Source organism: Ctenopharyngodon idella, chromosome 15 (genome assembly GCF_019924925.1).
Source record: "Ctenopharyngodon idella isolate HZGC_01 chromosome 15, HZGC01, whole genome shotgun sequence".
NCBI lineage: Eukaryota > Metazoa > Chordata > Actinopteri > Cypriniformes > Xenocyprididae > Ctenopharyngodon > Ctenopharyngodon idella.
The window spans coordinates 25,232,345-25,293,656 of NC_067234.1; the positions used below are offsets into that span (position 1 = coordinate 25,232,345).

At 36.5% G+C, this 61,312-nt stretch overlaps 6 protein-coding genes across 13 annotated transcripts; 2 read left to right on the plus strand and 4 right to left on the minus strand.

Annotated features, from left to right (window-relative positions):
• The first annotated feature begins 1,112 nt into the window (after positions 1-1,112).
• xaf1 (XIAP associated factor 1) lies at positions 1,113-7,599 on the plus strand. 2 transcript variants are annotated; one of them, XM_051861300.1, is made up of 8 exons: positions 1,113-1,372; positions 2,991-3,126; positions 3,329-3,385; positions 3,496-3,727; positions 3,837-3,904; positions 4,006-4,227; positions 4,827-4,891; positions 5,431-7,599. In XM_051861300.1, exons 1-7 carry the CDS (start codon positions 1,338-1,340, stop codon positions 4,863-4,865), a joined length of 789 nt encoding a protein of 262 aa, XP_051717260.1. In that variant the 5' UTR covers positions 1,113-1,337; the 3' UTR covers positions 4,866-4,891; positions 5,431-7,599. The 2 variants fall into 2 exon arrangements, with proteins under 2 accessions (XP_051717260.1, XP_051717259.1); XM_051861299.1 differs by lacking the exon at positions 5,431-7,599 and adding an exon at positions 4,985-5,389.
• Positions 7,399-12,370, minus strand: zgc:113149 (uncharacterized protein LOC541363 homolog). 5 transcript variants are annotated; one of them, XR_007925027.1, is made up of 7 exons: positions 12,014-12,367; positions 10,846-11,069; positions 10,271-10,726; positions 10,114-10,164; positions 8,155-8,701; positions 7,887-7,938; positions 7,399-7,564 (listed from the first exon to the last, which is right to left on the minus strand). XR_007925027.1 is itself a non-coding variant. In XM_051861298.1 (5 exons), exons 2-5 carry the CDS (start codon positions 10,982-10,984, stop codon positions 8,211-8,213), a joined length of 1,137 nt encoding a protein of 378 aa, XP_051717258.1. In that variant the 5' UTR covers positions 10,985-11,069; positions 12,018-12,370; the 3' UTR covers positions 7,399-8,210. The 5 variants fall into 5 exon arrangements, 2 of the variants coding, with proteins under 2 accessions (XP_051717258.1, XP_051717257.1); XR_007925026.1 differs by having other exon boundaries at positions 7,399-7,938; positions 12,014-12,368; XR_007925025.1 differs by having other exon boundaries at positions 7,887-8,701; positions 12,014-12,365.
• A 1,276-nt stretch (positions 12,371-13,646) lies between these two features.
• zgc:101731 (SNARE_SNAP25N and SNARE_SNAP23C domain-containing protein) lies at positions 13,647-24,546 on the minus strand. Of its 2 annotated transcripts, none has more exons than XM_051861407.1 (8): positions 24,398-24,546; positions 21,428-21,511; positions 20,658-20,699; positions 18,597-18,645; positions 17,568-17,679; positions 16,923-17,057; positions 14,232-14,376; positions 13,647-14,131 (listed from the first exon to the last, which is right to left on the minus strand). In XM_051861407.1, the coding sequence occupies exons 1-8, from the start codon at positions 24,398-24,400 to the stop codon at positions 14,066-14,068; spliced, it is 636 nt and encodes a 211-aa protein (XP_051717367.1). In that variant the 5' UTR covers positions 24,401-24,546; the 3' UTR covers positions 13,647-14,065. The 2 variants fall into 2 exon arrangements, with proteins under 2 accessions (XP_051717367.1, XP_051717368.1); XM_051861408.1 differs by having other exon boundaries at positions 21,428-21,607.
• A 195-nt stretch (positions 24,547-24,741) lies between these two features.
• On the minus strand, positions 24,742-32,152 carry capns1b (calpain, small subunit 1 b). The gene is made up of 11 exons (XM_051861406.1): positions 31,892-32,152; positions 31,064-31,118; positions 30,936-30,966; positions 30,658-30,750; positions 27,457-27,514; positions 27,304-27,368; positions 27,127-27,195; positions 25,812-25,890; positions 25,496-25,612; positions 25,335-25,393; positions 24,742-25,231 (listed from the first exon to the last, which is right to left on the minus strand). Exons 2-11 carry the CDS (start codon positions 31,108-31,110, stop codon positions 25,205-25,207), a joined length of 645 nt encoding a protein of 214 aa, XP_051717366.1. The 5' UTR covers positions 31,111-31,118; positions 31,892-32,152; the 3' UTR covers positions 24,742-25,204.
• Positions 32,153-33,069: 917 nt separating this feature from the next.
• zgc:162698 (Transmembrane protein 87A-like) lies at positions 33,070-46,685 on the plus strand. Of its 2 annotated transcripts, none has more exons than XM_051861404.1 (21): positions 33,070-33,274; positions 33,632-33,707; positions 33,787-33,878; positions 33,964-34,083; positions 34,241-34,291; positions 35,414-35,479; positions 35,976-36,047; positions 36,128-36,245; positions 36,475-36,536; positions 36,697-36,880; positions 38,696-38,795; positions 39,360-39,453; positions 39,609-39,680; positions 41,850-41,958; positions 44,219-44,277; positions 44,381-44,484; positions 44,583-44,656; positions 45,294-45,355; positions 45,575-45,627; positions 45,831-45,861; positions 46,284-46,685. In XM_051861404.1, exons 1-21 carry the CDS (start codon positions 33,146-33,148, stop codon positions 46,323-46,325), a joined length of 1,770 nt encoding a protein of 589 aa, XP_051717364.1. In that variant the 5' UTR covers positions 33,070-33,145; the 3' UTR covers positions 46,326-46,685. The 2 variants fall into 2 exon arrangements, with proteins under 2 accessions (XP_051717364.1, XP_051717365.1); XM_051861405.1 differs by lacking the exon at positions 39,609-39,680 and adding an exon at positions 41,457-41,525.
• A 1,214-nt stretch (positions 46,686-47,899) lies between these two features.
• si:ch211-137a8.4 (uncharacterized) lies at positions 47,900-53,418 on the minus strand. The gene is made up of 3 exons (XM_051861403.1): positions 53,152-53,418; positions 49,283-51,312; positions 47,900-48,423 (listed from the first exon to the last, which is right to left on the minus strand). Exons 2-3 carry the CDS (start codon positions 51,126-51,128, stop codon positions 48,401-48,403), a joined length of 1,869 nt encoding a protein of 622 aa, XP_051717363.1. The 5' UTR covers positions 51,129-51,312; positions 53,152-53,418; the 3' UTR covers positions 47,900-48,400.
• Between the last annotated feature and the right edge of the window lie 7,894 nt (positions 53,419-61,312).

A 61,312-nucleotide genomic window follows, 5' to 3' on the forward strand; every position in this document is an offset into this window, starting at 1 on the left:
ATCAGAAACTGATAATATAATCACCAAGGAGAAGGAGAAGAGAGATTAACAATGTAAGACGAGAACTCCTCACTCTTTGAATGTTGAACTGATGCTAAAACAACCCTGTTATTTGCTTTGAACTGTGCTGGCTGGTCTGACTGGTGCAGCAAGGACTTGTGAACTTTAATATTATGTAACGAGAGGACACACATACGAGAAAACATGCCTGCAGCGTACAATCCTACCCAAAAATAATTTGCTTGTTTATGTAAAGTGACATCAGGCCAGATTACCCTGGTGGCACCACTAATGCTGATCACAATTCTGATCAGACATTGCAGGCGACAGCTGACCCACTCAGGCAGAATTAGGGAATGAACCGGACCGTGTTAAGTCCTCTGTCCACACCCATCTGCGGCAATAGTGAAAATGCGAAACTCAATACCGTAATTACTGTGATTCCCCTGGCGTGACACAGCTGTCCGCTCCTGTGCTGTTTCTGCTGACAAACATCCATTAGCTGCTGATGTCTGATGTCTCCGAGGCCTTGATACAAAAGCCTTGTTCAATTATTTTGAGCACATTTTTTTGAAACTAACAGCTCAATAAAATCTTGAACTACAGAGTCAACATAAGTGATCTGCTAATGGGGCCAACAAGGGACATACATCCAGCAGTCTGTCAGACTCCTAATGTTTCACTAAAGTGACGTGAGTTGAGCAATAATCATCCAGAGAAGATACAAAGCTAAGCACCATGAACTGATCCATATTAATGCATGCACATTGTAAATGAGTAAACTAAACTTCACTCAAGTCGGGAGGGTGAAATCTATAGCTTGGATGCAGGCGAACATAACATAATTTTCTTTCCTCATAGAAACATGCTGAATAATAACAACAAAGATTAAATTGTAAATGTTTTTGAAAGTCTCTCTTGCTCACCAAGGCTGCATTCATTTGATCAAAAATAAAATTAAAAGTAATATTGTGAAATATTATAACAAAGCTGAATTTATATAACTAATTTACAGAAGTTTTACCTGGTTACTGTGGTCTTATTTTAAATACCTGTGATTGGCTACTAAGCAAAAATCAATAGGACTGTATGCAGGAGTTAGGGCTACTACATAGACTACTAGATGAGACATACAATCCAGCCTAAAGATGTCAAGTGAAGTGTTTTTTTTTTTTCACCACAACACAAGGAAATATGTTGTATTGGAAAACAAGAGGCTTTAGCGATACGATGTTTACGACACCTATTAAGTTTCGGTTCCACTTTCTTTTCAGAATAAGTGAAATCAACAACCCTAACACAGTAACCAAGTCATCTCTCTCTAGTATAGCCTTACTATGGACACAGAAGAGCTGATTTTATGTACTCACTGGTGAGTGTTTTACAATGTAGTTACTGTAAATATATCGCATTAAGATTTAAGACGTCTATTTATGTTCATTGCCAGTGTAAACAAATAGCATCCTGTTCGTCGAGTTGTAGACGATAACTTAAATTATCACGACCATTTTCTGTTTTTCAACAGTAACAGCATAAAAACGAACACAAAAACCATATTCTACTTATTTACTCAACTATAATGACTATTTCTTTAAGGTGTCGATAACTGTGGCCTAATTTAAACAAGTGAAACTATTTCCATGGGAGCAGCTATGGCTGACGCGACAGTTTGTGACTTTTAAGTAAAACGCATTTCATTTGCTTCATTTCATTTGATTTGGTGAATCACCGATACTGAACAGGATAGATTAGTGAATAATTTTAACACTATTACTTGTGACGTAAACACATAATTTTGCCTGTTGGCTATTAACTTGATATAGTTCACCCAAATATTCTGTCATGATCATACTCACCCTCATGTCCTTCTAGCCGTTGGACTTTGTTTCTTCAGTGGAACACAACATGTGGATTTTGGAAAGATATCCTGGTCACTATTTTTCAATAAAATGAATGTGAATTGGAAAATAAACGCATAATATACGTATAATAGAAGTATGACTCGTGCTCCATTCAAATCTCATGAAGCTATATGATAGCTTTATGCGAGAAACGGGTCGATTTAGTTTATTTACAATTCTTCACCTGTGACTGGTTCATTGAGTCAGTGTTGAACTGGAGAATCGGATTCTAATTCGTGAACAAATTCAAACCTGTGTGTGTGTGTGTGTGTGTGTGTGTGTGTGTGTGTGTGTGTGTGAACTAGATAAACCGATTCATTTAAAATATCTGACTCAAAGGAATCGTTAATTCACGAATTAGACAATCAATTATTTTCTCATGAACCCAGGAAGGTCCCATGCATAGTTAACTGTGTGATTTTTTTTCTTTTCTTTTTTGACATACCCAGTGCCTATTCACATTCAGGAATGAAAAAAATGTGAATAGGATATTCTTAAAAAAATATTTTGTGTTCCACAGAAGAAAGTACATGTTGGTGTCTAAATAATGGCACAATTTTTGGTTTAACTGTTCCTTTAACCCTAGAATGCATAAAGGGGGACAAATTGACCCAGCATGCTACAATTTATTAAATATTTTATCAATGAAAACATTTGTTTATTTGATATTCCATGAATTCTTCTAAAAAGACGCATATCTCCTTACTATATAGTAGATGAAAAGCAGTATATGAAATGAGTAGTATGTCTAAATTCAGAGTACTCAAAACAGTAGAACACTAGTTGTTATGCTTAGAAAGGTGCAAATCTTATGTGAAATGTTCTGCCTCTGTCTGCAAATTTCAATTTCACGTGCCCTGTGAGAAATCTGGCAAATGAAGATTTAGATTAGAATTCAGATTAGAAAAAAGAACAACTGCAAGGAAACCATTCATTCCAATAGGACTCGTTTTGACCCCCTTAATGCATTCATGTAGTTTTTTTTTGGCTCATGCATTCTAGGGTTCAGAAAACAGTGCATGTGCAATCTCATACCAGCGTTTTCATCCTCAGTTTCTGTAAAGAGTCTCTTTTGATGTTTTTTTGCAGCAATAAAGAGGTGGCAAAGGCAAACTATGACCTGCATGAACCACACTGTAAAAGGTTTCTGTGCAAATGCCCTGACTGCAATGACACTGTCCCTCGAGATCAGCTGGAGGAGCATAAAACCGAACAGCACGCACAGGTCACAACCACACCACTCAACACTGGTTAACACTCTGATCTTTGCTGTTTTTTACAAGCTCTTAGCCCTGTGTGTCACAAAAAAATGATTTGTGATGCATTTTCCTGCTGAACGTTTTCCACTTGACTTGCTTTTTACTCATTATTGCAATCTCCCGCCTCTAAAATACTGTTGGTGGTCTCATTTTCATCATGTCTCACAGGTGAAATGTAAGATGTGCAAAAAAAAGATGGAGCGAAGGCATCTGTTAGACCATGAGGTGAATATTTAATCTCACACCTATCTAAACCGATGAGCTCTAGGTGTTTTTTTTTTCACTTATTCCTTTGTTGTTTCTGCCTCTCCATGTCTACTATTTGTGTCTTTCAGAAAGATGAGTGCTCCGAAAGGCCTCAGATCTGTGAGTTTTGTCAGCTCGAGCTTCCTCTGAGCAATCTAATAGATCACAGAGTGTCCTGTGGGAGTCGCACGGAGCGCTGCTCCGACTGTGGCCTCTATGTCAAGCTGATGGACCAGCTAAATCACGCACAGATCTGCTCAACTACCACTCCTACAACATCAAAGGATCTTGTCCCTGAAGATAATGCATCTGACACTGATGGTTAGTTCATCATGACACAATCAGTTTTAAACATTATGGATATGTAATAGGTATTAGTATTGGGTATTTTCATTGTAAAACAGTGAATTAGCATATCTGTTATCTCCAGAGCCGACCATGCTGCAATGTCAGAATTGTCTGAGATACATTCCCTCAGAAAAACTGAAGGTGCACCAGGTAAAATAAGTAAATAAATAAAAAATGTTTTTAATATATTTATGCAAATATGAAAATCTCTTTTTAACACTGCAATTTTTTTTATTATTCCTTTTAACTAGCTGAGTTGCAAACAGCGTTTACAGAATGCAGACAGCGAGTATGATGACTCAGATGAAAACTTCAAAGCTGGAAATGCCAGTGCTCCAGACGCTGCAGATTTCTCCTTCTCAACATTGCAAAAAACAAAGAGAGACAGAAACATTGACACAGAGCTGGATAAGATAAGCACCTGTCCGCTCTGTCATTTGGCTCTTCCTGTAAAGACACTCGAATGGCATGAGGTACTAGAGTCACTGTTCTGTACATAAAACTTGTGTGGCCTCAAAAGTCAAAAATCTGAACAGTAATTTTGTTGTTGATTTAATAAATACAATTAACTTTGAATTAGTACATTTATTATACCAAATTGAATACAGTACCGTTCAAAAGTTTGGGGTCAGTAAGATGTTTTAAATCTCTTTTTAAAACTACTTTAATATATTTCAACATGTTTATTCCTGTGATGGCAAAGCTGAATTTTCAGCAGTCTTCAGTGTCACATGACCCTTCAGAAATCATTCTAATATGCTGATTTGGTGTTCAAGAAACATTATTATTATCAGTGTTCTGATTAATATTATTGTTGACACTGTGATAGATTTTTTCCAGGATTCTTTGATAAACAAAAAGTTCAAAAGAACAGCATTTATTTAAAATATAACTTTTTGGTCAATTATGACCAATTTATTGTATCATTGCTAAGTAAAAGTAAAGTGACCCCAAACGTTTCAACAACACTGTAAATGATGTACATTAGAGCCTCTACTGTTAATATATTTACCTATAATTAATTATATAATTATATATGTATTTATATTTTATTTTAATTTTTTTTTTAAAGAAAAAATGTGAATTATTCAAACATCTAAACCTGGCATGATGGCTGGTGAAAGCAAAGCAAGATATGTAAGTATACAAATAATACATTATGTATCACCAGTATAACTTTGCAATTGATGGCATCCACGAATTGTAATAAATGTATGAATTATCTTACAGGGTTGCTGGAAACTGCAAACTTGCCAATCATTACAAATAATAATATAGAAAATTTAGTTGTGGAAATATACTGAGATAAATTGAAAATACAGTAACTAAAAAAGTTTTAGTTACAATGCTTCTGTTAATTACTATTTTCATTTTTAATTTTAAAAATAAAATAAATTTTCATTTAAAAGTGACTTATTAGGCCCAGTAAAGGCAAAATAATGCAAAAAAGTTTTTGTTTTGAGTGTGGGCACTTTATGTGTATACTTTATTTTCTGACTACTGACTATTAACCCTTTTTATGATGCAATTATTTGGCTCTATAAAAAATCTGTTGTGTTTAAACCTTTCTGCATGTTAAATCTGGACAAACCTCGTGTTGGAGGTTAAAAATAAAGATAACATAAGACAACCAAACTATTTGTGCATGAAAAGATTTTGTGCATAATATTTTCTAGACTTTAGGTTATTTCACTCTCTCTGCCACCATCCTCATACCTTTGTATGAAATGCCTTGAGGATCCAGCAGACCATCTACCAGATGAAGAAGGTTATGAAAATCGGGAGGAAAATGGGGAAGACCACAAGATGGCAGTTTCAGTCAGGATGGCCTTTCCTTAATATTCCTATAATATCTTACTATATCATTTAATAATTATTACTTAATTGATATATTTAACTGAAGTTGAATATATTCATAAAAAGATGTCTTTTAATGGTCTATTTGTCCATTTGTAAAGTGATTTCTCCCCCCACTAGTTCTCTTGAACTTGGCAACAAAAGTGCAACAGTGACATCTAGTGGATATTTTTTGTATTCCTTTATGAGTGACAGTGTCGAGAGTGCAGATTCAAAAGTAATCATTGATCATTGTTTAGTCAATCTCATAAGCAACTTCATCTGATGACATCTGACAAAACAGATTATACAAAGTAAATTATATAAATAACCTTCCTCTCACTATTTAAAACTTTTACTGTTGAGTTTAACTTGAATTTAACATGTTAAATTAAAAAAATAAAATAATTTATCCATCATGCTATGGATCCTTTTCACAGACTGTGATGGCACATTTCCACAGTTATCAACATTGCAAATATAGTAAAATGTTTCATATTCAGGCGCTGGTTACTAACTGATTACATGTAATTTTGTAATTAGATATTATATTTTAGAATACTCGTAATCAGAATAGTTACTTTTTTATTGATTACATGATTACTGTTTTGTGAAATTACACACAAAGGTCAGATATTAGTCAGATGGCTATAAACACATGGAAAAATGAGAGGTCACAAAGCATTTGACCACTGGATTTAGTGTTTTCTCAACATTACATATCGAATCAACTCCTGACAAATACAATTATTATTTGAATTATCACTCAGTATGTCATTTAATCATGTATTGTTATAGAATGCATTTGTCTTTCAAGCACATTTATTATAATTTTTATTATTTTAAAATGATTTATTTTCATTTGACATTTTTATGATTTTAGTTATTAGCTTTTCATTAAACTCACAAACCCGTTTGGAAAACCCTGATGTAATGTTTAATGCACTTCATGTTGATAAAATATATATATTCCATCTATTTGTATTTTATATCAATATGGTACAATCCTATCCTATTCAGATCAATGTGATAAATGAGTTAGGTCAAAAGCAATCTAAAAGTAATCAAAAAGTAGTCAGATTATATTACCTAAAATGTGTAATGTTATGGATTACATTACTAACTACGAATTTTGTCATGTAATTTGGAATCAATAGCAGACTATAATTTGTAGCCTAATCTGCCCAGCACTGATCCCAACCTCTCCCAGAAGGGACGGGATCCCTAACGGAACCACAAATTTTATGTAATTTCCCAGAAATATTAACATTCTACATCACTTTCACAGGAATAATATGCATAAGAATACTATTTGTGCGTATAGTATTATAATATTCAGACAGCTGTGATGTTTGTGCTTAATTTTATTAAAATTTAAATTAGCTGACTATCTGTTAAGGAGTTACTGGTTAAACTCACATATTATATAGTAATATTGTTTTGTAGTAATATATGTATATAATATGTAATCCTTCTGTAATTAAACAAATTTGACATCCTTCTCTCTTCTGACCAATGTAATCAACCTCTCTATATTTCCCCTCTTTTGTAAAGTCGTGGAAACGCTAACATGGATTTTTTATTTTTTTTTTTTTCTTCTTCTGAGAAGCCCAGACATGTGAAAATGGTCCACTGTGTGCTAATGTGGCATTAACTATGTTGTATAGTTAGACCTGATTATGATTGCTGTGCTATAGCAAAACATAAAATTACATGTGGCAGCCAAAACCCATTATCACCCTATTCTTGATTACTTGTCACACTTAATCTGTAGGGGGGAAACACTAAGCAAAAATCAGTATTTGATGTAATATTTCAAATTATACGTTTTATTTTCATCTTTGACATTGGGTTTTAAAGTAGGAGGCATCTTTTATAACAGTGTGCTGACTTTTCATTTCTGGGAGATCAAACACAGGTCCATAGGAGCTACATCTAAGATAATGTGCCTTCAATCACAATTCAAAATCGCATCTGGAGGAAAAAAAAAAAAAAAAAAAACACAATAAGGAGTCTTTGGAAATTCAAGTTAAAAGAAACTACTAATAACAGATAATGCACATTGGCTAAAAGATTAAAACATTTACAGCAGGTCTGTTAAGCAATGCTTGAGCCAGAAACTGTTTTAAAAGAATATCAGAAGAACAAACCTAAATAAAGAAGATCAAAAAATTAGATTACATAAATTAAAACAAGCCAACTTCATGGCTACTTTGCAATATGTTAAAAAGCACCACAAATATAATTATCTTAAATTACCAGTCAATTTTTTAAATACATTTGCCCATTATATTACCTGTATAACAGCACACGATTGGTCCAAACAGTCTATGAGACCCAGTCATCTACTGAAAATATATCAGTCATTACATATGAGGAACTCTACAAAGAACCTATTTCAGCTCCTAATGCTTCTTATTTTGGTTATTACGTTATAAACAGGGAAAACTTTTTAGTCCTGTCAGCTCTGTAACTCTCAATATTTAAGATATTTAAAGATTGCCATATACTGTAGTGTCACAATATCCTCAGCTTATTGTATTTTCTGTGCCATCAGCACTCACTGCTTTTGTAACTTGCTCCCAGTTGTAGCTGTCGATAGCATTGCCGTGTTCAGAAGCTATGGATGTCCGTTGAACTTGTCCTGCAGGAGAGTCAAGGCGTTGGAGGAGAAGTCACGCAGAACGTGGAGTGTTTCACGCTGCATTTGTAAGGTTTCACGTGAAAACTGCTGCTGGGTGTGGACCAATCTCTGCACCGACTCCGCAAGCGACTCCAGCGAGCGAGACAGCGACCCTATCAGCAGTGTGGTGGCCTGCTGTTCCTGCAGGCTGAGTGAGGCACTCTGGGATAAACGTTCCCGCAGACTGCGAGGTTCTACGGAAGCAGGTTGGGGAGGGATTCGAGCAGGAGCTGAACGTGATGATGAGGCAGCCACAGAAGGTGCAATAAATGTTGCGGTCCTGGCAGCTGAAGGCCCATTAAATGTGTTGTGATTAGGTTTTTCTCGAACTTGGTTCTTCTCAGCAATGGGACGGCTGAGGAAAACAGGGATACCAACAGGATTCTGATTTGGTTGGTTTCCCTTGTCAATAAACTGCATTTTACCACCTGGAAGGAACAGAAACATGTTCATTCTAATATAAGCATTAAAATAAAACTAGAAACAGTTTTTTACTTGGATATGCAAAACATTATTACTAATAAGAGTGTCCACGATAATGGTATATGCACAATGCACCGTTTTAAAGAAAAGTTGAAATATACTAAAACTAAAAATGTTACGTGGTGTGACCAATTTTTTAAAAATAGTAATAATTTTTATTTTTCCCTTATAAAAGAAAAACTCATACAATGACCGAGACCAGAAATTATTTCTACAATAAACTAGAACATTATTTTTTTATATTAACATTATTTAATAAAATTAATATATTTTATATTTTTAATAAATATATTTGTATATTTCGTTTAAAATATATTTTCATTTTTATAATTTTATACATACATACATATATATATATATATATAAATAAAATTTCATCAAGTTTTTAGGGAATTGCACCACATGGCGAATGAAAGTTTTTCAATTAAAAACATGCTCATCATAAGAGAGATGTATTTAAAGAGTTAGTTCACCCAAAAATGAAAATCCTGTCATTAATTATTCACCCTCATGTCATTCCACACCTGTAAGACCTTAATTTATCTTCGAAACACCAATTACGATATTTTTGATGAAATCCGAGAGGTATATGACTCGTCCATAGACAGCAATATAATCAACACTTTCAAGGTCCAGAAAGGTACTAAAGACATTGTTAAAACAGTCGACGTGACTGCAGTGGTTCAACCTTAATTTTATGAAGCGAAGAGAATACTTTTTGTGCACGAAAACAAAACAAAAATAACTTTATTCAACAATCTCTTCTCTTCCCTGTCATTATCCCTATGCAGGTGACGCAGTAAGCACAGTGAAGGCTTCTGTGTTTACGTACAAATGCCGGCTCAGTATTGGCCAAAGTTGATCACGTGAGCAGCACGTGTAATGTGTAATGCTAACGCAGGAGCCGGCCAATAATGAGTCAGCGTTCTGACGTAGGCGCTGGACGCAAACAACATATGAGAATGACACAGAAGAGAAGATATTGTTGAATAAAGTCGTTATTTTTGTTTTGATTTGTGCACAAAAAGTATTCTCGTCACTTCATAAAATTTTGATGAAGCGACCTTGAAAGTGTTGATTATATTGCTGTCTATGGATGAGTCATATACCTTTCGGATTTCAACAAAAATATCTTAATTTGTGTTCCGAAGATGAAGGTCTTACAGGTGTGGAACGACATGAGGGTGAGTAATAAATGACAGAAATTTCATTTTTGGGTGAACTAACCCTTTAATTCACTTTATGTACTAACTGCATTTTTTACACATTTAAAAAAAAAAAAAAAAAAAGAATGTCATGTCATTGACCCATTAAAAGAATCAAACTATATGGCAAGTTGCTCTGCATTTTCCCTTACCTTCCTTTTCTGAAGTGTCAGTCGGGAGGTCTATAAGAGGCACTGCTGAATCTATCAATGCAAAAAATAACCAACTTACTATTGTTTAAACATTCATTTAAAAATAAAACATCTAGTAATGAATCACCTTAAAATTACTTACTAAAAAGGAACTCACCGCTAAACATCATGTGTGTAGGAAGCTCCATATCTCCTTTGCCTGGGATACTAGTGTGGAAAGGAGGTGGCATTGGTAAAGCAAATGAATGAGGCCTGCCATTTGCCATGTGTGAGGAGCTATGTGGCAGCTCAGAGAGACCTGGAATGTCATCGTCTTCGTCATCCATTTGGTCATCATTTACCAAATTGCTCACATTTTTGTTAGGGTTAGACATCTGAAGGATCTGGTGCACCATGGTTTCTATGGGGGACAGCTCTTGTGCGATTTGGGTAGCCGTGGCTCCCGACGCCCTCATGGCAGCCACCCTCCGTTTGGTGTCGCATTTGAGGTCTGCCCATTTCTTGATGACTTCAATAATTTCTCTGTGACACTCACTGACCTCATTGATACGCGCTGTCAGATCCGCCCAAGTGCGGTTTTTCAGATCCTTCGAAATGCCCCGGTTGAACTTCCCTGTTGAAGACACATTTAACTATTACCCTTCATGTATGCAAAGCATAATTTACATACTTTCAAATCGCTGTCAGGTCCTATTGCTTTATGTGATATAAAAATAAAAAGGTATGTCTTACCAACTAGAATATGCCGTTTTTTCTGCACCTCACTGAGCAGCAGTTCAACCTCCTGGAATGTGAACCGTGATTTTCTTTTCTTAAAGCGCATCAAAGCACCTCCTGGCCCTCTGTAAGGGTATGGCAAAAATTCCGACATTCTTCCTTTCGTTGTTACTAATCACAACCGAATCAATCAGGGCTTCTAGACAGCATCCATCAGAAGGTTTCCTTGAATTATTTGTCTGAAATAATAAACAAAACAATAAAATTATTATTTGTCCAAAAGCAGCATCATTTAACTAATTCATCCTTTATAACCCGCCTTGCAAAGAAGATGCCTGTGACAACACAAATTAAATACAACTAACCTCTTCTTTATTTAATTGCACAGTCTGTATGTATGTGTGTGTGTGAATATACATATAAATACAAACATACAAGTCTATATAATACTAATGCAATATATAATTTAATATGTGCCCTTTAAAGTGCAGAACACACAAGCAACATCCATCACTTACTAAATCAAAGCGATTTTATATATATATATATATATATATATATATATATATATACACTATTTATTTATTTATTTATGTGTGTGTGTGTGTGACGATTTACTATCCCTCTGATTTATTATGTGATGACTGTTGCTTGTGTTCTGCTCTTTAAAAGGACAGAACAGCCACAGACAGAGATTATTTGGGAAAAGCACAGATCCACATTTTTCTAGGATCCTTTTACTTTAAATTAACTGTTACAACTAATTGCGGCGTGATCTCACACCGCCTCGCCGGTGTGCCCATATGCTTCCTGCTTCTTTGTTGTTGTCCTGCCTAATCGTCAGAGAGCAATAGGAACAGAGAGAATCGAGCGAACGCCATCACGGACACACGGCGTATATCTCGAGCGTTCAAATCTGCCATTTCTGAAACATCTCGCGTACAGTATTCGCTCATACACGCAAAGATAGATTCAATTTTCGTAATAAGCATACATTCAGCCAGGAAACGCAAACGGATTTGTATTTTGTTTGTTGCTAGCCTACCGAGTAGGAAAATGGACTACGCACGCATTTCGTAGACGTATTTACGAACGATTTTTGCGTCAAATCTACACTGCGTACATCAGGGCGGCGATAAACTTTCTTGCTGGTGATATTAATGATAGATTGAGTGGTAATTACCTACGGTGCGGTCGAATGTGTCCTAGGATTTGTCGGTGTAGTCTTGCCCGATAAACTTCGTAGGCAGTGATCCCCTGCGTCGCGCAGACTCAGCTCTACGTGTTTTTCCCCCTCCACAACGATAGTTCGCCAACATTCTATAGTAATCCTGCCCTATGCCTGTGTGGAAGCACTCCTAACTACACATGAAAACCCTGTGGCCCAGTCTAAGCATGTAAATGTTCAACTGACAATTAAATAAAAGTAAATTTAAGTCGCCTTTTATACACATACAAGTTGAAAAGATCGCGTAAAATATTTCTGGATTTTCTACATTTTTTTCTCCTACTCTGATATAGGCTATTTAGTGGTATTTGGTAACTTTCAAGGGTATATACTGCGTTCCAACAGTTATTTAAAAAAACAAACCAAAAAAAAACATGGAAATATATATAAATTGTGATTTCCTTGTCTGACTTTAATCAAATATTTAAAGACATATGTTTCTAAAACAATGCTTATTTTTTTCTGGTTATGACCAGCTCTAAAAAATTCAGCTAGATATATAATCAGATAAATATTGCTCTTTGTGAGTGGGATTTTTTTTTTTTTTTTTTTTAATCCTTAAGGAATTACGAATTCCTGTGAACGTCATGGAAATATTTCGATCAAAATGCGTGGAGTCGAAATAAACGGTATTAAGAAAAGATATAGTAGGCTATGAATTCAAATATGTGTGCTGTACAGTAACAGTATACTGTATATTTATGTTTACAGAAGAGAATGTAAACAATTAGGATTATAAAATGGGCAAAATAAAATGGATAACAGCGCAGTTTGATGAATGCAAATCATAAGGGGCCATTCTCCCTATAGTAACAAATCCTGGAATTAATTTAGGCCTTAATTCAACTGAAGCGATTAAAGTAGAAACATTGGATTGTGTTGCATCTCTTTCTTCTGTGGTCCTCAGGTCGTAATCGATGTCTTTGAGTATCGTATGAATATCTAAAGCAGAAGTTTGGAAGGGAACAAGATAAATGAAATATTTGAGTATTTGTTAAAATAAAATAAAAACAAACATCATTTAAACAGCTCACTGATGGTGTGGCCATGCAATAACAACGCCACCATTTTGAGGATCTTTCTCAGACATGGGGAGTGGCATTGTAATTGCCTGCAGCAACCGGTAGGTGGGTGTAGTGAGAGTTCCTCAAATATGCCTTCATGAGTCTGGGAAAAAAAAAGCTACGTTGAGATATGCCTCACGGCTTAAAGGGGTAGTTCAACCCAAAATGAAAATTTGTCATTCACCTCGTTTTCCGAACCAAAATTATTTTCTTTCTTCCGTGGATCATAGAAGGAGATTAGTTAGGATAATGTTAGTAACTAAGTAACTAGTTTCATTGTGTATATAAAAGGATAAAATCAAAGTGAATGGTGACTGAGGCCAGTCCCTATTGTGTTCCACAGAAGAAGAAGAAAAAAATCGTAAAGGTTTGAAACACAACTATAAAATAATAATAATAATAATAAAGAAATAAATAAAAATAGCACTGGAATGAATGTCAATTTCGTTTAAAGAACCTAAGCAAGTGGACCATATAGCAGAAAAATGTTTGTAGGCCCTACATCAGGAAAAGCACCCTACAAATTTGGATTTATGGATTTATTTTTTAAAAAAGGTTACTCAAAGTGAACAAAGACATACATTTACCAAAACAACTTTAAGACACTGAATAGTGAGCTGTTATCACCCATGACAAGTGTTCTGGAGGCTTAAAAACCAAGATAGCAGTCTAAAACATTTTATGTACAATACATGCTTAAATTACAAATATAGCACAGACTAGTGACAGTATATTTACATTCATTCCATTTTTCCTTAACATATATTGTAGAGCTATTTTGTTGGAACAAAATAATATGAACTTACTGTCATATCAGTAGGCAATAATCCAAGTTCCATAAATAGTCATTTAAAAGATGGATAACCTAATAATTTGTCATTATGCGTCCACATTTTCTTACAGAAGACTGTAAACATGTTTAACAAAGGAAAATCCCATGTTTTTATCTTGCTATTAGCTTAGTGGCCCTCTGATTGGCCTCATTGATGCGGGATTCATTGACCATGGCCTGCAAAAAAACAGAATCAAAGAACAAGGAATGATTAATATAAATAGGTTCAGCGGCTCTTTGTAGAACAGACGTCTCTGAACCCTTTCCAAACACTGACCTTGCTCTGTATGCGTTCAATCTGGACATTCTGAGTGTCTATTTCATTGCCCATGTCAAGTGCCATGCTTCTGAGGTTGCCAAGGATACTGCCGACCTGAGCCAAGTTTTCCTCCATTTCATCCTCCCTTGCATCGTTTGTCACTCTGTGAAACAGAATTGCACACAAATAGTCAAAGACACGCTGCCAACTGGCTGCATATACACACACACACACACACACACACACACATATTTATATATATATATATATATATATATATATATATATATATATATATATATATACACACATACACAGTGTTGGGGAAAGTTACTTTTAAAAGTAATGCATTATAATATTGCATTATACCCTAAAAATGTAACTAATTAAGTTGCTTAATTAAGTAAGTTACTTTGTTACATTATATGGAAAGTAATGTTGCATTACTTTTGTGTTCCTTTTTTTCACCTGGGCTGGGCTTGCTTGTTTGTTTTTTTAATAACAAAAGTTTTATTTTTGGCGAATGTAAATGTAAAAATTGTGAAAGAATGGTTCAGAGAGCATGAAGAATCATTTTCACACATGAATTGGCACCTCTGAGTCCAGACCTTAATTTCATTGAAAGTCTTTGGGATGTGCTGGAGGAGACTTTACAGAGTGCTCACCTCTTGCATTGTCAATACAAGATCTTGACCAAAAATTGATGCACCTCTTGATGAAATAACATCACAACACAGTTCACAGTTGAATCTTGACATTGTCATCCTGGAATATGGCCATGACACATCTTAATACATGGTTGTTTAAGAAATGAAAAGCTACACACTCCATCTTTTAAGGTTAAAAGAACCATTGCCAAACATATGCTAGAAAAATAATAATCACTGTAATAATGATCCATCCATAGACTCTTAAGTATTTGCCTATTAAAATCCAAACAGCGACGTTTCTTTTTTGGCCGGGCAGTGTGTGTGTGTGTGTGTATATATACACAGGTGCTGGTCATATAATTAGAATATCATCAAAAAGTTGATTTATTTCACTAATTCCATTCAAAAAGTGAAACTTGTATATTATATTCATTCATTACACACAGACTGATATATTTCAAATGTTTATTTCTTTTAATTTTGATGATTATAACTGACAACTAAGGAAAATCCCAAATTCAGTATCTCAGAAAATTAGAATATTGTGAAAAGGTTCAATATTGAAGACACCTGGTGAAACACTCTAATCAGCTAATTAACTCAAAACACCTGCAAAGGCCTTTAAATGGTCTCTCAGTCTAGTTCTGTAGGCTACACAATCATGGGGAAGACTGCTGACTTGACAGTTGTCCAAAAGACGACCATTGACACCTTGCACAAGGAGGGCAAGACACGAAAGGTCATTGCAAAAGAGGCTGGCTGTTCACAGAGCTCTGTGTCTAAGCACATTAATAGAGAGGCAAAGGGAAGGAAAAGATGTTGTAGAAAAAAAAGTGTACAAGCAATAGGAATAACCGCACCCTGGAGAGGATTGTGAAACAAAACCCATTCAAAAATGTGGGGGAGATTCACAAAAAATGGACTGCAGCAGGAGTCAGTGCTTCAAGAACCACTACGCACAGATGTATGCAAGCCATGGGTTTCAGCTGTCGCATTCCTTGTGTCAAGCCACTCTTGAACAACAGACAGCGTCAGAAGCATCTCGCCTGGGATAAAGACAAAAAGGACTGGACTGCTGCTGAGTGGTCCAAAGTTATGTTCTCTGATGAAAGTAAATTTTGCATTTCCTTTGGAAATCAGGGTCCCAGAGTCTGGAGGAAGAGAGGAGAGGCACACAATCCACGTTGCTTGAGATCCAGTGTAAAGTTTCCACAGTCAGTGATGGTTTGGGGTGCCATGTCATCTGCTGGTGTTGGTCCACTGTGTTTTCTGAGGTCCAAGGTCAACACAGCCGTATACCAGGAAGTTTTAGAGCACTTCATGCTTCCTGCTGCTGACCAACTTTATGGAGATGCAGATTTCATTTTCCAACAGGACTTGGCACCTGCACACAGTGCCAAAGCTACCAGAACCTGGTTTAAGGACCATGGTATCCCTGTTCTTAATTGGCCAGCAAACTCGCCTGACCTGAACCCCATAGAAAATCTATGGGGTATTGTGAAGAGAAAGATGCGATATGCCAGACCCAACAATGCAGAAGAGCTGAAGGCCACTATCAGAGAAACCTGGGCTCTTATAACACCTGAGCAGTGCCACAGACTGATCAACTCCATGCCACGCCGCATTGCTGCAGTAATTCAGGCAAAAGGAGCCTCAACTAAGTATTGAGTGCTGTACATGCTCATACTTTTCATGTTCATACTTTTCAGTTGGCCAAGATTTCTAAAAATCCATTCTTTGTATTGGTCTTAAGTAATATTCTAATTTTCTGAGATACTGAATTTGGGATTTTCCTTAGTTGTCAGTTATAATCATCAAAATTAAAAGAAATAAACATTTGAAATATATCAGTCTGTGTGTAATGAATGAATATAATATACAAGTTTCACTTTTTGAATGGAATTAGTGAAATAAATCAACTTTTTGATGATATCCTATTTTATGACCAGCACCTGGATATATATATATATATATATATATCCATCAATTATAAATATATCCACCAAACCGCTTATTTATATATTTGAGAAAGAAATGGTAAAGTCAAAAGTCCTGACACCTTCTAATATATCCACCGCTCATGGTCATCTTCTCTCTCTCATCCACCACTCGCGAGGGCTGGCTTGACACCACCCCATCTTGATTATTACCCCACACCTTCTTATATGCCCCACTTGCTTCGAAGTCCTTTAATCTGAGAGAAACAATATGAGAAAGACACAACGTTAACAAAATTAGTCATTTCTGTTGTCAAGAACCTAAACCTTAAGAAATGATCTGTGAAATTTAGGAAAATTATTTGAACTGACTCTGAAGACACAGTTGGTGTTGCATCTGTTTTGAATGAACCACACAAAAATCACAGTACTTATTATATGGTTGGAGCTGGTTCGAGTGTACTTATGTTAAGTCATGAGTTTCATGAGTTCAGTGGTGAAGACCAGTGAGGGTACATATTTTTAACATTTACATTTTTTTAAGTTATTATTCCTTTCACAACATTCCTTATTTGGGTGATATACTGTATATATATATATATATATATATATATATATATATATATATATATATATATATATCCAACTGGTTTACTGTGATTTCTTGAGTTCATACATGCAATCACTGGCTTAAAATGACACAAATGAAGTATGCAAAGTTTTCATGCAAGCACACTAGAAGCCGAGCCCCTCCAAACATCACATACTTATCACAGGAGCACAGACCGCAGCATTTGCCCAGATCTGTAAGGTTTTTCTCAGCTTCCTTCATGTCCTGGTTGATCTGGTCCAGCCCTTCCTCAATCCTCTCCAGTTGCTCTGGATGACGGAACGTAGGAGTATGGAGGTTTCAGGGGTTAACGTATGGGGACGAGATAAAAAACACAACAACAGTTGTCTCAGCAAGAAGCAACACACACCCACAAGCGACTAAACAACTACGACAGCTCTAGCCCAAAATGACAAGCAAAATGGACATAAGAACTTAAACATGACTGAGAGACATTAGGATTATGACTAAAACACTGTGTTTGTTGTGTGAGCATGGGTTGCACAACTTTTAAGTTCATTTCAAATGTTTACATTGGGTACTGCATGAACATCTGCTCACAAAACAGCCAAAAAAAGGACAAATACGAAGCAACATCAAAGCAGGATAGGTTATCCAATGGAACAGAGGCATGGGCAGAGAGGTGACATCATTGACTGCCAAAATCCAGCCATGGCTCAGGTGTCTGGGAGGAGACCTACTTTGTACATGGCCAGATGCACAGACCACAACACCTGGCCATGTCAGTGAGATTTTTCTCAGCCTCCTTCATGTCCTTGTTGATCTGATCCAAGCCCTCTTCTATGTGGTCCAGTTGTTCTGCCCATGCGGGGGAGATGGGGGAGGGCATGGGTGGCAGCAGGAAGGGGAATTGAAAGGGGTAGAAATATGCGAGCATGCACACACAAACACATACTGGGTACATATTTCCATATGCACGTATATGGCTGTATTAATATATGTCGTAAAGGACGAGTAAATAACAAAAGATTAAGAACACATTGTCTATACTCCCACATCTTGTGCATATTCATTATCATTAGCATACAGATAATAGCTACCTGTCATACAGGCGCAACAGGATTCATCAACAACTAATGATTAATTTGCAAGTAATTAGTTCATTGTTTAGCTGCTGTATATTTGATCTCTATTTAACAGAGTGTATGAAGATAACTCATTATACCTCCCTGCTCATCCAGCATAACAAGCGTCCTGATCCCTGCATCTTTACTCTGTTGAAGAATTACAAAATAATTCAGTACAAAAGGAGATTGATACAGAAAATTCATCAGTTTTCTTTGAAACTCAATTATTTTTTTATACACTTTAGATTTTTTCATATATATATATTAATTTGCAAGTAATCATATATATATATATTATATATATATATATATATATATATATATATATATATATATATATATACACTGTAAACCCGAATAAGTTGGCATAACTAAAAAACTGAGGCAATTTTTAAGTTAAGAAATTCAATGTTTAAGCATAACTAACAGATTTTTATTTTGTACTCATACATTTTAATTGTTCTTAAGTGTGAGTACACTAATTCCTGGATTTACCTTAAAATTTTCATGAAATCTCAATGTGAACATTTTTATTAGTGTAAACTTAGCTAGTTATTATAACAAGCTAATTCAGAAAATGCTAACATGTTAACAATAGTATAGTACAGCATTTGCTGAATGAGTGCAGCAATATAAAACATTTAACATACTTGCTCTCAAACCAAGCTGCATGCACTCCTTGTCACCATGATGGTAACTCTCCAAAAACCCATATTAACAGAAACGCTTCTAAATTAGCATAACAAAACATTAATCAGTACTAAATCTCCCAATTAATATTAATCTTTCACCAAAAAAACATTTAATTTTAGCATTTACTCTCCCTTTTGAGTGCTATAGGCAAAGCATGCTGGGAAATAGAAATCCCAGCCCAGTTTCAGTTAAACTTAAAGGATTAGTTTACCCAAAAATGAAAATGTCATTAATTACTCACCCTCATGTCGTTCTACACCCGTAAGACCTTCGTTCATCTTCGGAACACAAATTAAGATATTTTGATTAAATCCGATGGCTCAGTGAGGCCTGCGTAGCCAGCAATGACATTTCCTTTCTCAAGATACACAAAGGTACTAAAAATATATTTAAAACAGTTCATGTGAGTTCAGTGGTTCTACCTGAATATTATAAAGCGATGAGAATATTTTTTTGTGCGCCAAAGTCACGTGATTTCAGCAGTTTAGCCGTTTGATAGGAGATCCGAATCACTGATTCGATTCGTAAAGCTCCGAAGCAGTGTTTTGAAATCACCCATCACTATATTGTTGAAAAGTCGTTATTTTGTTTTTCTGGCACACAAAAAGTATTCTCGTCGCTTTATAATATTAAGGTAGAACTACTGAACTCACGTGAACTGATTTAAATATGTTTTTAGTACCTTTATGGATTGATAGAGGAAGTGTCATTGCTGGCTATGCAGGCCTCACTGAGCCATCGGATTTAATCAAAATATCTTAATTTGTGTTCCGAAGATGAATGAAGGCCTTACGGGTGTAGAACGACATGAGGATGAGTAATTAATGACATTATTTTCATTTTTGGGTGAATTAACCCTTTAAGTTCGTCTAAATTAAAAGTAATAAGTTAATAAAACTTAAAACAAATAAAACAGTTCAGTTTACTTAAAATATACAAGTTCTGGGAACTTGAAAGAAAAAGAAAGTGCTAAATACTCATAAAAGCTAATCTGACTGAACTAATTTGTTTAATATAAAATTGTCCTACTCAGACCAATTAATTATTTTGAGCGTTAGGGTTTACAGTATGTTGACACTGACATGTTTTTGATGGTGCCTTTGTTGTATGATTTTCAGTTTGTTCACTTGTTGTGAATTTAGCATTTAGCTTTATAAAAACATAACTGTTATATATAAAATCAGCAATATTGCAGAATCGTAAATATTTCTTATTCATTACACATTACATTTCTGTTTTAAAACAATGTTATTGTAGTATAATCAATAGTTATTTTGAATTTTTTATAATTTCTGTTTTTATTTCAGTTTTAGTTTTTTATCTTAGTACATCAAGCTAAATAAAAATAAGAAATGTTCACTATTACCTTGACATCGTCATCACCAACAACTGTTGATGATCACAAGATGAGGTAACTGCAATTATAAGACATCTTAAGCATGCTGTTATGAATAATAATCACTCACCTCCTCCAACAAAAGCTTCATGTTTCTGGTGATCTCAAGGGACTGTCAGAGATAAAAATTCAAAATACAATATCAACTAAAAAGAACATATTTAAAACACAGTTCAGCAAGTTTATTAAATCTGACTCTATGGAGTACTCAACTCTGATTAGTCAGTCAAATTGTAGTGAAAATGACTTGAAAGGGACTTTATGGTAATTTAATATCACTGTAATAATGTTGCAGTGTTCGACTTGTTGCTTGGTAGATTGTTTTTTATATTGCATTGGACTTTTTTATTAGCAAGAGAACAATAATATAGGCCTACAGGTAGAATTACAAAACAATTTGAAATAAATGCTTGTAATGAATGCTCTGCATCAGGGTCCAGAACCCTGTTGGGTTTATTTTGCCATAAAGACTGGCGGACTGTAGTCTACATTATCCATTACATAACACCCAGTGGAAAATCTGGTGATGAATAATGGCTTCATTTATGTTTTACCTCACTACGTCATAATGGGAATCATAATAATTCTGCACTCTGCAGGTGCATATATAATGTGTTTAGCGTCAGCATCCTGGTTGCTATGTACCATGGGAATAATTGAGACCTGTAGTAACCTTAACATAGGAACACGGAAAATGTTTGATGTCATCACTGTAGGCCTGTTGATAAGCAGTTGTGCAGCTTCATCAAAACAAGACACACACCATCAGCTGAAGATCCACACAAATCAATGCAAATCAATGTAGAAGTTTGCTACTTTAATCATTGTTGTTGGCATTACCTCATCTGTCACCTGATTGGCCCTCCTCTGCAGCTCCTCCACTTCAGATGTCATGGTGGAGTCAGCAGCCATCCTAGCTGAGTACTGCAGCAGGGGGGAGGACAGGTCGAGGGATGCGGTTATTCTTAGAGCAAAGGCTTTATAAGCTCAGCATGCCTCAGATTGACAGCAATAATTGGTCTGGTACAACGGAGAAGAAACGGCACAGCATTAAATCAGACCCCCTCGTGCAAAACCATCATTTATTAATTGCTAGGTGCAACTCAGAACGCATCCCGAGTATTAGGGTGGAAAATTATATATCTCGACAAACCTTAAACAACTAGAGCTTATGCTGTTTAGAGGGTGTGTTTAAGTTGTCACAAAGTCTTGCGCACCTTTATTTTGTGACTAAAGAAAAACAGCGGTAGGCATTTGAAACAAAGCAGCGAGGCTTATTTGCTGCATAAGTTGCTTTGAGACATCTTCATGAAACATTTTCATGTACAATGGTAAATAATTTGAAATATGAATATGAACCAAAGACGTGTCATGGAAGTATATGAAGACAAGGTCAAGATGTTCCACATCAAATGTTCCAAAAATCAAACTGATCTTGAAAAGTTTAATGATGTTTATGTTTTAAGGGCATCAAAACCCATCACTAATTATTCCAACTTTTTAACAGCACACCATACCATAACACAAATTCCCTCAGAGGAAACTGATATTACCTCTCTGGGAAGTTATAATTAGTACATCATAAACTTATTTATAATCTTATTATATTAAAGGGTTAGTTCACCCAAAAATGAAAATTCTGTCATTAATTACTCACCTTCATGTTATTCCACACCTGTAAGACCTTCGTTCAACTTCGGAACACAAATTAAGATATTTGTGATGAAATCCGATGGCTCAGTGAGGCCTACATTGCTAGCAATAACACTCCCTTTTTCAATGCCCAGAAAGCTACTAAAGACATATTTAAAACAGTTCATGTGACTACAGTGGTTCAACCTTAATATTATTAAGTGACGAGAATACTTTTTGTGCGCCAAAAAAAATAAAATAGCGATTTTATTTATCAATATCTAGTGATGGGCGATTTCAAAACACTGCTTCATGAAGCTTCGAAGCTTTACGAATCATTTGTTTCGAATCAGTGGTTCGGAGCGCGTATCAAACTGCCAAAGTCACGTGAACTATTTAAGTTTCAAAACATTTATGATGTAACAAAGCCTCGTTTACTGAAATCATGAGATTTTGGCACTCTGAACCACTGATTTGAAACAAATGATTCATAAAGCTTCGAAGCTTCATAAAGCAGTGTTTTGAAATCGCCCATCACTAGATTTTGTGGAATAAAGTCGCTATTTTGTTATTTTTGGCACACAAAAAGTATTCTTGTCACATGAACTGTTTTAAATATGTTTTTAGTAGCTTTATGGGCATTGAAAAAGGGAGTGTTATTGCTGGCGATGCAGGCCTCACTGAGCCATCGGATTTTATCAAAAATATCTTAATTTGTATTCCGAAGATGAATGAAGGTCTTACGAGTGTGGAACAACATGAGGGTGAGTAATTAATGATTGAATTTTCATTTTTGGATGAACTAACTCTTTAATGGGAAAAAAAAAAAAACCATTTATAAAATCTCCCTGCACACCACTCAACACAAATAATTCTGATTTATACTATATCTACATATTGTCTGGTTCACCAAAGGAACATGCATGGCTTGCAAGAAACATTTGATCATATGTGGACTAAAAAATCATAACATATGGGTATCTGATATGGAATAAGAAAAGAAGACTTGTTGTAACAGTAAGAAACTAATTTTATGGTACAAGAAAACCACTGAAACTGTAAATGAAGATTGTTAGATTAGATTCAAGTTATATGCATTAGCCTAAACTGAGTGGAATTTATTGCATATAAAGGGATGTAGAATAAGTAGTAATTAACAGCCAATATCCTACTAATATGCAAGCTAATAAGCAACTAGTTAATAGTGAGAATTGGACCCTAAACTAAAGTGTTACCTTTATTTAGGTCAAAATGATATTTATGATGGGCTTAATTGACGTTTTTTTTTCTTTAATATTTTTCATTATTGATCATAATTTGCCTACAAACAATTTACTGTTATTTGATACGATTTGCATTATACCAAGAAGGCAGAACAAACTAATATTGTTTTAAAAGGACAAGATTTATTAATTTTAGTGCATTTCCTGGGGCACATCAACTCACTCACTATAATTTACTGGACTGGTTTGCCCATGGGTTTTAAACCACAGGTGGACATGGACTTAATGAGGGGATTTCATCTGTTCATTGACGAGAGACTGCTGTCCAAATGCAAACGACAGTACGCTAAATCAAAGCAGGTTTTTTTCTTCAAAATTTGCTTGAAATTGTTTACACATGAACTCCGGCAAAAAGAGCAAAGTAGTAAAAGCAACATTTGGCCTTATGAACAGTAATAACATTGAATAATAATTAATAATGATCTGATAAAACTAAAGATTAGATTTAGACTTTGAATAATATATATTTATATAACGTAATTTACATTATGTATAATATTTCATCTATGTAGCCTACTGTTGTCGTCTCTGTGTACTGGAAGCTTCTTCTGTCACCAAAACAAATTATATATATATATATATATATATATATATATATATATATATATATATATATATATATATATATATATATATAATCTTGAACCAAATCAATTCTGTGATGATTATGTAATTATTTGCCTTCACATCTATTACATGGAAAAAACTTTCTAAAAACATTTATTCAAACTAAGTAATCATATCAGAATAAACTGTAGGCAAGACAAATAGCATCCCAATGCAACATTAAAGCCTAATATTAAAAGATGTCATATTCTCTGACATATTAAATTACCAAAATTATCTAAAAGTTTACTTTTTTAAGCAGACGTTTAAAACAAATAATGCAACTCACCATATGACAGTAGATACACGCTTAAGCTTTATTTCCCCTGAGGATGGCGCAAAGACAAAGCCCGTTTTGTTCAACTATACTCGCGCTCAACACCTGTGTTTGCTCATTGATCTGATTTCAGCATCATCTACTCAGCGCGAGCAGACAATTGTCTTCATCCCAGGTAACTCTGAGGCCACGCCCATTTGTGAAGACGATTGGCTGTTGTTATATTCATTATCTTGTGCTGGGCATTTTAATTGGCTGTTGTAACTGTCAGTCATTTTCTACTTCAGCCCCTGATGCGGGTAGATTGCGTTGCTCAGAGCAACCGGTGTTTGTACATGCAATGAGTGGAGATCTGCTTTTGTATGTTGAGAACAAATAACCTTTATTTGTACATCAGCTTAATAACTCCTTAAAAATGACAGCTGATTCATATCCTCAGTGATTAAATAATATGGCTCTGGAATGTTGTTAAAAGCTATTATCTAAAACATATGAACGGTTTTAATCTTTGGTTGAATGCACTTTATAAAACTATAAAGCTACAGTCATGGAATAAATGTAAAGGGCACAATTGGCATGGAATTAAATATGGAAATGTGGCATAAACTTAACCTTTAGAGACCACAATGCAAACACCCCATCTAGCTTTGCAACAAAGCTGCCATCTAGTGTAGAGGCACCATATGATCATGCTGTCTAGCTAACAATAAAACTAATAATTATGTCATTTAATAAAACACAAAGACATTTTGGCAATGACAGGGCGCAAAGAAAAACTGACTAACGGATATAATCATGGTGTAGAATATTTTTCTTCATTCAGGAGTACATAGTCAGCTGCAACCACTGTGAACAAGAAACAAAAGAGAGTTATATAGAAGTTAATTTAGCAGACTCATGGCGCAAGTCATAAAGTGTTGGTTTCTTGTGGTCTTCAATTATACAGTACCTCTTGAATGTTGACTTTAATGGTGCCATTGTTGTCGTTATCAAGTGTCTTGAAGGCACCTGTAAATAGCAAAACATTAGCAAGGCAAGTCATGCTGAAACTAAAAATATACTGAGCCTGTGATGGAACAATAAAGACTGCAAGATATTCGGTCAACGTACGACACATGGCATCCAGGCGCACAAGACACCCAATGAAATTATCAAAATCCATGTTGCCCTTTTCGTCACTATATCGCCGAATGATCAACTGGAAAAGCTGGTCATTGAGCGGGAATCCTAAAGGAGGGAACAAATTACAAATGAAACCCAACAAAACATTCTATTCCACTCTGACTTGTTGAATGTGAATTATATGACTGGTAGATATACTAGTATTTTTCCACATTATTGAAAAAAAGCACATAGAGGACTTTAGCATGCCTATGAAAACTCCAACCCAAACTGTAATAATGTCAGTACTGACAACACTGCTCACCTGCTGCTTTGAAAGCTCCAGGCAGCTCATCAGACCCAATCACACCAGAGCGATCGGCATCAAAAGCCTTGTAAATGCCCTGAATTTAACAAAAACAGGTTGCTCTGAAACATTTATGAAATGTAAATCTGTTGGATGCACAAGAAAGCTAATAAATACACTAATGCTGCCTTCACGTGTTATCGGAAATGTGATAATTCCCACTTTTGAAGTCTTGAATACGAGCTAATCGCATTCAAGTTTCAAAATGGGAGGGCGTTCGTGTGCAATTTTTACCTAGAAAGCTAACATTTTTAAAATTCTGTCATCATTTACTCACGGTTATGTTTATTCAAAATATCTTTTGTAGTGCAACAGAAGAAAGAAATTCATACAGGTTTGGAACAACATAACGGTGAGTAAATGACAGAATTTTCATTTTTGGGTGAACTATCCCTTTAACAACTAGCCTAGGACAACATGTTAAAACATGCTAGCCAATGTGCTAAATCATGCTAGAAACATGCTAGCAATACGTCAAAACATGTTAACAATGTGTTAATTCATGCTAACAGTGTGCTAAATCATGCTAGCAACATGCTAAACATGTTAACAATGTGTTAATTCATGCAGGCAACATGTTAAAATGTACTATGTACTAATTAATGCTGGAAACATGGGAGTAATGTGCTAAATCATGCTAGCAATGTGCTAATTCATGCTAGAAGCGTGGCAGCAATATGTTAAAACATATTAGCAATGTGTTAATTTATGCTAACAGTGTGCCAAATCATTCTAGCAACGTGTTAAAACATGCTAGCGTTGTGCTATTTCATGCTAGGAACATGTAAGCAACATGTTCAAATTTGTTAGCAAAGTGTTAAATCATGTTAGAAACATGCTTAAACACTTTAGCAACCTATCTATCTATCTGTTTTCTGATAAACTGTTTTGCCTTCAAAACCTTCAAACTTTAAGCTTTAAAACTATTTTAAACTACTTCAAAAGGGAAAACCTTTAGTTTCAAGCTTTTAAAACTTCTTTAAACTTTCCCATCAGGCTTTCTCAAGCCAAAATCAAAGTAGTCTTAACTTTTCTATCTAGTTAATTTCTGTAATTACATCTATAATTAGACTGTTGACACTTCCCTTACACCTTAACCCAACCTTAACTTCCCATGTCAATAGCAGCAAAAGTGTTTTGCAATACAACACGTACACAGTAAGTACATTGTACCTATCGATTTCTTATTTAAGTACATAGTTAAAGACACATGATATAAAGTGTGACCCAATAAGGTCAAGTACAAAAAGTGTAAAATTAACAGTGTTTGTACCTGCCACCTCTTGATGTTATTCCAAAGATACTTGAATTCCTCAAATCCCAGTTTTCCAGTACTGTCACTCTGATAGCAGATAGTTAAGGTAAAATTGATGTACCACATGTGCACTTATTCACAAAATGCAATACTTCTGTTAACATTCTGTTAATAATTGATTGTATTGAAGGATACATCCATTACTGCAACCATGCTTCTGCAGGACTCAATAGTGAAACCATCTGTCTTCAGATCGCCATCTAGAATTGAAAATAAGGGATCATCGTATTAGCATCTTTTACATAATGCCTCATTTGTTTCATATGTACATATGTTACAGAAACTTACGTTTGGAAATAATCTTGTTAAGGATGTTCATCAGTTCATTAGGGCTTACCTCCATGTCCTGTGATGAGAGGAAATAAATAAAACATGTCAGAACAGCTGCTCTCTTCTTTCAATACAGGCTTAAAACAATCTCACTTTTTAGAGACTAGCAATATCCAAAACAGAACAGAGACAGAACAAGAACTTGTATATAAAATATGAATCCGAATCTTGCTGATTCACAAAATGAATCATTATTTATTTACAGTTTCTGTTAATAAAAATTTGAAAAAAAAGCTGTCTTGTCATAATTAATTTGATTATGCTGTTCGCATTGCTTCATGGGATTGTAATTCTTTCCCTCAGTAAAGCCGTTAAGTACACAGTCTTGTACCTTTGTCCTTTTGTCTGATTTTCAAAAACTATTAAATCAAAGTTTATAGTGTTGCGATTCACCCTTGTAGCTGATTGGCTTGGTTCATGGCTTATAACTCTTTATCGAAGACATTTTTAATATCCCTATTGGAAAAATGAATGGAAAAATACTTCCGGAACCAGTGCTGCTGAAAAAAAGGGGTCAGCCACTGATGCACTATTGTTATAGTGGGGGGGGGGACTTGTGATTTTCTCTAACATGATGTTCTGATTGTAATTTTCCACTAGTGTAAAACTTTGGAAGAGCTCCTGCATCTAATGAATCCAGTACTCCAGTAAAGCAGGCTTTGACGCCCCTCTATGACTCAACACAAACCAAACCCATCGGGTTGTCTTCTTCACAATGGCAGGAATGTGAAAAAGAGGAAGAGCCAGTCATACTTCTTGCCCCCGGACTAGTTAAGCACGGTATAACCACACCCGTTTTGTTAGTAAACCTCTCCGAACAGCATGTGAAAGCCATGCTGGGTGGAGCGAAGTGATGGAATGTGGACAATGCCTTGATGTGGAAGTTTCTGGATTGAAACCAGAACGTCTGATGAATGTGTTCAAATGTTTCTGATTTGTGAAATTGTAGTCAGACCTTTATGGTTCTTTGTATGCAGGTGCATGGATCATTTGAGAAGTATGGGAGGATACAATAAGTGAATGAACCTGACTGAATTCAGACGGTGTTCACATGATCTTATTAGAAACTGCACCACATTATAAACATTCGAACTAGGGCTGCACAACGTTTAATCACGATTAATCATTCGCAAAATAAAAGTCTGTGTTTACGTAATATATGTGTGTGTTCTGTGTATAATAATTATGTATATATATATAAATACACACATACATGTATATATTTAAGAAAAATGTTATATTTATATATAAAATATTTATATGTAATATAAAATATATATAAATATATATATATATATATATATATATATATATATATATATATATATATTTATTTATTTATATATGCACATGTTTCTTAAATTTATACATGTATGTGCGTGTATTTATATATACATAATTATTATACACAGAACACACACATACAGGTGCTGGTCATATAATTAGAATATCATCAAAAAGTTGATTTATTTCACTAATTCCATTCAAAAAGTGAAACTTGTATATTATATTCATTCATTACACACAGACTGATATATTTCAAATGTTTATTTATTTTAATTTTGATGATTATAACTGACAACTAAGGAAAATCCCAAATTCAGTATCTCAGAAAATTAGAATATTACTTAAGACCAATACACAGAAAGGATTTTTAGAAATCTTGGCCAACTGAAAAGTATGAACATGAAAAGTATGAGCATGTACAGCACTCAATACTTAGTTGGGGCTCCTTTTGCCTGAATTACTGCAGCAATGCGGCGTGGCATGGAGTCGATCAGTCTGTGGCACTGCTCAGGTGTTATAAGAGCCCAGGTTGCTCTGATAGTGGCCTTCAGCTCTTCTGCATTGTTGGGTCTGGCATATCGCATCTTCCTCGTCACAATACCCCATAGAGTTTCTATGGGGTTAAGGTCAGGCGAGTTTGCTGGCCATTTAAGAACAGGTTAAACCAGGTACTGGTAGCTTTGGCACTGTGTGCAGGTGCCAAGTCCTGTTGGAAAATGAAATCTGCATCTCCATAAAGTTGGTCAGCAGCAGGAAGCATGAAGTGCTCTAAAACTTCCTGGTATACGGCTGCGTTGACCTTGGACCTCAGAAAACACAGTGGACCAACACCAGCAGATGACATGGCACCCCAAACCATCACTGACTGTGGAAACTTTACACTGGACCTCAAGCAACATGGATTGTGTGCCTCTCCTCTCTTCCTCCAGACTCTGGGACCCTGAATTCCAAAGTAAATTTTGCATTTCCTTTCATCAGGGAACATAACTTTGGACCACTCAGCAGCAGTCCTTTTTGTCTTTAGCCCAGGCGAGACGCTTCTGACGCTGTCTGTTGTTCAAGAGTGGCTTGACACAAGGAATGCGACAGCTGAAACCCATGTTTTGCATACGTCTGTGCGTAGTGGTTCTTGAAGCACTGACTCCAGCTGCAGTCCACTCTTTGTGAATCTCCCCCACATTTTTGAATGGGTTTTGTTTCACAATCCTCTCCAGGGTGCGGTTATCCCTATTGCTTGTACACTTTTTTCTACCACATTTTTTCCTTCCCTTCGCCTCTCTATTAATGTGCTTGGACACAGAGCTCTGTGAACAGCCAGGCTCTTTTGCAATGACCTTTTGTGTCTTGCCCTCCTTGTGCAAGGTGTCAATGGTCGTCTTTTGGACAACTGTCAAGTCAGCAGTCTTCCCCATGATTCTGTAGCCTACAGAACTAGACTGAGAGACCATTTAAAGGCCTTTGCAGGTGTTTTGAGTTTATTAGCTGATTAGAGTGTGGCACCAGGTGTCTTCAATATTGAACCTTTTCACAATATTCTAATTTTCTGAGATACTGAATTTGGGATTTTCCTTAGTTGTCAGTTATAATCATCAAAATTAAAAGAAATAAACATTTGAAATATCAGTCTGTGTGTAATGAATGAATATAACATACAAGTTTAACTTTTTGAATGGAATTAGTGAAATAAATCAACTTTTTGATGATATTCTAATTATATGACCAGCACCTGTATATTACGTAAACACAGACTTTTATTTTGCATACGATTAACCGCGATTAATCGTTGTGCAGCCCTAATTCGAACACTCCAATAAAAAGGAAATTAAAAACAACATTGGAAAGAATAGGACAGGTCAGGACAGGTCTACTCACATCCCCTGCAAGTTGTTGAAATACTTTGCGAAACTGCCTCTCCTCATCGGTTTCATTCTGGTTTGCATATGCGAGTGGTCTTTTGGGAGGAGGCTGGAAGAGCAGACAATTTAAGTATTGTGAGAAGTCCATTAAACTTTTTCGTGAGCCAAGTTAAGAAATCAATGGACCACTATACTTGACTTCCAGGATTCGCCAAAGTGCTTAATGACATGGCACAAACTCAACCATCAACACTATGAAAAACTATAAACAAATACATAAATATGCAAACTTACAGGGTCAGAAGGAACAAACTGGTCGATGTTGCTGTAATGCATGGAAAAGGCAAAACGATATCATTGATGAATTGTTGAAAATGTAGATGTTTTGCTTTTAACAAGCAGTAGCAAGAGTAAAGGCTTACCTGACAACATCTACGAGTCCTTTAAGTAATTTTTGGGCCAAAAACATCTTGAGCACTTTGAACAAGGCACGGAAAAGAAAATATAAAGATATGATTAGACAAAGATGATTATGCAAGTTTAAAGGGATAGTTCACCCAAAAATGAAAATTCTGTCATCATTTACTAACCCTCAGTTTGTTCCAAACCTGTATAAATTTCTTTGTTCTGTTGAGCACAAAGGAATATATTTTGAAGAATGTGGGAAACTGAACAATTCTGGGACACCATTGACTTCCATAGTATTTTTTTTTTTCCTACTATGGAAGTCAATGGTGCCCCAAAGCAGCCTGGTTACAGACTTCCTTCAAAATATCTTCCTTTGTGTTCAGCAGAACAAAGAAATGTATACAGGTTTGGAACAACTTGGGAGTGAGTAAATGATGGCATCATTTTCATTTTTTGGTGAACTACCCCTTTAACTAAATATACTTCGATAGATAGACACATACCAATAGCTGTGACTCTCAGCTCACTACAAAACCCATTTATCATTATCTTATAGTAAAAATAACTGTATAGCCTATTTACCTTTGGTATCTATCTCTTTCTGAAGGTAAATCACTGAATAAACAAACCATTTCCTGCATTATGAATGTCAGTAACGTTACTCTACACGCCCAAGGAAATTTATATGAACACATGAATTGGTAACGCATTAGCTGTCTTAGTTTAACTACTGTAAAATGGACTTTAAAGTTACAGTTTAGTAGGCCGTTGTGTTTTAATCCTGACGCACATCCGCAATTAGTAATGTTATCCATTTAAACTACTATTAAATGAGAACTTACCAGAACAGAGACGCTGAACAGGTCCAGCGGAAAAGTACAGAGAAGAAAGACGAGCTGCACAGGTAAACAGATAAGAGTAGCAGTTTGCGAAAGGCGATCTGTTCCTGATGGATAGAGCAGCTCTCCACACCCAGTCCACTGATTTGTCAAACTCAAGGTCCTAAAACCAGACAAGTTTCACGAACAAACACTGCAGAGGGGATGCTTCATGACGTCAAATTGTAGGCCAAGAGTCTGTATTTTCCTATTTTCAATTAGATAGCCTATGTATTAAGCGCTCCCTAGTGTACAACTTTTGTATTACATTCTTGATGTTCTCAGAACGTGACTTTTCTTCAAACTATTTAAATGAAAGAGAAAAAAAATCCAACAATATTCTGCTATTGCTATGCTATAGCTATTTTAATTTCTTACAAATGTTACCAACTAGCCAATGCATAAATGTATCAGACTGTAATTTTTTTATTAGAACTAAAAAAAAAAAAAAAGAATTGCAGTTTGAAATAACAAAAATCAAACAATACCAATAACAAATAGATATTAATTATAAATAAATCACAAAAATCTATTTTTTTTTTTTCAAGGGAGCGTTTTCAGGTACTGCTTAATTTAGTTAAATGTGGTTTGTAATTAAAAACGTATTTTTAAACTGACAATAATCATTAAACATTGAAGTTTACAGAGGCCTCACCAAATATGTACAAAGATTTATAAAGCAAATCAGAAAATGTGCTCTCACTTTTATGCGAAAATGTACGTTTTTACTTTAATGAATATTCTAAAGACGTTGAAAGCGCTTTTATTAAATTAATTTAGTTATATTCTTGACCAAATTTAATAAAAGTTAATAGCCAACTTTATTGCAACTTGACTTACGGTAAGTTAGGCAGTATATAGACAGCATTAGAGACAACTATGCCTTTAAAACTTTGTGAGCTCTACAATGCATTTATTTGATATTTTTATACCCGATTGTAGCTTTATTTAGATTTTTATATTATTACATTTATATTATTTTTGTAGTTGTTTTTCTTTTTTTTCTTAATCTTTTATGTTTTATTTTTGTATGCATAATTGTACAATGTTTGATATTTTATTTTTAAACGAAAGTGCATGTATAAATTCAATGTTTATTCAATAACAAAAATGACCAGATACGTCCCCGCCCACCAAGTGACGTCGAACAGGATGTAGATTTGCACAGGGAAGTGTAGCTCGCGCAGAAGTTGTAACGTCAACTGCTTCCTTATAACAATGGCGACCGAGTCTTTGATATCGATAAGACTTAGAGGAGTACTGATTGCTGTCATTCTTCATTTCGTGTTAATACCACCGCTGACAGCTATATCAGAGCCGGGCAAATGGATCCTGAATGTGAATAATGTAAGTGTATCACCACCTGCGGTATTCAGGCTACGTGAAATCTTGTCTTCTAGACTAGAATGATGACAGTCCATTGTCTTTGCACGCACAACACCAGTTAATACTTACCATATGTTAATATATTAAAGCATATATTGGGGATCGATAATATGATGTTATGTGCCTATATTGAACATGTATCTTTAGACTAAGCTATTTTACAGGATTTCTTAATCTGGTCTATCTGAATAGATACTAATCTTTAAATTACAGTTTCAAATACATATCATGTATAATATATGTACATGAAGGATTCATTTTTGGGTAACTAGTAAGATCTTCAGATGGTGAGAATTCTCCTTTTTGTGTCTTTCTCAGAAAGATGTGGGGAAGCATGGAAAGTTCATATATCTTCCGAAGACAATGTTCAATGATACTTACATTGCAATAAACGGTGGGTGTGTTCTTTACTTGGCAATTTTTTTTGTTCTTTACTTGCCATTATTTGTATTAATCTGCTGAATGTATTTCAGGGCGCAGTGTAAATTGCCCTAGTCCTGTAAACTTAACTATATCATGGTATTTGCGGAGTTCTCCTTGCCACGATGAAGTGTTTGGACTTAATGTGAGTGGTTTTTTATTAAAAAAAAGTTTTGTTTTGACTAAATTTACATCATTTTAATATGGAAAATTCTCTTTTCTTCAAAAAGCCCGAATCAACGGAACAATATTTTAACAACATAAATGTACAGCGGCCAGGAGGCAGTGGATTCTACGTAGAACACACGTATGAGCATATAGAGTGCAAATCTATTACGGAAGTAAACACGGTACATGACAACTTCTCTTTGTAATACATACCTTGTTGAATAAATGTATGTTTTGTCACTATGTTTTTAGTTTAGTCATGTCAGACTTAAATTAACATGAATTTCAAAGGCTTTGTCAATAAGCATCTCTGTTTTTTTTCTCGATTGAACACCCCAGTTTGCAGTAGAAAACTATGATTCACTTCAACCGCTGGTGCCATATTTTCAGGTGAGTTGAATTATAATAAATATATAAGGGATACTGTACAATCGTCCGACCATTATTGCTAAATAAAACCCAGCAGTGTTAACAGGACTTCACTCATCCCATGGCTGCTCAGATAGATAGTTAGATAGATATGAAATATTGATTTGACAAGATTATGTGAGATGAAAGAGGCCATGGAGTGATATATGAAACTAGCACAGCAATATAGGAAATCTGTTGCCTAATAGTAAGTTGTTCAATTGCGCAATTGTGCTGTTATTGACCAATCAGAATTCAATATTCCTAATAACGTTTTTTATCAAGTATTTTATTTGTCTCTCTGATGATCTGACACAGATTCTGTCTCACTGTTGTTTAACTGACAGGTTTTTATAGCTAACCTAATCAGCCAAAGCTTAAACAACCAGCAGACTTTGCTGTTCATTTGAATATGTGGTCTAACCAGTTGTGTCATTAGTTCTTTTGAGTGTTCCCAGATTCATCCTTCATAAACGTATTTCCAGTTTGTCCAAAGAGCAGTGGTCCTGACAAACTTCTAAAACTGTACAATAGGAGATGACAACAAAAGAATTGTTTTAGGGGAAAACTTTTTGCATCAAATATTGATTGCTACAGCTCGAAATTTTACTTAAATGTTTAGTTCACCCAAAAAGGAAATTTTTGTCATTATTTACTCACCCTCATGTCGTTCCACACCTGTAAGACCTTCGTTCATCTTCGGAACACAAATTAAGATATTTTTGATAAAATCCAATGGCTCAGTGAGGCCTGCATTGCCAGCAAGACAATTAACACTTTCAATACCCAGAAATGTGCTAAAGGCATATTTAAAACAGTTCGTGTGACTACAGTGGTTCAACCTTAATGTTATGAAGCGACGAGAATACTTTTTGTGCGCCAAAAAAAACAAAATAACGACTTTATTCAACGAATAAAATGCCAAATCAAAAATATCTTAATTTGTGTTCCGAAGATGAACAAAGGTCTTATGGGTGTGGAACGACATGAGGGTGAGTAATTAATGACAGAACTTTCATTTTTGGGTGAACTAACCCTTTAAGCTGCAGCCAGAAGATGTAGGAAACGCCTTGGGAATATTGTCTGCTCTCTTTTGTGTTTCAGCCAAAAACAGATAAACAAAGCAGACGAAGGAGGGATGCGGAGAAGACTGAAGTACAGGCGAAAGATGTTTGTTCATTTTCTGTTCAATATTTTTACCCTCTCACTGAAAAGTCTGTCATCATTTACTCTCCTCCAAACCTGTGTGACTTTTTATCTCTTGTAGAACATAAAAGGAAATGTTTAGCAGAATGTCTGAGCTGCTCACTGCCATACATACAAAATAAATGGAGAGTCTGGGCTTTCAGGCTCCAAAAATAGTAACATAAAAACATAATAAAAGTAGTCCCTATGACCAGTTCACTATATTCTGAATCATCTGAAGCCATGTGATAGTTTTGTTTGAGGAACTGACAGAAATTTGAGTAATTTTAATGACAAGTAAATAATGACAGAATTTAGATTTTTGGGTGAAATACTCCTTTCAATGTCTTGATATGATTCATTAAGTGATAGTATTTTTTTATTGTAAAGAAAGCAAAGATGTGATATGATGTTCAATGCCAACAAAATTATGACTTGAATGCAGATTGATAAAAGTACAATTTTCCAAATGTTTGATCAGGCTGCTGCAACAAATCCATCGAGTGATCCGAAAAGGAAAGACTCTTCATCAGCGAAAATGACACTTAATTCAGTGAGTATTATAGCACAGAATCACAATCCAAAATGGTTCTTTAATGTGTCTCTTTCTTTACATGCATTTTGTCGTTGCAGCAAAAACGGCCTAAATCAGACTTCGTCGTGGCACGAACCTGGGAAGACAGCCCTTATATGTTCATCATCAAAATTGAGGCATTGCCACCTGCCAAAGAAACAGAATGGAGCATACAACGTAAGATTATAACTGGACTTAATAATGAGGTTAAAGATGTAATAATGAGGTTTATGTAGTAATAAAGTACATATGGAACTCACAAAGCCAGATCTTTGATTATCAGCATAATGACATGTACAATTACTAAACATTTTGATGACTGAACAGTAATATTTTAAAATAAATGTGATATTTTAATATTAATAGTTTTTAAAAAAAAATGTTTTTTTTTTTTTTCAAACTACAGTGGTGGTCAGTATGCGTGGCCCCTATGAATACATCTCAGCATCTGAATGGCCTTTGATGATTGTGAGTGGGGTTTTTTTTTTTTTCATGTTTTTTTTTTTTTTTTTGTCTAACTGCAGTTACTTAAGGCTCTGTTTCATATGTTATTGTAGGATTTAACTAGTAACATATCAGTATTTTGTGTAGTATTTTCTAAGGTTCACTTTTTGCCCATTGTCCTCAGTTCTACATGGTGATGTGCATCATCTATGTGATTATGGGCGTGCTGTGGTTGGCTCTCTCAGCTTGTTACTGGAGAGACCTGCTGCGGATTCAGTTCTGGATTGGGGGAGTGATCTTTCTGGGCATGATTGAGAAGGCCGTCTTCTATGCCGAGTTCCAAAGCATCCGTTACGAAGGCCAATCAGGTAACACTAGTTAAAAATGTGTCCTTAAAACTGATTATATATTTATTCATGTCACAAACAGCTTGAAGTGAGATCATATTGTGTGTTTGCCACTGAAATGTGACATTTTATGTGTAGTGCACTCAAATTAGGTCAGATTTTTAAAGGTCACTGTGAAGAGAAATGAAGGCTGTTTAATATTTAGCATGTAAAGTATTTATAATAATCTAGTACATTTAAAAATAAAGCTGTTTTTTTATATATATATTCATCACAAAGGCAAACTGTTTAGATGTACAGGATAGTATTGTGGCCAGGGCTTGAAATTAACATCTGCTAAATGCGGGTGGATTTCAGCAGTGGCGTTTAACTCAGTCAGTTCTACTAGCCACTTTGGTGGGCTAAATTTTATATATATATATATATATATATATATATATATATATATATATATATATATATATATATATATATATATATATATATATATATAAAAAAAGGCCTATATACATTTTTGAATTAATAAACTAAGTGGAATGTAGTGTTGCCAAAAATGTTGATACCGAATACATATTGACACTGAAACGCTTCCAGTACTCATTTTCTGCAGAATAGATACACGATACCAGCTGCGCTTTCTTGCTCTCTCATCTCTCCGACAGCGAGTTGCCACACAAACCCGCCTCCCCTCATTCACTCATTTCATTTGCTCCGGATGAATATTGTTGGTGTTACAAGGCTTGAATTTCGGCGTGGGATTGCACGTATTGCGCATAAATTTTGTCATTCCCGCAGATTTTGTGCTCACAACCAATAAAAAGCAGCCTCTCAGTACTAAATTGAGCTCTTTTTTGCTGCTTATTGCTCTTAAACAGTCAAATACACACAAAAATAATGTCAAAATGCCGGTGTTGGCAAGTATACACGTAAACACAGTCAGTTATGTTTTAAGTGAACGTAAAACAGTTGAGAAAGAAAACGCTTGTGTAACAGTATAATGGATCCGTGCGTCAGGCATTAAAGGGTTAGTTCACCCAAAAATGAAAATAATGTCATTTAATACTCACCCTCATGCCGTTCCACACCTGTAAGACCTTCGTTAATCTTCGGAACACAAATTAAGATATTTTTGTTGAAATCCGATGGCTCAGTGAGGCCTCCATAGCCAGCAATGACATTTCCTCTCTCAAGATCCATTAATGTACTAAAAACATATTTAAATCAGTTCATGTGAGTACAGTGGTTCAATATTAATATTATAAAGTGACGAGAATATTTTTGGTGCGCCAAAAAAAACAAAAGAACGACTTATATAGTGATGGCTGATTTCAAAATACTGCTTCATGAAGCTTTGGAGCGTTATGAATCAGCGTGTCGAATCAGCGTTTCGGAGCGCCAAAGTCACATGATTTCAGCAGTTTGGCGGTTTGACACGTGATCCAAATCATGATTCGATACGCTGATTCATAATGCTCCGAAGATATCAAAAATATCTTAATTTGTGTTCCGAAGATTAACAAAGGTCTTATGGGTGTGGAACGCCATGAGGGTGAGTAATAAATGACAGAATTTTCATTTTTGGGTGCACTAACCCTTTAAAGTGACAGCAGTCTAATATACCTGCTGCCAAATTATGACATAATATTAAAAATATCTATATGGCAGTTTTTCCCCATGGTATCTGCCAAAATCGATGGGCCCTGATTGTGGCCCATTATATCAATAAATCCTTAGTCTTATGTTTGATGTGACTGATTCTGTAAATTTACTGTAAAGCTTTGAAAAGGTTACCATAGTGAATGTAGTTACTCACGGTGCATTATTTTGTGTGTGCAGTTCAAGGTGCAGTGGTGTTTGCAGAGATACTTTCAGCTGTGAAAAGAACCCTGGCTCGAGTGTTGGTCATTATTGCTAGCCTGGGATATGGCATAGTCAAGTAAGTTGTTTTTAAGCAGTAATATATGGAGGCATAGTATCTTCACAATTGAACACAATAGATTAGAATCTGGTCTGATCTTTTATTCAGCAAGGATGCATTAAATTGATCAAATGTGAAGACTTTGTTACATTGAACGTTTTTGTGTTTAAATGCTGTTCTTTGAACTTTGTTCATTAAAAAAATCCTGAAAAAAATGTATCAGGGTTTCCATAAAAATAAGCAGAAAAACATTTTCAACATTGATAATAAGAAATATTTCCTGAGCACCAAATCAGCATATTAAAATGATTTCTGAAGGATCATGTGACACTGGGGTAATGAAGTAAAAACTGTAATATTTCACAATTTTTTGATCAAATAAATGCAGCCTCGGTGAGCATAAGAAAAATGAAAAAATTCTGACAGACTCCAAACTTTTGAACAGTAGTCTAAATATAAATAACGCTATTTGCAGTTAATTCTGGAAGTGGAGTTCAATTGCAGCAAAGCATTTATTATAAGAGTAATCTTCAGCATAGTTCTATACATTTCCCGTTCAATAATACTGCCTTTTTGCTGCAGGCCAAGACTAGGAGCATTGCTGCACAGGGTAGTGGGAGTAGGACTGCTCTACCTTATCTTTTCTGTAATAGAGGGCGTCCTGAGAGTCAACACGGTAAGCAGAGTCTCACCGCTGAAACACACTTTCACACTGCCAATAATAAATAGTGACTAGTGGAGAAACATCTTCCCATTTGTGGTAAACCTTCTATTTTAACATGATGATGTTGCACCAAATGTCATGTGAAGCTTAATGTCTCTCTCTCGCAGGAGCACGGTGGTTCAAGCAGGCTGCTTTGTGACATTGTTATGGCCCTCATTGATTCTTGTATTGTGTGGTGGATATCCTTTCACAAGTCAATTATCTGTTAAGACCGTATCATAGTAGTGTTCATTTTGTGCTGTTATTACAGTTACTTCTGCATGGTGGAGTTTAGGATAGATAACTGGAAATGACAGTTGATTCAACAGGTTTAAACTTATAAATGTTTTTTCCATTTCAGTGACAGTGCATACAATACTCTGTGCAATTCTTTTTGGTATGCCATGTTATGGAAATTTGAGTCATTGCTCTTCTCAGATTCTTTGGCACTTGTGTTGGTGGTGGTGTACAGTTGAGATAATGCCTTGTGGAATATTTTCTTTCCCCGTTTTCAGTCTTGCTTCCAAGCTAGTAGCATGATGTAACCCTGCCTTTGTTGGGCTGAATGATGGTTAGGGATTGCAATGTGTGAGCATTTAGAGCTAGGGCTGGGCGATGTGTTAAATATGAAGATAATTTCGATTGCAATATAAAATGAAACAACAGGATTTTAACGCTACTCGATTACTTAAATGCTGTTTATTTCTTAAATATAAATACAAAGAAGCCTCATTAGTGTATTTTTCAATCTGCTGCTATACGTAAGCCGTCCGCCATACTGGAGCAGTCAAATCCGGTTTGTGACCACTTGAGAGCAAGTTTACTGTTCATCTATATCTGTAATAGACATTAGCAGATGATTTTCACAGCTTGGTGGTTTTTACAGCCATAGGCTGCACAATGCTGTGACATATTCAATGACAATTCATTGAATTGTTAGTGTGACTAATGTTAACCGTTCCCAGATGGCGGACACGTCAACATGTCTGGAGCGGTTAAATGTGGCATCTGCGTATACATATCTATGATTTATTTGGCCATAATTTCTACTATTTGGTTACAAACATTCTTCAAAGTATCTTCTTCTGCTCAACTCTGCATTTCAGTAACCAAATCTAATTCAAAAAATTTGCTCAAAAATATTCAAGAATGTTCCTATGTTGCAAAAATTTAAATGTTTTAGTAATATACGATAAAATTCATGTTACCGTTCAAACGTTTATGGCAAGTTTTTTTTAGAAATTAATACTTTTTAGTAAGGAAGCAATAAAATGTTTGAGAAAAATTCTATTTTAGTATGCTGTTCTTTTGAACTTTCTATTCATCAGGGAATCTTTTTTTTGCATAATTGCATAATTTTCACAAAAATATTAAGCAACACAACTGTTTTTAACATTGATTCTGAAGGATCATGTGACACTAAAAGACAGGGGCAGTGGCTGCTGAAAACTCAGCTTTGCCTTCACAGACATAAATGACATTTTAAAACATTAAAATAGAAAAGAGTTAAATTATGATAATATTTCACAATATTATTTTTACTGTATTTTGATCAAGTAAATGCAGCCTTGGTGAGAATAAGAGAATCTTTGCTAAAAACATTAAAAAAAATCTTTTGATCACAAACCTTTTGAACGATAGTATGCAGTTGTTTCATGGAAATTATTAAATGTAATTTGTGTTTGTTCATTCAGTGAAAATCATCCCTTGATTACATTATGATTATTAACTATTTTTACTGTATTTCTTTCATTAATCATTTTGGATAGTATTTGGTTGAAACGACAGTTCCTTTAAAAAAAAAGTCACCCTTTCAAGCAGAGCAAAATATTGAGGTTCTGATAACTTAAAAAGACAATCGTCCAGCCCTATGTAGGACCCTCCGATGGTGGTGTGTGTGACAGTGCTACTCTTCTCTCTCTTCCTCTGGCTCTCTCTGTCTTTCCCTCTCTCTTCCCCCTGTATTGTTCTGCCAGGCTGAAGATGACCTGGTGTTGCTGGCTGCCATCCCCTTGGCTGTTCTCGACTCTACCCTCTGCTGGTGGATATCCTACGTTTCTCCATTGCTGCTTGTGTGTGTGTGTCCCTCTTTCTCTCTTACTGGGTTATTTAACATTGGCTTTCTGTATGTCGGATGTTAGTCAGCTTTTTTGTCCTCCTTCCCTTTGGAATTCCCTAGATTTTCTCCATTCATAAAGCTTGATTCACCTAAAGGACAAACTCCTCTACGTTACAGTCAGTCGGTCAGGAAGACTCTCTACAGTCCTCTGTAATTTCAGTTCCACATTAATTTTTTTTAACTTTAGAGCTCAGCTACCTACTAACGTTCACAATCTAGTGATCAGGTATAGTCCTTGACACTCAGTCACATCTTCATTAGCCTGGCCCAGACGATGAAGCTCCTTCGGCTGAGGAGAAACTTGGTCAAGCTGTCCCTGTACCGACACTTCACCAACACACTCATATTCGCTATCATCGGTGAGCACACACTGCACACCACTACACTATAGTGTGAAGTGTTTTTGACATTAATCACTGGCAGTTAGGTATTTCAATACAGTACTGTAATCCTTTCAGTGTAATATTTGCATACTGAATTATGATTAGCCTGTCAAACATCTGGGTTACATGATTTATTAATGGAAAGTGAGCCGTAATTGAGGACATTCAATCTCTGTCTCTTTCTCTCTTGCTATATTTAGGTTGACAACTTCTCAAACTATAATTTTACTAAAAACTTGCAAGCACTGATATTCCCTTCATGATGCACTACAGTTCAAAAGTTTGGGGTTGATACGTTTTTGTTGTTTTGTTTTTGAAAAAAAAATTACTTTTATTCAGTAAGGGTGCTCAATTTATCAAATGTGCCAGTAAAGACGTTTTTTCAATTGATTTTTTTATTTTGTAATACACACTCACTGGCCACTTTATTAGGTACACCTTGCTAGTACTGGGTTGGACCTCCTTTTGCCTTGGGAATTGTCTTAATTCTTTGAGGCATAGATTCAACATAGAAACATTTGTTAGAGGTTTTGGTCCACGTTAACATGATAGCATAGTTTCTTGTCGGCTGTCGTATCCATGATGCGAATCTCCCGTTCCACCACATCCCAAAGGTGCTCTATTGGATTGAGATCTGGTGACTGTGAAGGCCATTTGAGTAAAGTGAACTCATTGTCATATTCAAGATAATAGTTTTGTGACAGAAACCAGTTTTGTGAGCTTTGTGACATGGCATGTTATCCTGCTGGAAGTAGCCATTAGAAGATGTGGTCATAAAAGGGATGGATATAGTCAGCAAAAATTCTCAGGTATTGAGAATTGATACTAAGGGGCCCAAAGTGTGCCAGGAAAATACCCCCCACACTATTACACCACCACCTGAACCATTGATGTTTACTCCAAATTCTGTCCCAACCATCTGAATGTCACAGCAGAAATTGAAGCTCATCAGAATAGGCAACATTTTTCCAATCTTTTGTTGTCCAATTTTGGTGAGCCTGTGCAAACTGTAGCCTCAGTTTCCTGTTCTCCGCTGACTCGAGTGGCACCTGGTGTGGTCTTCTGCTGCTGTAGCAGATCTGCTTCAAGGTTCAACGTGTTGAGCATCCAGAGATGCTCTTCTGCAGGTTGTAACAAGTGGTTATTTGAGTTGCCTTTCTATCAGCTCAAACCAGTCTGGCCATTCTCCTCTGACCTCTGGAATCAACAAGGCATTTTCACCCACAGAACTGCTGCTCACTGGATATATTCTCTTTTTCAAACCATTCTCTGTAAACCCTAGAGATGGTTATGAATAAAAATCCCAGTAGATCAGCAGTTTCAGCCCATCTGGCATCATGCCAAGTTCCAAGTCACTTAAATCACCTTTCTTCCCCATTCTGATGCTCAGTTTAGACTTCAGCAGTTTGTCTTGATTATGTCTGCATGCCTAAATGCATTGAGTTGCTGTCATGTGATTGGCTAATTTAGATATTTTTGTCAAAAAGCAGTTGAACAGGTGTACCTAATAAAGTGGCCGGTGACAAAGCCACGTAAAGGCAAGCCTGCAACCTTAGCCGAAAAAAGCGTAATGTCTGCTTATGCTGTGGTACGCAGAGAAGGAGACAAGAGCCTTCACTAGCCTGGACATGGTCAATCCTCAACATGTTTGCTCTTAAACGTTTATTTTGGATTGATCTATTTTTAGAGTTTACACCAAAAAAAATGCTGTTTTTATGAGAAGTCAAGGACAGCTGTGTGACAGGTATGATTCAGTTTACGGCACCTCTCATCCATTTCTGTGTTATCCCTAAACAGTGACTGTTTGTCGCACAACTCTGAATGAAATTCAGTAATGTCAAGTTTGAAATGTGGATGGATATAAAAGCACACATGATCCAAATTACCCGTTACGATTTCTCCAATGGTAGAGCCACAGACTCTTGTATCTCCCAATAATAAGACGATCTCTGCTGGTGAGTCCTGAAAATGAGAATTTTCAAGAAGAATCCTGAAAAAAATCCATCACGGTTTCCACAACATTGATATTTGATATTGATAATTATAACACCGATTAATAATAAGAAATGTTTCTTGAGCTGTTACTGTGAGCATAAGAGACTTTTAAAAAAAACTTTTAAAAAATCTTACCAACCCCAAACTTTTGAACAGAAATGTATGTAAATATAATTATTTTTATTTTTTTTTTATTTTTATTGCCACATGTTCTCATAATGAAATTCTGATTCCCTTTCAGCTTCTGTTATATTCATTGTGTGGACAACAAAGACCTTCAAGTTAACCAAGTGCCAATCTGTGAGCATTCTCTAGTTACATGTAATAATTATCTCTTCTGTTTCTGTTTTTTAGTTAAACTATACTTTAATTAACACCCATTTGCCGTCAACTGCTCTTGTAGGACTGGAGAGAGCTGTGGATAGATGATGCCTTCTGGCGCTTTCTGTTCTCTAGTATCCTGCTCGTTATCATTTTCTTATGGAGGCCTTCAGCAAACAACCAGAGGTAAAGCACTTCACCTCTATCCAAGTGTCAAACCCATTTGTAAACTCAGCTAATAGTGGAGACAAGATCGTCAGTCTCTGTCCTTCTGAACCCTTCAGGTATGCCTTCAGTCCGCTGGTGGATGAAGTTAGTGAGGAAGAGGAGGGGGAGCAGCTAATGAATGAAGCCTTCGGTAAGAGTCTTAATTAACAAATTAAAAGGTGTGAGACAGAAGTAGCAGCCTATATTTAAAGATGACTGAGAAATAATTCTGCACATGGGATATTCGCAAGCTGCCTTTCAATTTTATAATGTGTTTGATTTAAAGTCGCAATGAAGTAGCGACCGATCTTTTCTTCTGTATTGTGATGTGTATCCGAGTGTAACAGATTATCAAAAAAGAAAAACATAGGGTGGGACTCAGTTAAATTCATTGGTTGTTGATTGGATTTTGAAATGTGGGCATTGCCCTCAAAGGCAGATGAACTTGAGCTTGCTGAGGTAGAGTTTAAGCAGACTAAAGGATTGGTCCTACATGTCACCAAAGAGAAGTCTGTCATTTTCACAGGAACATTCAGTTATGACATTTTTCACAAAAAACAATGAAACATATACATGGATGAATCATTCACAATAAGATTCATAACATGTATTTAAAAAATAGGTAGGGTAAATTTGCATTTCATGCCAACTTTCAAAACAACATACAGTTTATGTGTCATCAGCACACTTGAATGCTGCGTATCAAGTCTGCATATCTGGTTTTCAGCCTTTGTTTGCTTGACTGACTGTGTTTAGCCGGTTCTAACCAGTTATACTTGAATCTACAGAGGGTGTGAAAATGAGAGGGATGAAACCAGAGACCAACGGAAGTGCAAAACTCAATAAAGTGGTAATGCACAACAATACTTGCCCCAAAAAATCAATTGTTTTATTGACAATAAGCATGTTGTATTGCCATATATGTTAGAATGCCTTATGAAGGATTAGATATAAAACACCATGTTGTGAAAAAAACAATCGCTCATTATTGTGTATTCTCAGATATGCTGCTTTGTTTTTTCATGTCAGGGTAAAATTTCATGTCAAACTTGTTTTGCGGTCCCTACAGGATGAAGATCTCAAATGGGTTGAGGAGAACATTCCCTCATCAATGGCTGATGTGTAAGTCCAGTGATAATATAAAATGTTACATATCATATGTTTACAGAAATTATGGTTAGAATGACAAATAACTGGTTATTTTCTGAAAGGAAAATCACTTTTTAGTCTGATAATTTCTACACCCAAAGACATCATCAGTTTGCCTGTAAATCTACTAGAAATCACTGCCGTGTCATTGACGTGTCCTTTTCTTTGTTTTGCAGCGCACTGCCGCCTCTGCTAGACTCAGACGAGGTAAGTGTCTCATACTCTGATAGGCCAGCAGTGGGCGCCCTTTGAGCTTCCAAAGTAGAACAGAGAGCGATCAGCCTGTCACGTCACAGTGTTTACCCTCGCTCCCTCTCTGTCGGTTGTTTTCTTTCTGCTTGGAACAAAAGGAGCACTGAGGCTTTGGAGGTTTTGTCTGACTAATAAGACCTCACTAAAGCTAACATTGGATGTGTTCATTTCGAACCGCTGCCAATACAGACAAATCTCTTAAAGAGGAGATCAGAGATTACATGCTACAATACATACAGGCTTTTAAAGGTGTTTATGTAACCGTGTTGATTATTTTGGGAATTTTATTGTATTTCACAGCCTTTTTTAACTGTCTAATTTTCCCCATTGTTTAAAAGAAGATTTCCTCTCATGATTTTTTTTTTCTTCCCCCCCAGGAGATCATGACCACGAAATTTGAGATGTCCAAAATGGAGTAGATCTATGAAGATGTATGTATTGTATTGTATATAATGTGTGTATGACAATGCACAACTGCTTTATCCCAAAAGATGAGCTTTTCATAAGCAACGTCTGTAAATATGTGGGACGACGAGGGTGATGCACTAAAGGACTTTTTGTTTTATTTTTAATTGCTTGTTTGTATTTATATTTTCACAGATAATATGGTGTAAGAGTTTCTTAAAACAACTGTAAATTGCCTTTGACTGTTTACATATCTACAGTACAAAATGTGATTAAAACACATTAGTTTGTGCATTGTGCTGTTTTACTAAGAGGCTTTTGCACAACAATCCTCTTATTAATCACATAAAGATGGGAAAACATGTCAGATGAAAGCTCTTTTCTGGTTTTCTTTAATTCGTCAGTATGCTTTCATAGATTAAGCGTACCTCTCTGACCTGGTGGTATTTTCAGTAAAAGTGGCCATTAAGTGTCCTCTTGCTGGCCTGTGGACCATTAAGCAGATTGCCTTTCAATGGATTTATCTAACGTGAGTTTTTAATGCTCTGTGTCATAGTTAATAAAAACTCGTCTGCCTTTGGGTGCAGTTAGATGACGAGGGAAAATGAGGCTGCTAGATTTTTGTCCATCAACAGTCTAAAACAAAGGGCAAAGGTTGTTTTTTTTTCCCCCAATTGATCCAAGCTTGTCTCTCTCTCTTTTTAAATCTTTTTTTTTTTTTTTTTCCCTAGAACCAGTTAAAATGCTGGCCACAGGATATCTAGCAGCATGTGCAGATGCAAATTTAAGTATTTTTACAGCAAAAAAGTTATTACCATTGACCCTTTTTCACATGTAAGATGAGACTTACTGCTTTGACAACATATGCTAAGTCTGTAAAGTCCACCCGGGTTGTGTTGTCGATAGGTATTGATTTCATCTCAAAGCCACATTCAAATGTCTGTCATGCAGAGTGTCAGTTTCACCCACTTGCCAATACAGTCTCAATATCTCTGTCCAGTTTTGTCCCTGTTAAGTCAGCTCATCATCTGTTAATACTTCCACACAGTTCTTTATTAACCCTGAACCTGCGGTGAGCTATAGGGAATGCTGCACCAAAACCTGTTGCTAGGCATTCTGTTAATCTGCAGTTAACGTGCTAATAGCATGATCTCGGTGAATTAGTGTAAATAGATGACAACATGATGGTGGTCAAGAATGGTACAGTCATAATCATCTGAGCTGAATGGAAATATGTTAGGGGTGAAGTGTGATATTAAATTTAAGTTAAACTATCCAATATAAATAAAGCTTTGCCATTGCGGGAATAAATTACATTTTTAAATGTATTAAAATAGAAAACATTTATTTTAAATTGTAATAATATTTCGCAGTATTGTCATTTTTACTGTATTTTTGATTAAATAATTGCAGCCTTGGTGAACACAAGAGACTTTTTTTTCAAAAACATTAAAAATTGTGATGTTTCCAAACTTTTGACAGGTACTTGGTTTGCATGCCAATTCACCTGTTAATATTAGTCAGCATTTCTTTGAGATTTTCTAAAATCTGTCAATTGCATAACCTGCAAGAAAACCCAGAGAATTACTTAATGTTTAATGGTGGTTTATTCATGTACACAAGATAACAGTCTAAAACAAAAACACAGAGATTAGAGCACATTCCGTATTGAATTCACAATTCGGGGGGGCAGTCTGGCGGGCTGTTATTTTAAATGTGTCTGTGTCACATATATCTAGTCAAAGGAAAACTACAAACAGAATGGCAATTAATATAAAACTAACAGTCTTTATGATCACGGTACTTTGTGATCACTGAGATTAACATTTCAAAGGAATGTCATTTATGACAATATAAAATCTCACTAGTAGACAGGCAAAACATTTACAATGATGGAATGGTAGCAAGAACTGCACTGATTGATGATTCTGAATTATTGCTTTTCAAGATTTTTTTAAACTATGTGGATTGCATCTCTCACCATGGTGAATCGTGGCGTAAACATGTGATTACTCCATATTTTGGGGGGAGGGGGGCAAAGCTCCTCGCTGAACGAATCCCATGCAGATCTAATCCTCTTTGTGTGGCATCACACGTTTCCCGCCTTTTTTTCTGGTAAATAATAACAGAAGAGATTTCAGAATATATTACAATATACTTCTACATTTAAAACTTTCATTTTAATATTTAATTATTCACACATTTTTGTCACAAAGGAGAGGTAATTTAGGTTCACCAAAAATACATTTTGTGAATTTTATAGCACAGAACTGCAAACACTACACAACTGCATGTGAACATCCTCAACCTCAAGAACACTTAATTATTATTGGGTCCACATTAACATTGAGACATGCTATAATTTTTCATTTACTAAATTATTACAGCTAGAGAATACTTCCTGAAAATACACAAATTGGTACTTTGGGTAACTTCACAACAGCTCATTTAAAGCACCTGTACCTTTCTTTGAATTCACTGACCCTAAAATTCACAACTTTTTAAAGGGGTGATGGAATATAACAATATATAGCTTTTTGACATGTGTCCACAACACCAGAACAAGTTCCGACAAACACAGAAGCTGAATATCAATACAGAGGTCCCTGATTTAAAGTAACTTCTCTGTGACAGTAACTGACATCAATATCTGTGTAACGGCTATTATTTTCAGGCTGGAAACACTTCAAACTACTGTCCGGAGGGTCCTTCTCCTTGGCTAACTGTTCAGTGGCTGAGGATACAACTGCACGCACGATGGAAGCTGCAACCTCATAGAACATCCTCTTCAAGGCCTCCTCTTGTTCATCTGTATTGGTCTTCGCTGACCCAGAAAGGGACCCTCCACACTGAGGGGCCCCATCCCCCCTGGTCTCTACCTCAACACTAGTACCTAGTCCTACTTTAGACTCAGCTTTGTCATTTCCATTTTGCTGTAGATCTCTCGAGTCAATTGGGGCTCGACACTCACCGCTTTGGGCAACTGCATTGACAGTATCACACTCCCCGTCTTGATTGAGGATTTTCCCATCCTTCGGACAAGTTTTGCCACTAGAGTCTATGGTCTCCTGGTTGGTCTCCTCATCCTTCACATCATTCTGGGTTGTTGCTTCATGATTATGTGCTGTGGTGTCCTCTGATGTAGCATCCGAGCATCCATTCTCGCCATTGGCTTTTGGCTCTGCCTGGCCTCCACCCTCTGGTGCTGGGTCTGCTGCATGAGACTTGTCTAATGGCTGACCAGATGGTGCGCTAGTGTCGGACCTCTCCTCTCCAACAGAACTCTTGTGCTCGCTTGCCACCTGAGCTTCATTATTGCTCTCACTCTGAGCCACAGTCTGCTCCTCTGATTCAGTCTGTGGGACATCGGTTGCCCCAGCTGCATCATCAAGGCCATCCATGTCTTTAGTCTCACTCTCACCAGTATCATCGCCATCTTTCTGGGCTGTTGTACCCTCCCCCATGTCCATGCTGGTACTCTTCCCCTTTCGCAGTATGAAGTTCTTTAGTGACACAGCACGGTTGAAGTGTGTCCTTTTTGCCTTGGCTGTCTTGCCTGAGTCTTTACCCGCCTGTGGCTCATCAGTCTGCTCTTGCTCACCCGCTGCTTCCTCCTCTACTCCACCAGTGTCAGATGCCCTCTTTGATTTGGGAATAACTCGTTTTTTGAAAGAGGTCCAGATCTCATTTGCATGCTGGTCCACAGATTTTGCATGCTGTGTAGTAGCAGTCGCTCCTTTCTCCTCATCACCATCAGCATTAGTCTTCTCCTGTATTTCTACGTCACTGGCTACCTTTACATCTTCCATCTCCTGTTCTGCCTCTGGGGCGTTTTCATCTTTTACATCTGAAGAGTCTTTGTCCTTTGGTTTGTGGATTCCAACAACTGATGAATCTCTCTTCAGACCTTGGAATGTCCAAGATCTCTTCAATTTCCACCTTTTTTGCCCAGATTGCTCTGACTTTGTTGTGGAATCCAATGTCCCAGTGTCTCCTGCTCCATCTGCACTTGTTCCCTCTGCCCCCTCAGCATCCTTGGACTCATCTGTGCTTTTCTTGTGACTTTTTTGAGCCATAAGTTTCTTAAAAGAGTGCCAGCGTTTCATGTTTTTTGTTGTTTGAGGGTTAGACTTGTCTGGCTCGTCCGCAGTCTGAGGCTCCTCTGTTTGGTCTGCCACAGTTGTGCTGGCATCAGCATCCTCTAGTCTGTCTAGTGATTTCGACCGAACCTTGTCATGTTTTTGGAGCGCCCCTGTACCATCCTTTTTGTCTGTGCTTTTGTGAGAGAAAATTTTAGCGACAGGCTTGCGGATGAAGTCTCTGACACTGGACTTCTCTCCTTGCTTTGGCTTGGCACCAGATGCCTTTTGCTCTTGGGAAGCCTCCTCATTTTCTGGTGCTTTTTCAATAGTCTGCCCATCAGCTGCAGCCTCGTTATCTTCTGCTGGCTGACTAGATTCCTGTTCTTTAGGGCCCGCAGTGTCCCCTTGATCATTCTGACTGGAGACCTTATCCTGCTCCTCACCAGTAGTATCCTCAGCTCCTGTATGCTGCTCCTTCTTCTTCTTTCCTCCCATTACTTTTCCAAGCCCACTTTTATTTAAAAAAGAGTCCCATATTTTTTCAGAGGCTGGCTTGGATTTGCTATCAGCTGGTTGCTCTGTGCTTGGCGGTGCCTCAGTAGTAGGCTGTGATTCCTCTATGGAAGCTGGGGCTTCCTCTGTTGAAGCCGGGTCTGGCTTTGTGGTTTCCACTTCAGCTTTATTCTCGACAATGTCTGCTTGGACAGGCTCCGCAGTAGCCTCAGTTGCCGCCATATCCAAAAACAAAAACTCCAACTATCAGGTATTTCTCGCTGAAAAATACTTATTTCCTTGTGTTCTTTATGGAAATTAGTTCATTGATGATCAGCCACCAGCTCTGAGAGTCCTATCCAACTTATTTCCATAAGAATTAGGCAATTCTGCATCATATTCCGTGTGGAGAAGATGGACCTCGAAGCTAGAAGGAGAGGAGACAACAATCAGTTTTAAATTGGCTGTATGTATCAGCATATGAGAAATGTGTTTTTTTTTTACAAAGCTTGAAACTTATGTATCTTCGCTCTACAATTTAGCTTATCTCACTGCGTAAATGTGCACTTGCTTGTTTTCAGGCAAAGACATGAAAATGGCAAATGCAAAATAAGTTCACATAACGTTGCCCATATGACAAAGAAAGATCTTATTATAAACCTCTAAACTCTTCACATTGGGGCTGTTTTTGTTTCTACACAGAGGATTCTTTTTTGATTAAAAATGATCTTGCATCAAGCTTTCTTGATGCTTAAAGCAATTTAATGCTTCCTCTGAATGACCCACTTGCGAATTTGAAATTAATTTACATTGTCTATTTGGTCTAAGATGCTAGAGGTGAAAGCACATGTGACGTAGTTACATAATTGATTTATTCAAGGAACCTTATGACTGTATGCACCATAAAATGAGTACAGTAGCATAAAAAACAAGCAATATTCTTTGCCTTGTGAAAAGCCTCATGGAAAGAACATGGCTTAATTGGATTTTGCCGTGACTGAGTCTGTTTACTGATGGGACACAAGACCCTGCTTGCCCATCCGACTGACACTGGGACAATTGAGGCTTGACGGTTTTGTCCCCTCTTTTCATGGACAAAACCCTTCCCCTTTGTTATGCAAACGCAAGAGAAAAGACTTGGAGAAGCTCCCTTGATAAAGCCCTAAGTGTAGGCTCAAACCTTGCTTTGCAGAAGTAGAACATAATTCTAATGAGAAACGAGGGAAAAGCCAATGCAAATGCTTGAGACAGCAGGTGCCAGTGCTCTTCAAAACCTCATTTGCATTGCTAATGCGTCCCTAACCATCTCCTCCATTTTGTAAAAATGCATTGATTATCAACATCACCCAAGTTATTTCAATTGACGTCATTGCACAGCTAGTATGTTATTTGCCAAAAAAGCATCGAAAAGACTCAAGGAGACATCCTACTTCTGTTGTGTCTGGAAAACATGCCTGAACAATACTCATTCATGTCACTTGATTCCGATCACCAATTTATAGGACCTCACAATAGTTTGTGAATAATTAAAAACATATTTAGATTCACGAAGCTTCCAGTAATCAGTAACATGTCTGTCACCGTGTAAACGTGTGATGTGGGAATTATGAAATCATCATGCAGCGGGAAAACAACAACCCGCGCGCCACACACACAAGCGCGCGCGCGCATTCCGTGTCTATTGTGGTAAAGCCATGCTTCTTTTATTCTCGAAATCTCGTTAGTATCCAATTCAGCGACTACAATGTTTTTGTTTCGTAAAAGGGCATTTAATTGATACATTCACCACAGACTGAGCGCAGTTTAGAGCAAATTCACACTTGAGTGCGTCTGATAATAATATGCGAGAGGACAGTCTGGCACGTTTGGCGAAGTTGATCGCATGAATGAATGAACTAGTAACAGTTGCTTGAGCAAACACGCAATAGTGAAGCAGATGTCCTTGTTCATAAACATAAACACAAAGCAAGACAAGCTGGAAACGGATTCGTTAAACCAAATGCTCAATTTCACCATGTCTACGAATTCAAATCCAGGGCGCAGTCATTGCGCGCCTATTGTCCTTTCCATCTAAATCTCTGCACTTCCTTATAATGTCTATTGTAAATACATTGCATTGGCGAAGCGTTTAAAACATTACGTTTGTTTTTTGACACAATAAAGAAAGGTAATCAGCTCTAGCATACAAAATGAAGTTGTGCAGGACATAAATACTCAAATGACACCCAAGAAATATATATTATAACTAAGAAAAGAGTCTGCAAACCTTGTTTCTCGTCTGTAAATCCGTCCCGTGTGCTGGAGGAAAGGTAATAATCTGCTGCAGACTGGAAAAGACACTGAAACTAAATCCCCGCTCGCATCCTCATGCCTTGACTGAAGAGAGATCAGTGTGTGTGTATGTGTGTGTGTGGAGAATTGCGCGCGCGGGGACGTGAGGGTCGAGCGCTGGTATTAACAGACGAGCAGCTGCGGCTCCATCTATCTCACCCTGTTGCCCTTAGCAACCAGGGAGACCACCCCCACCCTGCCACCACCACACACACACACACCCGCCCCCAACACTAAGAGGGTTACAGTACGGGGTTGAGATGGTAACTTTAATTTCAGCCACTTCCTGTGATTTGCGTGAAATGTGGTGATGTTGCATCATGACCCTTCAGATTGGCTGCGGCAGGTCCGCAGATTGTTTCTGTACCCCATGATGCAGGGCAACAGATCGAGCAGTCGGGGAGAGTTTTAACATTCAGTTTTAACATCTGTAACACACTGTTTTTGCTGTTTGTCTTACACGTCGATATAATATTTCACATTTGTGTGCTAAATTGAATAACGACTTATAATTAATGTCAAATTAAGTAGGGTTGGGTGTAAAACCAATTTAAAAAAAAAACAAGGACATTCAAAATTTATTGTATTGAGTTGCAGGAAAAAATAGAAAGAATATTAAAATAAATAAAAATGGATAAATAAATAAAAAATTCTGCTGTCATCTCATGAGACTGGTGGATGATAGTGATGTCAGCCATAGCTAATTTCTAATTGGTTAAACTGATGGTGTTACATCTTACCCTGTGTTACACACTCCCCTACAACTCCGTTCAACTGAGAAGACGTTTGCTCAGGTTCCACAAATAGAAATGTGAACAAACTGACCTCATTATCTGAAGCTAATTGTTGGGGAATCAGAACAAAGGCCCGTGTGCACATTGAGTTGATGCAACTGGACAGTAAGACAGATAAATACAAGTGTCTGCATCATGCTCTTGAGACCCTAAAGCATAGAGCTAAGGGATGAAATGGAATATTTAGGACTGTGCCAAGGCCAAAATAGTGTTTTATTGTGTCCCTGTTCAAAATATCGGACACAATTTGCCCCAAGGCCAGAATAATATGTGCGTTCCACTGGAAATGCATTGCTCTGTGATGAATATTTCATACGATTGAGCATCTGCGAGAGAATTCTGCGCTCCTTCATTGAGCTTTAATTTCCTCGTGGAGGATGCCACATCTGTCTGGAGGCATCATCGAGTCAGACATTCAGTCTCGGTCTGGTTCATGGCGCAACTGAACGACACTGGAGGATTATCATGCTGCCAAAGAATCATAGTAAAATCATCCTCATTCAAGTGAAGGGGAGGAGCATAAGGGATTGGTCAGTTTGAAGGAGCGACCTATAAATAGCAGGATAACAGGGGATTATTTTTTACAGGACATAAAGTAACTCTGTTATGATTGTGTATGTGTCGATGTGTGCAGATGCTTAGGTGAGGGGAGGTCTACGTGTGGATGTTTAAAAGACATGTTTGTCTGACCTTCAGTGTACTTCAGAGATGGTAGATCACTTGGCAGTTGTAGGCTATAAATGGCCAGGGTAGGTTAAAAATGTGTTTGACTGAGCAATGTGTTGCACTTTACCAATTGAGCTATATTATTTATAATGTTATTTATTTCTTTTTATTAATTTTAATCAATTTCTGAGTTCTATGTAACAATTTTTTATATATTTATCACGGCTAGGTTAAGAACTTGAATTACCACGGTGTATGAAATGTGATTAAAAATAAATAAATAATGTTTGAATTTTTTTTAAAGGGCTAGTTCACCCAAAAATGAAAATTATCCCATGATTTACTCACCCTCAAGCCATCCTAGGTGTATATGACTATCTTCTTTCAGACGAACACAATTGGAGATATATTTAAAAATATCCTGGCTCTTCCAAGCTTTATAATGGGAGTGAATGGGGGGTGCGATTTTGAAGCCCAAAAAAATGCATCCATCCATCCATTATAAATATAATCCATACGGCTCCAGTGGGTTAATAAAGGCCTTCTGAAGCGAAGCGATGGGTTTTTGTAAGAAAAATATCAATATTTAAAACTTTATTAACTATAATAACTAGCTTCCAGCAGACGGCCATACGCATCGATTTGCAGAGGAAGAGTGACCTCTGACCCTGACACATAACGTGATGAAGAATGCGGAAGCGCAGAGGATAGATCAAAACTAAACACCGGTCACAAATTAGAAGTCTAAAACAAGAAATTTTAAAGAGAAATATAGGAGTATTTCGATAAAAGAGAAGATGAGCTTGAGTTTGTTGTACAGCCCTATTTTTTTGAACCACAAGAGGTGTCTAATGCATACGGTCATCTGGTGGAAGCTAGTTATTTTACTTTATAAAGTTTTAAATATGGATATTTTTTTTATTATAAAAACCCATCACTTCGCTTCAGAAGGCCTTTATTAACCCCCTGGAGCCGTATGGATTATTTTTATGATGGATAGATGCATTTTTTCGGGCTTCAAAATCACACCCCCCATTCACTACCATTATAAAGCTTGGAAGAACCCGGATATTTTTAAATACATCTCTGATTGTGTTTGTCTGAAAGAAGACAGTCATATACACCTTGGATAGCTGGAGGGTGAGTAAATCATGGGATAATTTTCATTTTTGGGTGAACTAATCCTTTAAGGCAATACAATGTCTTGCAACTGTATAAAACATGATAAATAAATAAATCGTTTTTAACACTTTTAACACAATGCCTTGCCACTGTGTACGAAAAGTGATAAATAAAATGTGATTGATAAATAAATAAGTTGTGATAATAAGTGAATTCATTTGAGTTATTTCTGACCAGTTTATTGTCAGGAACACAGCAATAAGAGAATCAGAAATGTCTGAAGGTCAACTTTTGGTTGTGATCAGAGATGACAGATTGTAAGCTCAAACAACAGGAATTCCTCCAAAAAAGTCCCACAGTTATGGCATGTTTCGGTCATAACTGTGGAAACAGATGCGTCATGCACAAGCTTCTTCTCTCAACAGCCCACCAAAACCTGCCACTAAGCCTGTAAGTGCACATATGATGTCACGTAGGCTCGGGCATGGAGATGGGAAGATGTTGCACCGCTGTTGTGAAACAGGCTTCAGGTGGGGTGGTGGAAGGAGCAAGTGTGTGTATTTCTGCCACACTAATGCCTTGCGACAGCGTGTGCTTGTGTGTGAGCAGAGGGGTGAAGCTGGGGGTGGGGTGCTTTGCTCTGACAGATTCAACCGAAGGCCGCGTCAAGCTCATGGCTCTGACTGTCAACTCCATTTCCCGCTCTCTCATCCCCCACAACCGAGGTCTTATTTTAAGAAGCCGGTGTCGTGGCGGGATGACCAGCACGTGCTTCCGCACGCAGCTGTAAACACCGGGATCAGAAGTGAGCCGATCAATTTCCGTCAGCCCCGCAACGCTGGGTCCCTAATGGTTACCTGGGGAATTAAAAGCCGTTTAATCAGTCCAGCGTTTGCACATTAAACAGGTGAGATGTGCAAGGGAACGAAATCAGTATTAAGTGATAAGTTTAGCCTTTTGCTTTGCTTCTGGCAGCCCTCGTTAAATATTTCACGTCGGAGAAGGCGGGGTGGGGACTTATCCAGGCTTACTGTCATTGTCAAGTGGTGCCTGCAGAGGGGGAATTAAGGGCTGCACAAAATCTTACTCCATGCAGCAGCAGATTGGAGAAAGTCAGGACGTACCTATTCAGCCTATTCAAATCTAGATTTGAAGGATCCATTAGCATTTAAACCGCATATTTGGGCTGAAGTGAAGTCTCCTCCTTTTTTAGGAGGCTATTTAGGTAATGGCACCTTCCATGGGACATTAATCTGTGTAATTAGGTTTCAGCTGCGCTGTGTGAAATAGATTGCTCTGGCATACTTCAGTCATCTGCAACCTGTACCTAGGAGAACTTTGGAGGAATGAGCATTTTTTGGCTGTCCACCTCCCTATTTATTTCCTCACTGGCCCAAAACATCAATCAGCTCCTGTAAGGGGAGATTACATCTGGCCTGATCTGATCCAAAAAAAGTCCTGGCCTTGCTAGGGCTGCTGCTGTTCAGATGATGATGAAGCAATATCATAGCATACAGGACTGAAAGGTGGTTGTCTGCTTAAAGTCAGCATGAAAGGAGAAATTCACCCTGTCTGCATATAAATGATCCGTGCATGTTTCATTTTTTAAAAAACATTTTCACCTCATGATGTTTAATCAGAATGTCTGTAACTGGATCTTTCAGTGAAACCTCTCTTTGGTGACATATGCAGGACTTCTCCAATAATTTAGTTAACTTAAACTCGCTCCTGCAAGCTTGTGTTCATCTGCCTCCAACGCCCTCATCCCTAGCTAATAGAAAACCTTCTGACAAGGTTCTCTTAAAGTCATTAACAATAATTCTTCCAGTAACATTAATAGAATGTGTGTTCAAAGTTATCTGGTCTTTAATATTGCTTTCAATCTCAAAACATTAGCACAAAAACATTATTCATGCATCATTCATGGAACATTTTTTCCTGAAACATTATAGTCAGTTCATCTAATGTTTTTAAAATGTTACTACTTGTTTCAGAATGTTCAGAGAATATTAAAAAGTAACATTTCCATAATGTTTGCAAAATTATAAAATAAAATGTTCCCTTAAACTTCGCATAACCAAGAAAAAAAAACATTTTTAAAACATTTAAAACTGGACATTTGAATGCTCAGAGAACATACATAACTTAAAGGGATAGTTCACCCCAAAATGAAAATTCCGTCATCATTTACTAACCCTCAGGTTGTTCCAAACCTGTATACATTTCTTTGTTCTGTTGAACAGAAATTTTGAAGAATGTGAGAAACTGAACAGTTCTGGGGCACTATTGACTTCCATAGTATTTTTTTTTTTTTTTTTTTCCTACTATGGAAGTCAATGGTGCCTCAAAGCAGCCTGGTTACACACTTTCTTCAAAATATCTTCCTTTGTGTTTAGCAGAACAAAGAAATTTATGCAGATTTCGAACAACTTGGGAGTGAGTAAATGATGACAGTATTTTCATTTTTGGGTGAACTATCCCTTTAATGGGAACATTAGCAAAACGTTTTTAGAACATTTTTGTTAGCTTGGTCTCAATATCCAATCAACTGTTGCATAAAACCCCAGCTGTGTCCGATATCACAAACCTCCCTACTATATAGTAGGTGAAAAACAGTATGTGACAAAAGAAGTATGTCCGAAATAACAGTACTCATTAAAAAGAATCAGCTAAAAGTACCCAGATTACCTACTTCTTCAGGCGAGATTCAGAAGTGTACATACAATGGACAATTTACTATCCCATGAGGCCACGGGAGAGGATTTATGAATAGTAGTGAAGTGATGTAACTGACGCTGGTAGGTCATGTGATAAGGGCAACATGGCGAATGAAGTACGTCCAGATTATATTCACACATTCATACTATTTAGAACATACTTTTTAGTGGTCGTGAAGTAATTACATTCAGTCACATACAGAAGAAAGGATCTGATGCTACTTCCATTTCAATGCAACTTTAAACAGATAGATCACCCCAAAATAAAAATTCGATAATTTGCTCACCCTACACTAACTAATTTCTGTAATATGTACAGTAAGATACTGTAAAATGTGTATACAGAATGTTACTGTAAACAGGCTTATGGGAGGATTAAATTGATTGATTTCAATTAAATTGAGTTTTGGGCAATTTAAACTGAGTTGGTCCAACTCAATTTAATTGAGTTTCGGGCAAATTAAATTGAGTTGGACCAACTGAATTAAATTGAGTTTTAGGCAAATTAAATTGAGTTGGACCAACTCAGTTTAATTGAGTTTTGGGCAAATTAAATTGAGTTGGACCAACTCAATTAAATTGCATTTTAGGCAAATTAAATTTGCCAAAACTAAATTAAATTGAGTTTTGGGCAAATTAAATTGAGTTTTAGGCAAATTAAATTTGCCCAAAACTAAATTAAATTGAGTTGGTACAACTCAATTTAATTGGCCCAAAACTCAATTTAATTGTATGAATATTTAAAGGACAAATGTTCACGAGTTATTGTGATAAACAAAATGGTAATAATACTGTAAATGCAAGTACTGTAAAGCATACAATATACTGAAAGTGAAAATAATACTGTAAAACATTTTAGAGTAAATTACTGGCAATGTATGGACAAAAATATAAAGTAATTCATACAAGTTTGGAACAACATAAGGGTGAGCAATTGACTGAATTTTCATTTTTGGTTGAACTATCCCTTTAAATTGCAATTATATGAGAGTAAGGTGCAATGCAAACTTCACAAGCAATTTTTGTGCCTGACAGCTATTAATTTGTCGATTAAGCAAGTTTAGATCTTTCATCCTACTGCCCCGGTGGACAGCTCAGACAAGCTGCACTATTCAGTGACCTTTTATAGTGTAGTGCTGATTGGTTAATGTGTCCCTTACGGCCTAAACGTAATGTTAACTTCACGCATGGACAACCTTTGAGGTGCAGCTGTTCTAGATATCCAAACGAGCGCTGTCCTGAAGTGTTGGCTTCAGAGGGATTTCCATGTAATCTCTTTATTAGCGCACAGCCTGTCAATCTCAATCACTGGTGACCGAGCCCTGCTGTGTCGGAGGGGGGGCCGAGGTCCCAACCAATGGTGCCCTATCCTGTCGATTAGCTCCATGCTATCTCATTAAGTTACTTGAGTACCTTTGCCAACTTGTGTTGGCAGGACACCGAAATGGTATTTGAAAACAACAGATAATCATTGTGTAATGCTTCTTTTAGTATTGATCAAAGAGGCTTTGGTGCAAGGTGGGATTGAAAGTGCTGTCCATCAAGCAGAGGATGAAATGTGTGGCAGACAAAGTTCCAGTGTTGGGGAAAGATATTGTATTACTCCCTAAAAAGTAACTAATTGCGTAAGTTACTTTTTTTGCGTTACTTTTTCTCATCTGGGCTTGCTTGTTTGTTTTTTAATAATAACAAAAAGTCATATTTTAGGCAAATGTGAAGGTCCTTTCACACCAAAAGTGAAATGAATAAGCCTAAAGAGGAAGGGAATGCATATTTACACCTTTACACTAGAGGGTGCAGCTCAAACAAACCTTTCAGCTGTGCTGCCATTCTGGATTAAAGAAGAACAGGATACAGGAGTGGAAAGTTCAACACTCTTATTTCTAAATCTAAAGTAATTTTTGCTTATTAGTATGGTTGAATTAGATCATTGAAGTCAGCAGCAAAGACATTGGGTAATAAAGTGAGATTAAATACATAAAGTATATTTGTGTAATTTAATATAGTTAATTATTACAGGTTTGCATAAAATTCTGAGATTGAATTTCACTGTTTTTATACATTTTTTTAGGAATACTGAATGTTTTCGTGCAAGTGAGATGAGTAAATGCATGTTCACATTTAGTCTAGAACTACAATAACCATCATGTTTACACAGCGCACTCAACACCTCTGCACTTTATTTCTCTCAACATGCGGACAGGAGAGCTGTCAGTCAATAAATGTGAAAAAGTAACTTGCGTTACTTATTTAAAAAAGTAATTTAGATATTTTGTTGTAAATTGAAAAAGTGTTACTTTACTAGTTACTTGAAAAAGTAATCTGATTACATAACTCAAGTTACTTGTAATGTGTTACCCCCAACACTGCATAGTTCTGATATTTAAATATCACATCGAGCATAACCAATGAGTCATGCAATGAACAAATAAGGCACACAGATGTTTTCTGTATAATTTACAGTTCGCGAAAACCCGCCCCCTTTAGTTACTGTTGCTATGTCCGACAAGCTATGGCGCTCTCACACCACACGTTCTCACGCAGTGAAAAATACAACACGGAGCAAAGAGGAAGCTGACAACGCGTCGACAGACAAAGTCAAAGTCTCAAATTTTTTAATTTTTAAAGAAATTTAAACAAATACCGTTTTGTGGCTCTTTAATGTGTCGTGACAGATCGCTGTAGCTGTAGCTCATGAACCGATCATCTCTTAATTTATATCATCAAATAAACATGAATGAACCACATTTCAACCACAGAAAGACGTCAGTACACATCATTTTTCAAGTTCAAGTCC

Coding starts and splice junctions, on each gene's coding strand:
- xaf1 (XM_051861300.1), top strand. CDS start 1,338: ATGGACACAGAAGAGCTGATTTTATGTACTCACTG. Junction 3,127..3,328: donor AAACCGAACAGCACGCACAG/GTCACAACCACA, acceptor CATGTCTCACAG/GTGAAATGTAAGATGTGCAA. Junction 4,228..4,826: donor AGACACTCGAATGGCATGAG/GTACTAGAGTCA, acceptor TTTTTTTTAAAG/AAAAAATGTGAATTATTCAA.
- zgc:113149 (XM_051861298.1), bottom strand. CDS start 10,984: ATGTCGGAATTTTTGCCATACCCTTACAGAGGGCCAGGAGGTGCTTTG. Junction 10,165..10,270: donor TACACACATGATGTTTAGCG/GTGAGTTCCTTT, acceptor TTGCATTGATAG/ATTCAGCAGTGCCTCTTATA. Junction 8,702..10,113: donor TGACACTTCAGAAAAGGAAG/GTAAGGGAAAAT, acceptor TGTTCCTTCCAG/GTGGTAAAATGCAGTTTATT.
- zgc:101731 (XM_051861407.1), bottom strand. Junction 18,646..20,657: donor TGAAGCTTTTGTTGGAGGAG/GTGAGTGATTAT, acceptor ATTCTTCAACAG/AGTAAAGATGCAGGGATCAG. Junction 17,680..18,596: donor TATGCTGGATGAGCAGGGAG/GTATAATGAGTT, acceptor TCCGTCATCCAG/AGCAACTGGAGAGGATTGAG.
- capns1b (XM_051861406.1), bottom strand. CDS start 31,110: ATGTTTTTGGCCCAAAAATTACTTAAAGGACTCGTAGATGTTGTCAG. Junction 30,967..31,063: donor GGACTCGTAGATGTTGTCAG/GTAAGCCTTTAC, acceptor CATGCATTACAG/CAACATCGACCAGTTTGTTC. Junction 27,515..30,657: donor TTCAACAACTTGCAGGGGAT/GTGAGTAGACCT, acceptor CTCTCATCACAG/GACATGGAGGTAAGCCCTAA.
- zgc:162698 (XM_051861404.1), top strand. CDS start 33,146: ATGGCGACCGAGTCTTTGATATCGATAAGACTTAGAGGAGTACTGATT. Junction 33,708..33,786: donor TACTTACATTGCAATAAACG/GTGGGTGTGTTC, acceptor AATGTATTTCAG/GGCGCAGTGTAAATTGCCCT. Junction 35,480..35,975: donor CTGAAGTACAGGCGAAAGAT/GTTTGTTCATTT, acceptor ATGTTTGATCAG/GCTGCTGCAACAAATCCATC.
- si:ch211-137a8.4 (XM_051861403.1), bottom strand. CDS start 51,128: ATGGCGGCAACTGAGGCTACTGCGGAGCCTGTCCAAGCAGACATTGTC. Junction 48,424..49,282: donor CAATGCAGTTGCCCAAAGCG/GTGAGTGTCGAG, acceptor ATTATTTACCAG/AAAAAAAGGCGGGAAACGTG.